General features: G+C 34.3%; 3 protein-coding genes across 4 annotated transcripts; 2 read left to right on the top strand and 1 right to left on the bottom strand.

Moving 5' to 3' along the window:
• The first annotated feature begins 14,009 nt into the window (after window positions 1-14,009).
• On the top strand, window positions 14,010-17,422 carry LOC127117458 (ninja-family protein mc410). Of its 2 annotated transcripts, XM_051047483.1 has the most exons (4): window positions 14,010-14,178; window positions 14,360-14,531; window positions 15,483-16,482; window positions 16,689-17,422. In XM_051047483.1, the coding sequence occupies exons 3-4, from the start codon at window positions 15,501-15,503 to the stop codon at window positions 17,171-17,173; spliced, it is 1,467 nt and encodes a 488-aa protein (XP_050903440.1). In that variant the 5' UTR covers window positions 14,010-14,178; window positions 14,360-14,531; window positions 15,483-15,500; the 3' UTR covers window positions 17,174-17,422. The 2 variants fall into 2 exon arrangements, with proteins under 2 accessions (XP_050903440.1, XP_050903448.1); XM_051047491.1 differs by lacking the exon at window positions 14,360-14,531 and having other exon boundaries at window positions 14,026-14,178.
• A 9,342-nt stretch (window positions 17,423-26,764) lies between these two features.
• On the top strand, window positions 26,765-28,168 carry LOC127117473 (E3 ubiquitin-protein ligase ATL42). The gene has a single exon (XM_051047503.1). The coding sequence runs from the start codon at window positions 26,848-26,850 to the stop codon at window positions 28,006-28,008; it is 1,161 nt and encodes a 386-aa protein (XP_050903460.1). The 5' UTR covers window positions 26,765-26,847; the 3' UTR covers window positions 28,009-28,168.
• A 30,297-nt stretch (window positions 28,169-58,465) lies between these two features.
• On the bottom strand, window positions 58,466-65,105 carry LOC127117483 (protein phosphatase 2C and cyclic nucleotide-binding/kinase domain-containing protein). The gene is made up of 15 exons (XM_051047512.1): window positions 63,836-65,105; window positions 62,935-63,066; window positions 62,531-62,761; window positions 62,247-62,372; window positions 62,055-62,117; window positions 61,872-61,954; window positions 61,347-61,578; window positions 60,946-61,265; window positions 60,663-60,738; window positions 60,513-60,579; window positions 60,123-60,400; window positions 59,961-60,026; window positions 59,687-59,808; window positions 59,410-59,566; window positions 58,466-59,128 (listed from the first exon to the last, which is right to left on the bottom strand). The coding sequence occupies exons 1-15, from the start codon at window positions 64,886-64,888 to the stop codon at window positions 58,883-58,885; spliced, it is 3,252 nt and encodes a 1,083-aa protein (XP_050903469.1). The 5' UTR covers window positions 64,889-65,105; the 3' UTR covers window positions 58,466-58,882.
• Between the last annotated feature and the right edge of the window lie 6,984 nt (window positions 65,106-72,089).

A 72,089-nucleotide genomic window follows, 5' to 3' on the forward strand; every position in this document is an offset into this window, starting at 1 on the left:
AGAAATTAAGAGCACACCAAACAAAGGTCATGGGATGGATCATGTTATCCTTAATATCAACCACCCATTTTGGTGGATTATGGTTTACATATTATCAACACCCGAGTTCCATTGATATTAAGGATACCTGATCGGATTAACCATGAATCAAGGGTTTGTTGCAAGTCACGAGCATGGAGTTTAGGTTAAGAACCACCCAAAAGGAGTGTACTAAGGTTTAAACCTGCCAAACATGTTCTACAAAAGGTTCCCATAGTCATAATCCCATCTTTCGGATATTATCAGAGGAACGACTACTCGTATTCCAACAATATTCTCAAGAGAGACTCTTATGAGTGTAGTATCGCGTAACAATCGTATCAAATCTTACACTTGAACGACTTTCGCACTACGTCCTACGAATAGGCCAAGATGGGTTTGGTAAACTAAGGTCCTTGGCTTCTTAGGTCTATATTGGAACAAGTAATGTCTAACCACAACTTACTTATGTGACATTATTGATCTCAACATGACCTCCACCAAGTGAATGGGCTTGCAAGTCAACTCGCTAAGGAATACTCCACACAAGTTGACAGCACTATGCCATTCTCCTATGCTAAGTGCACTCGAGCTCGGGTATAGAACTCATCTCACAAAGATCACCGAGCAGCCAGCCAACAGAAACAGCAATGATATGTACACAATGCAATAAGGTAAAGCAGGTAAATAAATAACTGTACAAAAGCATGAACACCCAATAAACAAACAAACTACAAAAGCTAGGAGGGACTCGCTTAGGGAAACCGATTCCCCAGCAGAGTCGCCAACTGTCGCAACCTGAAAAATACAGTGCGAAAAAAAACAACCGGCGAAAGAAAAAGACAGAAGAGTCGCCACCGTGCGTTATTCATCCCAAAGGAGGGAAAGGAAACGCTCGAAGTAAACCTGAAAAAGGAAAGGACAGGACGGGGTCTCGCAACCAAATCTTGGGTTCGGGAGTCGGTTATGCGAAGGGAAGTTATTAGCACCCCTACGCATCCGTAGTACTCTACGGGATCCACTTTTGTAGTTCTTGTCTAAAGGGTGTGGGTTTATCTTGTGCAGTTTGCCAAAAAAAAAAGGGTTAAATGAAAATGACTCGCGCGGATGTCGCTTCCATTGCATACGTATCTCATCTGAATATGAGAATCAGAGTCTTCGTAGCTCGGCTGACCTATGGGTTGGGGGATGTGTGCTCGCTAAGACATCGCGTCTTATGCCTACGTATCTCATCTGGCCTGAGAATCAGAGCAAAACGTAGTTCGGCTAACTACGGGGTTATGGATTGGGTTTTGGGCGAACGACGTCACTACGCAATCTACCGGATGCTCGACCTTTGGAGACTTACTCGCCTGTAGTAGAAGGAGTTAACGTGTTGCTTTGGGTTTTAGGGTTTGGGATTCTCGAGGGCAAAAAGGCAGTCCTTGACGAAGGAACCGCGCTACCTGCAGGGATATGAATACAAAACACAAAACATGTATCTCAAAGTAAAATGCCACCAAGGGGCTCAAACGTTGCCTCCTATCGAGGTCTTCCAGCTAGGAAAGCAGTAAAATGCGGGAAAAATATAAAAGTACCACGCGGATAAGGATCCGAAGTAACAGCAATTAGAGGAATGGGAAACCCTGAGATCCTTCCAAGTTAATGCCATCAAAGAAAAGTGAGTCAGTACAGGTAATCGAAATGAACCTCCAGGGGTTATCCCACAAATAAAGTGGGAAACCACGCAAGTTATCCCTGCAAAAGTCATGTGCCTTCACAAAAACTCAACAAAAGGGTTAGTGAAACAAGATAGGGTAACCAAGAGTTGCCCCCAAATCAAAATGTAACCACATGAATCATGCCCTTTCAATTCACAAAAAAAAAATCAAGGGTAGGAGGCCTAAACCTCTTGTTAAACATATGCATCAAAAGGGTATCAAATTCACCCATAATACCTCATACATTCAGAAAATTCAAATTGAAAGCATAGAGATGATGGATATAGGGCAAACCTGATTGGAGAGCTTGATTGAAATTGGATTGCACCGGGGTTTGCAGAACAATCTCAGGGTTTATATGAGGTAGAACTGGTTCTTTGCCAATGAGTTCCCTTCAGTGTCCGGAGGTTGCTCTGAACTCTGTTGACTCTTCTCTCACTATCTTTTTCCTCAGGGTTTTGTTCCAAGGAAACCTCAGAGTATTTTGCTTCTCTTCTTTCCACTCCTCTTCTGATTGACATGATGAATTGCAATATGAAATGCTAAATGAATGCATGAATGAGGAGGGCAAATTTTGGGGTGTTACAATATGGAAATGATTCCAATAGCAGATTTACTCAAAAATGACATTCCAAACAACTTTCATGTTTAAGTCAAGAACTATTTTTTCTTGGAAAGTCATTTTTATGGTGAAAGATTATAGGTCATTTTGTCTGAACCCTAGTTAGGAGGTCAACTTCCCAAGACCATAACTTGCTCAATTTTTATGAGACAAAAGCCATTCAAATTACACGATCAAATTCAAGGTGTCTACTTAAACTTTTATGTTTGGATGAAGTTCAAGTTCAACTTGCAAATGCATGTGCCAAGAGGAAACATTATTGGTCATTTTTGGCCATTACCATTGAACAAGTGATTTTCCTCAACTTCTGAAATGCATAACTCCTTCATGCCAAATCCAAATGAGGTCAAATTTGTGACCAAATTGAAGAGATTTGAAATATCTACAACTTTTATGAAGGAACGTTTTTTATTTGAAGTCCATAGAAAAAGTTTTTCAAGGTGGAAGAAGTGAACATTTGACTCGGGACTTAGAAAATTTCCAAATATGTTTGATTTCCCAAACTTCCACCTCAAAATTCATCATGATCCAAGCTTCAAATGAAAAAGTGTTCAACATGAAAGTTGTTCCCCTTGATCTCACCTTTCCAAATAGTCTATAATCACCTCATTTGGCCAAATAATGAAGGACTTGTGCATGGGTGCAATGTGAGGTGCCATTTGGATGATTTTCACTTCCACATTTCATACACAAATGCATGGCTACATGACATGATTTCCGAATGATTCTCACTCATTTTTGGACCTGAATACAACACTTTATAGGCCTATCACACGCCCATGCAAGCATGCAAAGAAAATTACTAAAATTGGCAACTTTTGGAAGTGTGTGGAAATGAATCTCTTTGGCTATAAATACAACCCTCATTGCTCATAATTGAGGACCTCATGCCCAAGCTTTGAACCTGCAATCCAAACCCTCACCATTAAAGGATAACCTTGAAGCTTTTCATTTGAAAATCGAGCTTCAAATATCCTTCTGTTTTGAGATTGAAACTCCAAGAGTCCAGGTCATTTCTTTATCCTAATCACTTCCTACAAGCTTCTGAAATAAAGCCAAGCACAATTGGAATCAAGATCAAGCAAGGTTGAAGCTCCTTCGAAGGTAATTTTTTAGAATTTCCATCTCTTCAATTCTCCCTCAATTCTTCACTATTATTTATGATTTTTGGTTGTCTAAAGTTCTACCAATGTAGGCAAGAAGATTGAGTTGCTTTGAGGTCAAATCAAAGCAACTCAGTTCATGATCCTCAAAATTCAAATCCCTGTATCTTTTTATATACTTGGAATTGGAGAAAATTGAGGCTAGATTCGTGCTCCTGAGTATTTTTCATTCAAATAAATGTATTCACTTTTAGTTTTTAATGAAGTTGAGCTTGAACCAGACCGGTGGTGATCACTAGAGTTGGGGCTCTGGTGTTGCGCTAGTTCAATCCAGGCCATCTGATCTGATTCAAATGTTTTAATCTCAAGTGTTCATTGTGATTACCACACGTACAACGCATTGACCAAGGCGTAAAGTGGAACGCGTGCGCTTGGCCATCAGATTTTCCACCTCAATTAATGAGGGAGATTTGATGGCCCCTGATTTTCCATATTTTTTTATTTTTCATTTAATTCATTTAATTTGATTAATTCATATTAATTTCATTTTTAATCTAAAAAATATGGGACTTTCACCAAAAGTTTTCCTCTTTCATTTTCTGAATTAAAATTATTTTTTGGATTAATTTTGATATTTTTCATGAATTAATTGTTTTTGTGCATGTTTTAAATTGTTTAAAAATACTTCTGATTTTCAAAAATTATGAATTTTTTTGTCTAAGTTCCTTTGACCTTGTTTGACCTAGGATAAATCTCTTGGCCATTTATTTGGTGTTTTGAAGAGGTTTTAGGTTTTGACCAAACTAAATTTAATTTAAATGCATTTTTTAATTTGATTTTTAATTGATTAATTGTATAGAAATTATGGTGAGCCATTTTTATTGACTTGTGATGTTTGACTATGTGTTTGGGCCTTGGTCAATGTTAATTTGACTTTTGTTAAGTTAAAATCGTTGGATTTAGGAGATTGATGAAATGTACATTTCATCTCCCAAAATGAATGAATGATTTTAATTTGATAAAATTCCTCCCATGACCAATTTGTGTTTCTCTCATCTTCCCTCCCTCTTCATCTTCAATCCTATTCTCTCTCATCCTTTCCATTAACCAATGAAATCTCAATATCCTAAGGCTAATTGTTTCATTAAAAACCTTGTGTTAGATGAACCAATACAGGTATGGATGAGATAGGTTCATCCTTTCATCTTTTTTCTTTTTGTGTGCGGTATGTTTTAGGAGTTTGGTTCATTATACCATATCTCTAATATGCATTAACACCAAAATTTCTATTGCCCGATCTCAGATAGTTGTGATTTCTACATAAGTCCAAGTACGATTGCTTAACATAGAACTAAATTTTGACCCTAACGGTATAACATTCTAGTAAGTGAGATTGTAAGTCTTCCCCATTTCATGGTATTGTATGGAAACTTGGCCCTTTTTCCTTCCTATGGAAGATGTCTTGGTTCAAGGATCCATGCTTATGAATAGAGGGTTGAGTGTTCTCCAAAGAATGACTTAATCAATTCAAAAGCAAAACTCCACTAACACCTAATCAACTAACATTTGACTAACTTGTATTAATATTTCCTTTACTTTCAAATTATTTACTTTTATGCAATTTAATTTCAAGTCATTTACCACTCATTTGTCATTTACATATCATTTAACTTGTTTATGTTTATGTCATTTTCACTTTGCCCATTTGAGCCATATATTGTGATTGTATATATTTGTTTGTGTATTTTATTTTATGTTTATGGTCTTAGGACCTTAAAATACTTAATAAACAATAAAAAACCCTAAAAAATGTTTGTGTGGACTGTTGGATTTGATCTGAGCTTCTGGACTTAGAGTTAGGCAACATTTCATATGAAAAAAGGACTTGGCCAATGCCAACATTTCTAAGACCAAGTTGTTGTGGTTTAAGCTTTCATTAGATGCAAGTATTGAGATCCACTCGAATTCATATGCTACATGGTCTTAATGCAACTGTTACTTTGATCCTATGTCTAATGCCTTATTTTGAGTTAAATCAATGAGTATTTCATCTTGTGCATAAGAAGGCAAAGAAGACTACTAGCTATGGGATTTGATTGCTTGGATGTGACCATCTTTATTTGATGCCTTGCTTGATATTGCTAATTGCTTGCTGATTATTGCTTGATTCAAAGTCCAAAGGGAAAATGGGTTTTCTATATGACATTCTTGTCTGTTGGATTCCATCCCATTGGTCAGATCTTTTCAACTCTTAACTTTTAATTTTATGCTTAGGATTAGTCTCTTCATCTCCCCCCACTTCTTAAATTTCAAAATCTCTCTCCCTTTTCAAAAACTTTCTTTGCTTGTGATTTCAAACTTAGACTTTATTGCAAATTAGAAACTTTGGCCTTATGCCATTGCATTTTTAAACTCTTTTCTTAAATCAAACTTGTAAATAAATCTAATCATATTGACTTAAAATTTCAAAAGACAAAAAGAACTAACACCCATTCAAACTTTTAGGCCCTTTGTGCCTCTTTTAAACGTAAATTTTGATAAAAAGAAATCCACTCATTTTGAAATTGATACCACGAACTACAAGGTTTTGATCCCTCATTTTTATGTTGTTACGTAGGCACAAGTCTGAAGGTCTTGTCAAACACAAAAATATAATCAATGAATTCTTTTCTCATCCCCACACTCTATTTTTCTCAAACATCTTTTATACCAAAACACATACACAAATAAAAAAGGGCTCCATAGGAGTACCTAGGACACTTTGGGTGCTAACACCTTCCCTCTGTGTAACCAACCCCCTTACCTGTAATCTCTGCTATTTTATTAGTTTTGATTTGAAAACTTCTTATCTTTGGGTTTTGTTCGTACTTTTCCCCTTTCCTTTGGAAACAATAAAAGTGCGGCGGTGACTCTGGTTTTATTGATGTTAAGTTTATCCATAGCTTAATGGTCATGAATTTACCGTTACACTCTCCTTGCCAAGAAATTGTGGAGACTTATTATAAATAAGGATACTTTAACCCACAAATGCCTCAAAGACAAATAGTTCCATAATACTTATATATTTTAAGTAAACGATAAGCAAAAAGACATTTACATATGGAAAAGTATCATTCAAACTAAAGACATCCTTATCAAAGGTTGTTGTTGGAGAATTGATAATAGAGGTCTACTAAAGTGTTGGAGAATCCATGACTACCTTATCAAGCCTGGTTTAAAGTCCTAACTTCAAAGTCATTGAATACTAATGTGTTTTGGGTTAGAAATCTATTGACTTAGGTAGCCAAAAAGGGAACATCCCACTAATTGAGAAGACTTTCAATTCTTATGATAGAGGTGAAATTCTCTAAATTCCTTTAGGAGACCAGGAGGATGATTATATTATCATGTGGATGGATGATAATAAAGGGAAATATTTTGTCAAGACTGGTTATCATTGGTTTCTAAACCAATAGAACATAAATGAACCTGCAAATTCTAACTATATTGAGAAAAAGAAAATGTGGAAATTTTTTGGGAGCATTAAGTGCCAATCTAGAATACAGGTCCTGGTTTAGAGAATCATGAATAAGACTATTCCATTAAGAACTTAGTTGATTAAAAGATGTATCAATTGCCCAATCTTCCGCCCTATATGACTTAAGCATGAGGAGACTTTATATCCTATTATCATGAATTGCCATTGAACCAAAAGAGTATGGTTTAGGTTTATTCTCAACATCAATTTTGAGAAAGAGCACCAAGAGGGGATTATAGATTGGATATGAGACACTATAAGTATAAAAGATAAGGACACTACTAAGAATGTGATTAACATTCTTTATAGCATATGGTGGACTATAAACAATATTGTTTTTAAAGATAAAAAGATAACCATAAAGGAGGAAATTAAATATGAATATTATATCAACATAAATGATGATAACAATCAGAGGATTAAGAAACCAAAAGGAACCAAGACAGAATCCAGAATAACAATAACCAAAACCATTAGGGTCATAATAAGATTGAAGCCGACATTAATCATAATTCTTAAAATCAAGAGGAAAAAGAGAGAATGACTAACCTCAAGAAGTATAATGATTCTAACACAGAAAAAAGCCACAAAGAAGAAAATGATACATATAAAGTTAGGAAAACTAATCAGGATAAAATTCAAGTCAAGAATGATGACATTAAGTAGAGGATTATTAGATGGTACAATATGAATCACAAAGCTATGGGCAAGAAGCAAGACATTAAAGCCAACATATGTAGTAAAAAGGAAGGGAGAATAACACCAAAGAGACAAAAAAAGAGAAAACACAAGGTCAAAGATGCTAACAGAACTAACCGTAATATCATAGACATGGATACCGACCAGCTGAAGAATAAACACATCAAAGATGTGAAGATAGATAATAATAAGAAAGATACTTACAAAGAGATCTATATAAGAAGTAAGGATACCTGGGATAATAGAGAAAACTATAATAAAGTTAACAATCAGAATATGAAGAACAAAAGGAAGAACGCGTGGCTCAAGAAAAATGATATCAAATCCTTGAAACACAAAAACAATACCAGGAAAAGAAAAACAACAAGAAAAGGGAAGGTAGAAAATACTAACAACTTCCATAATAAAAAAAGAGAAGTGAACAAAAATACTAACCTCCATAAGAACATTATGAAGATGGAAGATTCAAACCATCATATGAACATGCATAATCTAAAAGGGAAAGACAATAGTAACAACATTCATTATCAGAATATAAGAAATATGGAAGCAGGGAAAACAAGACTAAGATAGAAACTACCTAGAACGTAGTAAAAAAAACGCCACCAACAAAAACCCTAGCATGGATAAGCATGGAAATAACAGGAAACATAATATGAATGATCACCTTAAAGAAAAAAGAAACGACATTAGAGAAGATAATTTCCAATAACACAAGAAAATTTTAATAAGAACAAGGATAAGATGAACATGCAAAGCAGAAAAAAAATTGGATAAAGATCTTACTTGGGAAAACAAGATAATCTTAATTAACATCGATGCAAACATGAAAATCATATGTGATTGGAACATGGGTGCACGAATCTGGAATGCAATTGCTGAAACCCTAACTTCTGCAACTTGGAACCAAAGAGGGCGTAATAACCCAATCGCTGCCAAATGTCAAGCCATTTTGAAAATTGTTAAGCTAGCGAAGGAGATAAAAGTCAAGGATAATGATATTATGACGAATTGCAAAGCTCTGGTGAACATGGTTGGACATAAAAAAGAAGAACACGTATATGGTTTGAAATAAAAATGACAACAAGGGTCAGAAGAATCGTATATGGTATATGGATGTTGAGAAAAAAAAGCTTTAAAATAGACAAAATATGAGAGATAGAAGTTACAACGAAAAATTGAGCTATGCACAAAGGGGGAGATTAGTGGAAAGACAAGAGATGTGAAACGATGCAAAATGATAGAAACATAACTCGTTTAAGGTATCTGGTGGAAAGAACTCACGGAACTTTAAAGGATTTTAGCTTATGGGTCATAAGATACATTAATAGGGAGAATAATAGGATTAGGGATGGCAAAATGGGCTGACCCATCAGGCATGTCTGTTTGCCCGCACTTTTTCGCAGAACGTACCAAGATTTTATGCTCACGCCCTTTAATATGTCCGCCCATCCTACCCTTTTTTTTGAAAACTTTTGTGGGGGCATACATTAACATAAAGTTTTGTAATTTTTAGGCCAAAAAAATGCAGTGTTCGCAACCCCGCCCCATTCCACCTTTATTTTTTTGCGAGACTAGTCAAGATTTTAGGCACACACCTTTAACAATGTCCACTCTGCTTCACTCCTCATTTTTTAGAACTTTTGCGTAACATATCTAAATCGAGCGGACATTGCTAGTTTGCCTAAGATAACTTATTATCTAGTAAAAAACGATAATAAACAAAATCCTTATTTATATAGACTTTGGACTAAGACCCTCTCATACCCCAATTTTATCCCTCATTCAATAAACGGATACATGCATCATGGCATTTGCATCATATGCATAGCATAACATACATTTCATCATGCATAATGCTTACAATATCAACCAGGATAAACTTTCTGATCTATAGACAGACATGTCAAACTGATTCTCAAATGTACGTGAAATTAACGGGCAAAAAATTTCAAAATTGAGCTTGCAGACGTCAATTTTATTATTCTATGATTCACATAGTTTAACCTGGCATGCTCGTTTTATTTTTTTGACAAATTTTTCGGTCGCATTTTGATCAGCTTGAGCCTTCTTAACCGATCATTCTTCATTTCAAAATTTGATCAAAACTTGTATGTTTTCTAGAAGTTTATTTTACACTGGTCATTTTGGTGCATTCAGTTTAATTTTCCAAGCACTTTTACGCTCGACTTTTTATTCATTTTTAACCCTTTTATTTTTTTCATTTTGTCAATATGTTCTACCTGTATGTCACTTTTGTTTTGTTTTATTTGATTAATTCATTTTAACTTATTTTTGAACTCTTAAAGGGCATCATTGGTATTCTAAAAAATAAAAGAAGCCCTAGAGAATCACTATATATACATGTCAATGCATCATACTCATGGATCCATCGTTTGTCATTGCTCACTCTCAGTAAAATGAAAAAAAATGAAAAAAAACAATAGAAAAAAAGCCAAAATGAGAGGAATTCGCGGCCAGTTTTGGCTTTTAGTGAGGTTTCTTTTATCATTTTTAATCTGAAAGAGACTAATCAAAAAAGCAAGAATGGTGCACCAATAGATATGAGACTTTGGAAATAAAAATAAATAAATAAGTTTGTTTACGTATGAACATGCATTCCTTTTGAATCACTTTTTCTCCATGCTTCATACACATTTCTCCTCTTCTTCTTTCTACCCTCGTCTCAATAAACAAAAACTCACACCATTGTTCTACCTCAAACCACCTACATACAACTCACAAAATACAAACCTTCTTCTTGTGTTTTCCAACGTATAACCTGTTCATGAAAAACTGTCATCCTTTCATGAACCGTATGTTAATAATTCACGTACTCCTTTTCATCAACACTGTAACGCACTACGCACCATAAACCAACCCCCATTTTCACCTTCCAAATTTGCAACTCCTTGACTCCATCATTGTTTCTTCCATTTCCAACAACCAACCTTCTTCCCTTTAACTGCAACAACTTTCTTCTCACAGTAGCTCTCTCACCTTAACTTCAACATACTTCTCCTCACAAAACCTCCAAAATATACCATCCACATAAAAGCCTTATTTCATTCTTTTACCATATACACTTCTTCACAACCACAAACAACCTCATAAATCTTCCTTCTTCAAATAACAAACTCAAAATATCCATCTTCCAAATCTCTTTACTGTAACACAACAACATCACTTTATACTACATTTCTCTCGACATTTCAAAATCCAAAGGTAACTAACAGAAAAAGAAAAGAAAAAACACACACATAAGGAGGAGTTTCAGTGGCTTCTTGGAGAGAAATGTAAACTCTCCTTGGATCCATACTCCCTCCTACATCATTTCATTATCATATTTTTTATCAATCATACAAACTTCGTATAACCAAACTACCACCACCACAATATTTTCTTCATTGAAAAACCAACATCACTTTGTCACCTTGAACATCAGCTTCATTAACACCTTCTTCCAGCCACCGCGCCGCCATAAAAAAAGCATTCCACCACCGCACCTCTCCAAGCTCAACAATGATAAGCTTCATCATAACCGTACTAACACTTGCCGAGAAACTGCATCGTCTTCCTCAAACGAATATCCCTCCGCTGCCGTTCACCTCCACCGTGTCACTTCCATCACAACAACCACTGCTCACAAGTCCAACCACCATTCGAACACACAAACACGAACTGAAACCTCTGCCATTTGGTTTGGTAATGACTCTCTTCCTTTTCATTGTTTTGGTTTCATAAATTTTTGTTTTTGCTTTTCTATATGATAGTTTGTTGTCTGGAATCTTTTAAGGTCATGTTGTTTTCATAAGAAAGGGATTGAAATCGAGATCGAGAAATGAGAGAATTAAGAGCTCGAACATTTTTTTTGCTGAAGATAGAAACATACGAGAGAAAGAGTATTATGTATGTTTTGTTTTTGTTCTCTCTCTTAAAACCATGGCCATGTGTCAACATATCACTGGTCATTTTTAAAATTTGAAAAAAGTACTCTCTCAGTTTCAAATGGCCTGCTCTTCCCCAATTCAACTGTTTTTTATTATTTCATTTTTTTTCTTCTTATTTTCTCTTTTTATTATTAAATTAAGTTTGTTTATCTTGTTGGGATCAAGGCCATTAGTTATTCTTTTTACACCTGTACATTGATCCATACCCCTCTTTTATAATTTATGTTTTGTTGATGTTTTTTATTGTTATTTTTATTTATTATTATTTATTTTTTTGATTAATTTAAATTAGTGATTGATTAATTGACTAGTTTTTTAATTGATTAGTTGATTATAGTTTTGATTAATTATTTGCTTTTTCTAAAATGAATAATTTGATTATTTATTTAGTCGATTAATATCTATCTATGTTCATTTCATACATGTAAATAATCATACTCAACATCTCACTAACTTTTCATTTGATTTCAAAACGTCAAAAATCAAATTCCAATTTTCCACATTTCACCATTTTTCATTTCAACTTCTAAACGATCTCTTAAATCATTCTTACACGAACCAAATCTCGATCAAACATCGAGTAACTTTTCCTAAATCAAATGTATTATTAAAACTTTTTTTCTAAATAAACACGAAAGAAGAAGACTGTTGGAATCTAGCATTCTGGTAGAACCCTCGAATGATTGACCATGAATCACGTGTTTTGGGTTAACCGTTCGTTCTTTTTTTAGTTCTTAAAACACTTAATGAACTTGGACAAAAAAGAGTCGTTGAGATCTATCATTCATACATAACCCTTTGAACAATTGATTCTGATACACATGTCTTGTTCTTATCAAGCGTTCATTGTCCATTAAACCATTTTCTTAAATAATCTTGAATGAAAAGGACCATTGGAATCTAGCATTTCGGTGGAACCTCAAATGTTTGATCCCGAGGCTTATGTCTCGTTCTCATTGAACGTTCATCATTCACCTAAAACACTAAACCAATAAAACTCTTTTTCTCGCCACCGTGCGATCATCAACAACCCTTTTTTTCAGAAAAACGAAAGATATTTCGTCTCGAGATGATGCAAAGCAATGCTTCATCCATAACTGTTGAGTTGTGATAAATGACGTTTTCCCGTGAATCTTGAATGTAGAAATCCATTCAATATAATGCAAATGCAAAACAATATTTTCTATCGATTGCGACAAAATAACTTTCGTTAAAATCGATCAACGAACAAACATTTTTCTACCCAGAACTACGTATGCCTTGAGTTCTCCATCGCACTCGGAGATACGTAGGAGCAAGACCTAAAATCTTGTCAGACACATTAATAAAAAAAAAAATTGCGACCCTTTTCTTTTTCTCTTTTCCTTTGTGATAACTCGAAGAAAATAATTAACATAAGCTAACATCCAATCGCAAGTCAAACTAAGAGGTTCTCATTGAGTACAACAAACATGAGGGATGATAATACCTTTCCCTTGCGTAATCGACTCTCGAACCTAAATATGGTTGCGACGACCATGTTTTGTTCAAATGTTCTATCAACATTTTTCTTTCTCTTTTTGGGAATAAATAAAGTTCAGTGGCGACTATGTTCGAACACATTTTTTCGCGAGCGTGCGATGCACCTCATTAAGGGTCGTATTTTTCGAGGTACGACAAATGATCCAATATATTCTTTTTAACTGATTAATGATATTTGAGTTGTTTTTTTCTTAAAAAAAGAATAGTATTTATATATAAATAATGAATAAAATATTAAATGAAGAGAGTTAGAGTTATTAGAATATTTATTTATTTTTTCATGGATTACTTTACATCTAAGAATGAGATTTTTTTCTTCAAAATAACCACAATTTTTAACTCCAAAATAACCATTTTTTCATTTCCCCCCAAAATAATCACATTTTAAAACAGATGCGCTAGATGAACTGACACATTCATTTTCATCATGAGGAGGCGTCAAAGTCTATGGCACCTGCAATGGAAGTCTCATGAGGAGGCGCCAATGTCTATGCCACTAAAGGTGGCGCCTCGTCATGATGAAAAATGGATGTGTTAGTTCATCTGACGTATCTGTTTTAAAAAGTGGTTATTTTGGAAATGTTTTTGAAAAAATAATTATTTTAAAATTTATTTTGAAAATTATGGTTATTTTAAAAAAAAAATCTAAGAATGACATGTTTTTTTTTTTATATTTGTTGAAAGTTATTTTCAATAAATAAGATAATGAATGCAAAATCCATTTTAGTTGTATAAAAAAAAAAAAACTTTTGTTAAAATTTTTGTCCTTCTTTCCTATATAAAATATTAAATGTAAAATAAAAAATAATTGTTTTTTTTACAGTTACATTAATATCACATTCATAGCAACTTCACCATGAGAATCACATTGGCAAATGACAAAATTGATAATTTTATTTTTAATTTCAAATTTTTATTAAAAAAATATATTATCCTTTTCATCATTTTTCTCTATATTTTTGCCCCACTCTCAATCTTCCACTGATCTCTGCAAAATGGAAACCTAACTTAGGGTTTGATTGATCATCACTCTTCTTCCAAAATTCAGGTTTTTTTCATTTCTTCCTTTTATGTTATTGCTCTTCACTCTTCAATCATTTGCATCTGAACCCTAATTTCAATTTTTTTACAATTTTTTATTTGTTAAGATTCTCCCCCAATTTTGTATCTCATAAACTAAGCTCTTAAACTTCGATCGGATCCTGACCCATTTTTTTTTCACGTTAAAGCAACGAATTGGGACAAGAAAGCTTCAAAATTGAAGATTGAAAAGAGGTTGATCCTATAGCTATAGATTTGGCATAATCTATTGGCTTGAGCTACTTTAGATTAGGGTGGAAGCAACGAATTGTTCACATCAGTTGAGAGAGTGAGAAGGGAACGATTTAGATCAGGACTTAGGTGAGGTTTTAACCTGATTTACTTCCTTAATTTTGATGCTTCTGAATTTGGATGAATATCTTTTAGGTCTATTTTGTTACTTGTTTATTAAATTTTTTGTGAAAAGGAAATAATCTTGTGTTTCGATTTTTGTGAATTCTTAATGGAATCTGATCTGTTCTTGAGTATATATATACAAGATAGCAATGATTTGTTTGGTTTAAATTTTTTGTGTCTGATACCTTATATGAAAACCATGATTGTGTTGATAGCTTAATGTTTTGGTTATTTGAGAGTGCATGAAGCAGGAACACGGACACTGAACACGGACACTGAACACGGACACTGAACACGGACACTGAACACGGACACTGACACTAACACCGGACATGACACCGGCACTGACATGCCGACACTTGGTAATAATTTGAAAAAAAATGAATAACTTGAACATAATCACAAGTGTTGGTGTCGGTATCCGACACGGACATGGGCATGTCTTTTTTCAGAGGTGTCGGTGCTACAGTGTGCATGAAGGCAACCTCTGAAGCATGGGTACTTCTAAAATGGTGAAGTACCGGCACTGGGTACTCGTACCGTACTCGTGGTACTTCATTTTTTCTCATTATTCCATTTTGAATAAAATTTGTGGTTTTCTCAAATATTATTTTTGGTTTTTTCAATTTTTTATAGTGGTATTTTGTTAAGAACCTAACAATTTAGTTCTCTACTCGTACACTTTATAGAAAATTCTTATTTTTTACTAACGTACCTGTACCGTGATTTTTTTTAAATGCCTTATTCCGTACCGGTACCGGTACTCGTACCTATGTATCATAGAAGGCAACTGATATGGTTTCCTTGTTTAAAATCAAACCGAATGTAGATATTTGAGGATGGTTAAAAGTTGATGTGAGTTTAGTATGGAAGATATGGTGATTTTGCTAATTTATCTGTTTTGAATTTTGATAGGTTTGGAGATATAGCAATATGGAGGATGATAGCGGGCTTGAGCTCAGTTTGGGTTTATCTTATGGCGGTTCATCATCCAAACCCAAGAGCAAGAATGGAAGCTCTTCGGATACTAGGTCAGAAGAAGTTGGTAGAGGTGGCAAGATGGTTGATGATTTTAAGAGCATGTTTAATACTGATCCTCAGAAGCCGGAATCAATCACTAGTACCCGAAGGACTGATTCCTCGAAGCATGAGGAGAATTTCTTTAGTGACCTTTCAAAGGTCAAAGAAGACAATGCTTCTTTGAATTTAAACGGGAGAGGGTTTCTTGTTGGGAACAGCCACAATAAACCTATTGAAATTGATGAAAATAAACGGTTAGAGGTAGTAAATAAGCGAAGAATGTCTTTTGATGACATTCGTAATCAAAAGAGGCATGACAGCGACATTCATCATGGTGATTTACATGACAGGGCTAGAGCTTCTCATATTTCTTTAACAGAAGATGGCTCGACTGCAGAAAATGAAGACGTGGCTGATTCGGAAGCTGAGAACTCTACCTCCAGGCCTCTCTCACACCATAGTGATGGTTCCAAAGGATTTGTTAGAGTTGGCGGTGCTTCTTCCGATGCTCCAAAAGAGATTCGTGGAGTCGCTGACTCAAGTGCCAACGGGCAGAAGAGGTTTACCGCATCCACAGAAAAAGATTTTAAACATGCAAACATGACTTATGGTGCTTCCTTCTCTGCTCAACCAATGAATATGATGAATGTACCTTACACTTCGGTAAAAGATTCAAACACTGTTGGAGCACCAAGTTCTCAAATACCTGGAGTGATGCATATGATGCCGGCTGCAACCGGTGAACGTGCGGGAGGTCAATCTGTCAGTAATGGAAACCTGCCAATGATGTTTGGACATCCGTATGTTCAGCTTCCTATGTTGGATAAAGATAGCTCATGGGGACGTCCCCAACAATTTCACCCATCCTTTGCTGGGAGAGGTCCAACTAACTCAGGTAACTGATAAATTGTTAAAATGGTTTAGATTGTGCATATATATTCCCAAGTGCATTTTGGCCGCAAAACCAAACCAAGTATTCTAAATGGTTGGAAGACTTGTATATTAAATTGAGTTGGAGCCAATTTATATAAGGAAAGCTAATTATAGTTATAGACATTTCTTTTCTTGGAAATTACATAATGCATTATTGTGTCGACACAGCTGCATTACACCTAAACAATATATCTGAGGCCATGCCATACGAAGGAAGGCCACTAGAACGAGCCAAAAGTGATGGAAAACAGCGTGTCACCGAAGAAGGCTCGTTTTCTCAACCTGAAGATGTGAAAGGAAGCAGCACAAACCTCAGGGGAAAAGATGCATCAGAACAGTCGAAAGTTGAAGCTTCAACCATTGATTTTTCTAATATCAAACCAGGGCTCGCTGCAGATGTGAAATTCGGAGGATGTGGTGCGTACCCAAATCTGCCTTGGGTATCGACCACAAACTCAAACGGGAGAACAATATCAGGTGTTACTTACAGGTACAACACTAACCAAATCAGAATCGTCTGTGCATGTCATGGCTCGCATATGACTCCTGAGGATTTCGTTCGCCATGCAAATGACGACCAAGCAAACCCAGACGGCAATGCGGTTTCGGGAACTGTACCAAATGGTAATCTTGGTTCCTCTTCTCACAGTTAGATTACTACCATCTACCATCCAGGTTGTACTCTACTATATTATTATTATAGTTCCCAACAACAGAATCTGGAATTTCCATAATTTTTCTGTAGATGAATGAGCTTTCTACAATTTTTTTTCCTTTTTGCCTGTTTCACTTAAATTACTTGTAGCAGCTGCAATTAAGATTGTAGTTGTATTTAATAATGGTTGAGCTTTGTAGCATCATCTATTCTATTAAATAGTAATCAAGCAAGTGATTTTGTCTTAGGTTTTGCATTACATCGTTAGAAGTGTTGTTTTGGGAAAATTTGAAGAGTAATATATTAATATATATAGAATAATTATCTTTGAGACTTGATATTGTAAAATCAAATTTTTAAAAGAGGACCTTCCTTATTTAGAAGGAAATAGAGGATTTAAAGCTGATTTATTTTTATTCTTTATAATATGTCATTATATTTTATAGGTACAGCTGGTAAGGTTCTTATAAGTTATAACCAGTGCATTTCAAATAATTTAAATTCATTTTCTTCCTCTTTTCTAAGTCCTCAAAATATGGTGGAAAAGTCAAATTTAAAATTGAGAAGGAATGATATTTATTGATTTTTTTTTTCTCTTAAAATAAAATAAAATAAAATAAATAAATAAATATATTTGAAACGGGTCGTGGTCCGTCGTGGCGGGTTGGGTTGGGATTATGGATCCGTCTATCTATTGGCCGAAAAAATTAATGGGCTAAAGTTTTAAGCCCAATTTTATTTGGTGGGTTTGTCCTCCCGTCTCTTTTTTGATGGACTTAAGATAGGGCAGGACGAAAGATCCATTTTGCCACCTCTAGTTTTTGCACCTCGGTCGTCTCCGATGGAGGCTAATTTTTCACTCCTTGCAATCTCTAATGTATTTAAATAATAAAATGAAACTACAATGTTCATGTAGTGGTGTTGAATACACACACTTGTTTAAATAATAAAATGAAACTACAATGTTCATGTAGTGGTGTTGAATACACACACTTGGGCGAATTGAGAATTGAGTAAATAAATATCATCTTCATTGTTAGTAATTTGCGTTAGTTATTGTTTTAAAAATTGGTAGATGAAATTCGATGTGACAATGCCGATAAAATGAGCAATTTAAGATAATGTCAAAAGAAACTTGAAGATTTGTTGTCTCAACTAGGTTTACAAAAGACATTATGTTAAGCAAAATCGATAGACATGTCAACCAAACACAAATTGGTCAAAGTTATATGAGAATGTTGCGGGATTGATACATCTATGTGTATCAGACGAGATGATGTATTATATCCCGAACCTAACATTTTTGAATGCGATTTGATTTGAAAGTCAGTAAATGTATAAGGTGTTGATGAAAAAAGTATTTGTGAAACATCAACTTTATTGTTTGAAGATGTCAATAAATGTCTAAGGTGTTGATGAAAAAAGTATTTGCGAAACATCGACTTTATTGTTTGAAGATGTGTGAAGGACTTGATTTGCAACATGTATATACTTTTAGCATTATAATTATTAATCTGGCTAGACTTGTGGTTAAGGTCAATGAAGAAGACATGACAATTATACTGTAATGCCCTTTACTTGTTCTTATGACCATTTAGTGGCCACTAATTTCTATCGAAAAGACATTATCAGTTTCGATGTAATTGTTCTTACATATATATAAGAAAGAACTCAAGGTGAAGATTTATATGTGGAGGGAGGCTAAGATTATGGGCAAAACAAAGGTAAGAAGGTTTTTGAAAGAAGACTTCTAAATTTAAGAACATAAAAATAACAGTGTTTTGTTACAAACTAATCGAACATTGAAATAGAGTGTCCAAACTAAAAGAAAGCATGACTCATTAAATTTTACGAATGTGATACAAATTAATGACTCATGTAGTGAAGGATTTATACTTTATGCACAAAGTGTCTTTTGTAAACCTTGTTTAGTTGACAAATTCGTAACTCTTATTTGACATAATCTAAAATTGCTTGTTATATCGAATCTTCTCACATCAAATTTCACATCAGAGTTAACCATCATTTGATACTAATCGTTAGAGGTGTAACAAAAGAGAAAATAAAAATGCAAATTGTAAACAATGGAGACAATAATTATTTAGCAGATCAACAAGTGTGTCTACTCTATGAAATACTTAGGGGTGTGCCCCACACCTCTTGAAACTCGAAAATATCATTCATGCGTCCGAAGATGCATCTACGAACGCACCTAAAATCACACAAACTTGTGTCTTTCTGATATTCGCTCCATTTTGAACAAAATATGATCTGGAGAGGCATCTACGAATATTATTTTGGTATTTTCAGAGATGCATCTCCGAAATATCTCCTGAAGTCATTTAAAGGCATATGACAGGGGGATATTTCAGAGATGCATCTTTGAAAATCCTCTGGATGCTTTCAAGGCAACAACACTGTCCCGACATTGACTTTTTTTAGACAACCATATTGTAGGTGATTTTAGGCTATAAATTAAAAAATGGATACACTAATTGATTCAAACATGCATTAAAAAAGTCAGACATTAATTAAAGTAAAATCGAAATGTGCAATATATGCATAACTTGTTCCAAAAAAATAAAAAAATACAATCAAATATAAACTATTTGGTCTGTCCAACCCCTTAGTTTCTCCTTCATCTGTACTGCAAAGCATTTCGTGCCTTGACAATCATGCCTTCTACGATGGCCAACTAGGGATTGTCTTCCTCAAAGAGTCATGCCTCTATGCGTGATCTCCCCATCTCCATAATACACCGACAGACCGCTGACACATCCTCGATGTGATCATCCCTAGCCTCAAGTACCTCCTGGTTAGCTGGCCTAGGTGATCTTCTAGTAGCATCTGGTGTCATGATAAGGTGTGACACCCTATAAAACCATGTCATGTAGCTGTTTGCATAAGTTTAATGTACAGGAGCCGACATCCTGTGATACTCCTATGGTACCAAATGACTCTCAAAATTCCCAAAGTATCGCATTAAGATCTCTGCGGCGGATGGTGGGAGGATCATACTCAAATAGGGGGTCTCAGAATAATATGCAAATAGCTAAACTATCACATCACTCGTTCGAGAAAATAAGGATACATTAGAACAAACCCACATGTCATCCATCTGAAGTATAAGAAGATGATGTCCAGCTAACGCGTCTCACGGTGATCGTCGTATAGGTAAAAGACAATGTCATATGGTACGTAACGACCAAGATACACTATGAATGACTCAATCACATTATTTACCATGTACGAGCTAAAGGTGGCAGCACGTGGCAAATCCTTAGTGTAGGTGGGCACAACTTCCCACCTGGTGATGCGAGGGAAGTGGGAGACAATCCATCCCTAAAAATGGTTCAGATAGAATATTAATAACAAGTGTGTAAAAAATGAATTCTGAAAATATTAGTAACATTAAATTACCATAAGCAACATACAACTTCATGTCATCTACTTTATTTTCCAAAGACATTCCTCGCCCAACTCCGAGTACTGGTAGACCAACCAGGAAACCCCATCAATTATACTCGTAAATCACCGTCAAGTCGATGAAGTACTTAAGGTAGACCACATCAATGTAGGTTGCACTTTTGTCCTAAAAAATGGACGTGGCAACCAGGAAACAGAGGTAACACCTAAATGCACAAGTCTGATGGTACTCAACCTGCATACCATCACCATCAGCCTCCACAACACACCGCAAGTGGTCCTTATAAAGATCTTCCAAAATTTTAAATCTAGCATGAACACCTATGGTGTCAGCTACCTCATTTGTCGCCTTAGTTGGGTCAACCCTCAAATATATAACCAACATGTCATTGGCTTCCTCTCGACTGAGCCTTCAGTGGCCTAGTAGTTTTCTCCTGATGAGAAGATCCGGGAGGCACGAGATGTCATCCATGGTGATGGTCATCTGTACAATAGGAATGTGAAAATATGACGTCTCTGAATGCCATCTCTCAGTAAATTTCGTCTGCATGCCATGGTTTATGGTCATGTACGCAACATCACATAAATCGGCAAGACCATAATAACATATAACATCCCTAAACTAATCAACATCGGGATGTACTGACTCCAATATCTTCCTACTGCAGTTTACCGATTTTAAAAACGGATGCTCCTGTAAAAAATATATCACCATCGCTATTGATTTAATTAGTTTAAACATATGTATTGAAAAAGTAAATAAACATACCTCTCCTTCTCAAACATGACTAGCATCAGGGTCTGCATAGAGATGAAGTAAGGAGGTGTCATATGGGCTTCCTAGATAACTCTGTAAAGGGGCATCAGCAGTGGGTTCCTCATGGACTTCAGGGGGCTTCAAGTGCTGCTTTATCATTTGGGGACTCGTGGTCCCGTGAAGTAGAGGCCAGATATAGGCGACTACGAGAAGTAGAACTAGATGGTTGGGAACCAGCGTTCTGAACCATCAAACAAGGTTTCATCAACTTGTAGCCTCGTGGTCTTGTTAGCGGCACTTTCATGTCGTACAAACGCAGTTTACGACACATGGTCGAGCCTAATTCTACTAAGGTTGTTTTCAGCCATTGCACCTGAGTTAAAACTAGATAGTCAAATAAAGAATGCAACCAAAATCCAGCAAGGTTTAAATTCGGAGATACATCTTCGAAAATAGTTCAAAAAGAATGCGAAGATGCATCTTCAGACAAAGCTGCAATTTTGCAGAAATTACAGAAACGTCATGGCTGCCATAAACTCCAAAAAAATCTTTCCAAGCATGTTCATTTTGGCTACCTGTTTCAATTGCACACTACTTAATGTAGCTTAAACATCTTATGTTTTCTAAAACATAATTCAAAACACAAAAAATGAATGATTTTTTTTTTGAAAAACTTATCAAATCTAAGTTGTAGATGAGAAGTTTGAATGAAGTAGAATGCAGTGAGAGGCTTCATTGGATCATAAGCTTGAATGGCTGAGGAAGAACACCAGTTGAGTTTTTTTTTAGGTTTAGTGAGTTTTCAGAAAATGAAGGAGGTAGAGGGAATGTTCTGGTGCTGGTTAATGTATTAAACGCGTCCGGAGATGTATCTCCGTACCACTAATTGAATTTTGAATTAATGGTGTTTACGAAGATGCATCTCCGGACTCATCTGTTATGCATACGAAGATGTATCTCCGAATTAAATTTTGATAAAATAAAGACTTCTCAACAATTTATACTGAAGAGTGTGTGGAAAAAGTGTGTTGAATATACATCTCTGGAGGCTAAAGACAATTGTGACTTTTTTAGAAGAAATAACCCAATTATTTAAATGAGTTAGAGTTTCTCTCAAACTTTAACTTATTAAAACTACGTATTTTTTATTTATATTTTTTTTATTTTATTTTAAAATATCACTATATATTTTTTTTAATTTAAAATATTACTTTAATTATTTTAAATCTAAACATGTTGGGTTGACCCCATTTTTGCCAACTTTTATTCTTGTTATCTTTTTGCCAACTTTTATTCCTTTGTTGTGTGCGTGTGTAATGATATAATATTGCATTTTTTATATACTCCAAATCTTAGCTATTACCAAACATGTTAGATAACCCTTCTACCTTTCTTTGTTATGAAGTCTTGAAACATTACAGCTTTAATTAGGTAACAGCAAGACAACCATGTCCTTTATTGTTAAGTGTATAATTGCCAAGGCAACTTTTTAATTGACATTTTTTCTTTTAACATTTTTTTTTTAAGTTTCTTAGGTTTGGTCAACAAAACTAATACAGTTAACTTGGCTAATGGCCACAATTGTTAATTTTCATAATTGGACAAAAATATACTAATAACAAGTTGTAAATGAAACAGAGTGAAGGATTCATGATAATAATAGAGTATTGATAGTACGTTAATTCCATGTAAACTTATTTGTCATTTTCTTCTTCTTTTTAAATATTCTAAGTTTTATCGGATAGAATTATTTTAGTTGATAATATTAAGTGATAGTAAGTGCGAACATTTGAACTTGGAACATTCTATTTTGATGAATATCAAATCAATATAATTTTTTTTTTTGCATAACATTTAAATCGTGAAATGCGGAGGTACAACACCTTTTAAATAATATTGAAAAAGTTTTAACAAGTTCAAGTAGTGCTTGAACTTATCATTAATGGTTGATTTGGTCAATATATCAGTTGCAATCTCTGGAATATGGATATTTTCAAGTAATATCTGTCTAAATGCAAATAATTCTATGATTTTGTAAAATCTCATATCAACATGTTTGATTTTGACGTAATATGGATATTTTCAAGTAATATCTGTCTAAATGCAAATAATTCTATGATTTTGTAAAATCTCATATCAACATGTTTGATTTTGACGTGATACACTTGATTATTCGTTAAATAAATGGTAGATTTCTTTGACAACCTCAACTACTTCCATGTACTTTGCTTTTCAACCGTAGACATATCCATTATGAATTGAATTGATAATTTCCAACAAATAAGTCAATCCACAAGAATAAAGATAGATTTCTTTATATACTTCATATCATCCATATCTAATATGTAGTCTGAGTCAACATATCATACAATTGAAGCATCATCGTGTTTAGTATTAAACATGATACAATGGCATGTATCTTTCAAGTACCTGAAACTTTATTTGATTGTTTTCCAATAGCGTTTTCCTAATTTAGACACAACTTGAAAACTTGACTTACAACTTGTGTCAAATCTAGTCTAGTGAAAATCATAACATACATTAAACAACAAACATTAAAAGATGGACAAAACATTGAGATGACCTAGACGCATGATCCGAAGTTCGGTTGCATGACTATAAGACTCAACAAACACAACACCACCTACAACTTACTCCTTAACATTTTGTAGATGTTACTTGCATTTATATGTGCTTTCATCACTGCTTGGTGACCTTTATAATATCCATATCTCCATAAAATTTATAGGATAAATCATTTGCATGTAGAGTTAAAAAAAATCCATATTCTTTCTCAATTATTGACATAGGCCCTCAATAATAACATAGGCCCTGTCATCACTAAAAAACAAATAAAAAATTACTTAATCGTGGTGAACCACTCCAAATGCAATGTCATATGGTAAAAACATCCATAGTAAAAATCTATACTATATGAAACACAAAGTATATATCCTTCTTTGTTGGAGTCATCAAATTGGATGATGTTCATATAAATTAATGAGTTTCTGCTTTCTATTTGGACAATCCCTATTTCGATGCCTGATCTATTTATAACTAAAACTCTCCATTATTTTTCTATTCTTAGATTTAGAACTATACTTTCAAAAATATTCTTTACTTTTGTTCTGCCCATTATCCTGGTCTCCCTTAACGTACATACCTTCACCTTTGAAAATGAGACAAGAATGTAGTTGTAATTACATAGAGACTGACATATCTTTTTTAGGTAAAAGTGGCCACCAAATAGTTATAAGAATTTGTAATGAACATAACAATGTAATTACATTATCTTCGGCGTCGAACTTAACCTCAAGTTTCACCAGATTAGTTATTATGATACTAAAGGTATAAACATGTTGTTACAAATCGAATCCTTCACGCATCTTCACACAATATAGTCATTGCTTCGCGATCAATTTATTCATCCACATCTTGAACATATATTGACTCTCTAATTTATCTCTAACCACATTCGAAGATGTTAGGTCCAAGATATAAGATGCATCACCTTATTTAACACACATATGCATATCAATCCTTCACCCCTCTCTTACAACTTTGACCGATTCGCATCCATCATGTCTGTCAATTTCACTTAATGTAGTGTCTTTTAAACCTAATTGAACTAACAAATCCTTAACCTTTATTTGACATAAACTAAAATTACTTGTTCGACAAAACCTTGCCACGTTAAATTTTGTATTAGAGTTAATTGTCATCAAATGTTAGAGTAGCAACTAGTAATAAAAGAGAAAATTAAAATTAAAATGAAAAACAATGAAGATAAATTATGCAATTCGATCAAGTGTCTCACTCTAAAAATACAGAAAAAATTTAATTCATTTGAATGAATACAATTTTTAATATTACAAATCATATATTTAATAGTACTTTTCTTATTACAAGAATGTGACTTTCCCATGCTCTCTCTTATGTGACTTTTCTTAATTTTCCATGGATTATTTTAGTTGATTAATATATCATAATATATTTTGAATGGATGTAGCATTTATGGTGAGTTAGAATCCATGTTTTCATGTGCCTAAGCTTCAAAGGAAGTTGCCAAGGTAGACTTTGTTGAATGTGATGTGGTAACAACTTTTGTCATTTTCATAAGTTTTCAAATATATGGCGTTTGAATTCTTTCCATTCATTGCTAAGACAAATTAAAAATTACGTTAATACTTAAAGGAACAAATATGTCAAAACTCTTATACTTAACTAAAAATCATGAATTCAAAACGACTTTAAACAGTGTTAAACTTTTTAAACCAAAAATCATGAATTAGAATTCAGCATTAAATAATGTTAAATTTTGCAGTTTAATATATTAAATTAAAAAACATGAATCATTCAATTTCATGAATATCACATCATCAAAACATATTAAGTGTAATTTAGTTACACTCTTCTTTTTGTGACTTTACTACCTTTGACATTTTGATTTATATATACTATCTTGTAATGAAAATATATGAAAAATTTTAAATTTTATCTCAAGCTATATATAAATAAAAAGATGGCGTGTGGATTTGGCAATATCATGTATTATGCATGACATGATATAGACATCTACTAAAGTCAAAACTCAGAGTTAAATGCAACCATGGATCACTCTACCTTTCCATCACTACTCAAATTTTCAATATTATTTTAAAGGAAGAATCAAATTAAGACACTAAACCTAGTCCAACAAGAAACCAAGAAAACCGACACAAGGGAGGGTTGCCATTTGGGGTAGAATCATATAATAATGTTCATGGACACCAAGCAGCCCTACATCAAAAATTATTGGAGTAATACTAAGGAGGGTTCAACATTTTTCTTGGCATACAATTATTTAAAATATTATTTAGAAATATTTTTTTGTTAAAATAAAATTGATAATCATAGAAATATTTAATTGCAGACGTAGATTACACTATATTAATTTATTTTTAAAAAAATATTAGTAAATACTTTTGTCAATAGATGATTAGATAAAAAATATAATTATATATATATATATATATATATATATATATATATATATATATATATATATATATATATATATATATATTAAATATTTTTATGTGCAACTGAAAAGATTATAATTCTAAAGTGAAAATAATCACACAATAAATATAGTAAAATAATTATTTTTTATTAGACACCCGACTTAAAATATATTACACCAACAATTTATAAATAAACCCATAAATATACACACAAAAACCATCGATTATAATTATAAAAAAAATTATATATATATATATATATATATATATATATATATATATATATATATATATAATATAATATAATAGTATAGTATCAACGATAATTGACACGTGTCAAACACCTTATACCTCTTCAAATAAGTATTTTAAAATTAAAAATTAAAAATCAACTCTAAAAATTATTAAGCTTTAAAGCTTCCACTCACCCATTAGAATTTATTGATTTTTCCTAGAGAGTAGAATGCTTAGGGAGAATTAGAAACCATGAATCATCTTGGTATTACCCTATTGACCCTCTCAATCTTATTCATCAATCATGTTAGAGCGCAAATATCAAGTTCATCTTCACAAGATGCTGTTTCAAATTTCCAACCAAGTCTTGTTGTTGTCATATCAATCCTAGGTCTTATGTTTGCATTAACATTCATTCTTCTCATTTTTGCCAAAGTATGTCATCGTAGACAATTACTTCCTCTTGGTGATGATCCAAATAATCAATTATCAACATTCATGAGATCAAGGTCAAGATTTTCAGGTATTGACAAAACAGCTATAGAGTCACTTCCTTTTTTTAGATTCTCTTCTCTCAAAGGCTCAAAACAAGGGTTAGAATGTTCAATATGTTTGTCAAAATTTGAAGATATAGAGATTTTAAGATTATTACCAAAATGTAAACATGCTTTTCATATTGATTGTATTGATCATTGGCTTGAAAAACATTCAAGTTGTCCTATTTGTAGACATAAAGTCAACATTGAAGATGAAACAACCTTTGCATATTCAAATAGTTTAAGGATGTTGGTAAGTGATGAATCAAACATAGAGATCTTTGTCCAAAGAGAAGAAGAAAAAGAAAGTCAACATGGTTCATCATCAAGATTTAGTATTGGAAGTAGCTTTAGAAAAATTGGGAAAAGTAGTATTAAGGATGAAGAATCGCTCATACAAAAAGAATGTGATCACACGTATCAGCATCGTGTTGATGACTCCGGTAACACTTTCAATCAGAAGTGTCGGTGTTACAGAGATTTTCACAAACACAATCATCAGATTACTATATCTGATGTTGTGTTTAAGCATAGATGGAGTAATGTTAGTTCTTCGGATCTTATGTTTTTGAATTCGGAGATGATTAATGCTACATCAAGTAATAGATTCAACAACATGGAATCGGATTTTCATGATGGAGAAAAATATGTGAAACATGATGATGGTGAGAAAAGATCAGTTTCAGAAATCGCTAGTGTTTCTAGATTTAGAGAATTTGATATGAAGAAAAGGGTGTTTGGAGATTCTTCATTGGTTGAAAGTGATGTTAAAGAGGAGAGAATGAGAAAGCTTTGGTTTCCAATTGCAAGAAGAACAGCTGAATGGTTTGTGAATAGAGAAAAAAGGTCTCAACAAAAGTCATTTGTAGATGTATAGTCCAATTTTCACCTTCCTAAGGTACATAACATATGTTAGTTCCAATAGATTTTATGTTGTTATGTTGGATAGTATATAATTAGTATCATGGTTATAAACTGCGGTCAATAACGTGATAGATTTAGATGTTTATGCACATTTATTATTATTATTATTATTATTTCTTTGTTTCATTTATTCTTATTATTTGCATAAAACTTTGTTAGTGTTTTTCCATACTATAAAAAAACAGAAACACTGGTAGAAATAAAATTGAGTTATATATATATATTTTTTTTTCAATTTATTTAAATGATATTGGATTAAATTACAACATGATAGCTTAATAATGTTGCTGTGAGGAATAATCTAAGACATACTTTATATGCCTTCCATTATGTTTTGCTTAAGATATTAAATTGTGTATAATTAACAACTGAACTTAAGCAGCAAGTAGATGAAATTCAACCCTGGTTTCATAAATAATTATGTTGTCTAGTATAAAATAACAAAATACTTGTAAATAAGATAAAATTGAAGTGTCTAAAATATCTGTGTCTTTTCTAATAGGTATCAAACGTTGACATTTGAATAAAGTATAATCGATAGAGATTGATTTTAATTTTTGTTTTCGAACACAATCTTTAAACTGTCTAATTGGATCATTCGTTATAAGACGAATGGAGTATTCATGAAATATTTTTGAAACCAAGAAAGAGGGCAGTCAATTACTTGTGTCCGAATTATGCATGAATTCATGGAGAAAACAAGCAAGGTATGCAATTCAAATACGCAACAGGTTTAATAAGCTCAATGTCATTGTCTTGACGGCAGAATAAATTATTCTATTTATATGGAAAAAGATATATATGGAGCTCAGCGTTAAAAAAAATTGAAATTTATTTTGAGCTACAACCGTGACATTAATTTAATAAATCATAAAATATTATTAAGACAAATTCTTATAGTTTAAAGATATTGATATTTGGAGTATTATGAGTTTTTCAAATAGTTTACACAAAAGTCATCTAAAACGCGTATTTTATGATAGAAACGTAATTATTTCTATTTAGAATATAAAATTGATAGGAGGTTGTTGAAATTAAAGGTAGAAGAAAGTCTCTTATATAGTGGTGGAGGTCTCTAATAGACGGAGAAGTAGTGTATGGTGTATATGTAAGATTATCATTTCAACTTTTAAGTAAGTGAAGTCCGTGAGAAAAAACTTACAAGGATGTAGTGAATTGTACCTTGGTGTGACGCGGAATCAACGACAATTAGAATCGCTTTCGGTGAGCATGACGCCCTATGCAGGGGACTGTTGGATGGATTCCAATGGTTTAGATGAGCATTGTGCCCGACTTCAGTGCATGGTTCCTTAACGTGAGTATGCATGTTTGTCAACTTCAGTGGCCAGAGATTTGAATTTGGATCTTCATATTGGGCATTTTGGCTAGTCTGAAATAGTTGTCTCCAAAGTCCTTGTTATTGGACACAAAGTTAGCATTGTTGTTGTGAGATTGTTGAGTTTGACCTCAGGAAAGATCAATTCATAAGAGCCATAACCACTAGAAGAGTTCTCTGAGTTTTTTTTTTGTGTGTGTGTGTGTGTGTGTGTGTGTGTGTGTGTGTGTGTGTGTGTGTGTGTGTGTGCTTGTGTGTGTGTGCGTGTGTGTGCATGTGTGTGCGTGTGTGTGTGTGTGTGCGTACATGTGTGTGTGTGTGTGTGTGTGTGAGAGAGAGAGAGAGAGAGAGAGAGAGAGAGAGAGAGAGAGAGAGAAATGATAAGCTGAGTGAGAGTTGTCATCTCTGGGAACACACTCATTAAAACGTCACTTTGGAGAGTGCTTCCACATGGACCTATGCATCCAGGGTATGAAGGCGAGGTTTTTGGACGAGTGTCATTATGGAACTGAGGCCAAGTATGCATCCTTGATCGTACCTATTGATATTCCCTTAATTCCTGACCGTAGGTCTCGACATTTTTGATTGCCTATAAATTAAAGTAATGTAGTAAATTTCTCATTTCATTTAATTTGCTTTAAAGTGCCATATGTTCCTTAGTCTTCCCAAAGATTTTCATACTCTAGTGATTTCTCTGTGTGGATGGTACTAATTCAAAAGAACCCATGGAAACGAGAAATCCCAATATGGATGTGGTTGTTGAGGTAGTAACTACTCCCTTTAGGATTGACATTAGAGAGTTCACTCGTTGTTTTTCCTTTCCTTAACTCCCAACACCAAACTCGAAAACTTTAGATATTTATAAAGATGAACTAGGGATTTGTTTGGATGCGAAGAGAAAGAAGAAGGAAAGAAAGTAAGGGAAAAGAATGTTGAAGGGGTGAAATGTGTAGAAAGTGAATGGAAAGTAATATGGTTTTTAAGTTGTTTAGTATGAGTGAAAGTGAATAAAAAGTGATAGGAAAGAAAAGTATTTATTTCAAAATTACATAAATACTCATGCTTGAACCATGAGATATTAGAGTTCTTTTTGTCCTTTTACATTTTATCACTCTTTCATTCAATTTTCTCTCTATTTTTTAGTGGAAACATTTTTAAGGTGGACTCCAATGAAAATATTATTTCCTTCCTCTATTTTGTGTAAACCAAACAATGAAAAGATTTTGAAACTTGAGTTTTTTTTTCCTTAAACTTTCTTTCCACCCTCTTTCATTCGAACCAAACATACCGTAAAGGCCCAAGTCTTCATTAAAGCCTTCACGCATCTTAACAACTATGAACCTAGGGACAAAGAGGTTAGATGGTGGATAAAGTCCCAAACACATTTTTATACTCATGGTCATTTTTTTCTATTGATAGTGAGGCTGAGATGGTATGACGTGCCTTAACTGGGATGTAAGTTCATCCTCCAACTATGTGTATCTACGTGTTGATCCTAGCAAGATACTATATGTAGTCATTTTGATGGGTGCAAGCTATCCCTTAATGAATGTATGTTTTCCAAAATGGGATTCGAGCTTCTTTTTAATGATTTTGAAGTTGGGGTCATGAATCACGTAGGAATAACTCCCTCACAGTTGCACCTAGTGATTTAGGACTACATTAAGTTCTTTTAGTATTCGTGTGAGTATAAGAACAATGTTCCTACTCTCATGCTCTTCTTCCATATTTTACCATACAACGAACCACAACTAAGTCGGATCGAGATCAAAGATTAATTTCATTTAGGCAGGTGAAAAAGATGTTCGAAGTTTATATGAACAATTTCAAGAACATTAAGGTTGGATATTATCAAGTTACCTCTCACCCCTTCCTTAGTCATGAAGCTCATGAAAGTTTGTCCGTTATACCAAATGATCATGTGGATCATAGACACCTCTCTCCGAGGTTCACCCTTTCTTCTCCAAATGACTATACTATGGTCCTGAAGTGCACAAACAATTTCTTAAAGTATTGGAGGGATAATCACGTTTTGGAGGGTATAGACACTTACATTTATAAGTCTTGTAATGTGTCTGTCATACCCTAAATTTATCCTGAGTTTTTTCACCTGCATCAGCATAGCGTACTCGTTTCATTTTATCATGCACTCTTTTAGTTAAAAGCATTCATCAGGGTTTAGATGAAAAAAGTCATGAGTTTGGCATTTTATCTGGTCTTGATGACATTCATTCAGTCATATGTTTAATGAGAAGTCAAAAGACTTGATTTCTCAATCTTAATGCGTCACCATTTCCATTTCATCATGTTTCAAAGGCCGTGAGGGTGACAATAAAAAGCATTGTTGTCATCTTAATCTTTGTAGTTTTAATTCTAATTGAGAATCAGAAGTGAGTGGTCCAAGAGTGATTCATTTGCATCTAATTGTTTATTCATAATAATCCGATCAGCAATTCAATGCATTCACAAGATATTTGCATCATCTACTCATCATATCATGCATTATGTTCTACATAATGCTTAAAATATCAACCAAAATAAGTTTTCCGATCTACAGACAAACCGGTTTAGTCATTTTTCGAATATACGTGAAATTAGCGGGTGAAAAATGTAACACCCTTCTAAATACCCCAAATATTTAATTAAAAATATTAACATATAACAATCAGAGTAATTATGCCCCGAAGGGTGTCACACAATCATTTCACAACAATCATCCAATATCCTGTCATGCTCATTTATTTGATCAAAATAAGACTCTTTTGCATAATTCGCAGCGGACACAAAATATCGACATTCAAATCATGTACTACATTACATGTAAGGTTGATCAACGACTAAATTAAAACATAGTCAAACATCCCCTCCCGATGTTACATCTACCAGAGCATGACCCACTAAGGACGACACTAGACTCCATAGCACTAGCGTCTACACAACTCACTGCTCGTTACCTGAAAAATAGTTGTAAGGGTGAGTTCCTCAATCAATATAATAAGCATTATACAACATCATGTAATGTTAAGTAAATAACGCATCAATTCACCCTAACCAGACTACACGCTCAGCAACGGCAGTACCCGTTCAAACATCATATTCAACAATAACATATAGCATATGTATAATCTCAACCATACTCAACATCAACAACACAACACACAACACACATATAATACTGGAATACATCCATTCATATTATATGCCATACATTCATTATGCAATGAGACTCCACACATGCGGTACCGACTATTCTTGAACATATAGTTCAAGCTCACCGATCAACTCCAGATACGGCTACTAAGCTCACTAGTCCCACTCATTTGAGATCTAATGACTCACTCACTAATTCCTCACCATGGGAATTAGCTACAGCCCCAAAGGCTAGACTATGCACACTAATCATCTAGTATGCAAACATCAACAACAAATCCACAATGATTCACTCACTAATTCCTCACTATGGGAATTAGCTACAGCCCCAAAGGCTATGCTATGCACGCTAATCATCTAGCAATGCAGCACCAACAACAATTCACAACGGACATAAGCTCACACTCTAAGCCATACAACAGTCCATTCACAACACAGGCATAATATATACATTCACATCATTATGCATGCCATCATACATCATCAACACATCATTATTATGTAAATCAATTAAACACAGTATTAGCACTCTCTACTAATACTTATACTGCTCACAACAGCGGGTATAATCCCTATCACATCATGTGCCAACATAGGCCAGCTCTCAATTATGTACACAATATTAGAATATCCCCTTTTTCCACTCTACAACATACGATATCAATTTTTGATGATGACAAAAAAACCATCATGCACGTCTACGAACAAAGATTTGAAGGCTTTGAGTCGACCATAGGGGTCAGCTCAAAGCTCGCAGGTCGGCGCAAGGGCTCTGCTCAACTGGAGGGAGTCAGCGCAAAAACCCCTTGCGTCGACGCATACAGTCGACGCTTAACTCACGGGTCGGCGCAAAATGCCTTGCGTCGACGCATGCAGTCGGCGCGTGCCCCACGGGTCAGCGCACGCCGACTCTATGGTCGACCGTTCGCGCGCAGACTCAGATTTCTGAGTTATTCCAAAGTTCCGTTAGCTTAACGCATATCCGGTTTTCCGGCCGCTTCCTCATCTGAAACCATCTCTAAACAAAAAAAACAATTTGTCTTGTAAATTGGTAGCGCCGATTCAAGTTTTTAATTGGGATTCGTGCCATAGTCTAACATTTACGACTCACACAACTATCGATTCAATTTACAGATTTTAACACAGTTTATCCAACATCAATTTCAGCATATACAGTCCCAATTAGGGTTAAATCAACGGCTTATCACTACCCATTACATATTATCCCATAATACCCATTAATCGACGATAAACCCCCCTTACCTGAGTTAATCGACGAATCTCAAGCTCCAAGCTTTTTCTCTCTTCAACCTTCAGCCCGTGCTCTGCCTCTTTGCCCTTTTCCTCTTTCACGATCGCTTCTTCTGTTTCACGTGAAAAGTTTCTTTTCCAAATGAGACTCTTTTCCTTATTCCAACTTATATATTTTCCAAATTATATTATTCCAATAATAATGATAATCCAAAAATAATAATAATAAAATTCCCAATTATTTAATTAAATTAATAAATAACTTATTAACTCAATTTTAAATAATTATTTTATTATTATCGGGGTGTTACAACTCTCCCCCACTAAAAGAGTTTTCGTCCTCGAAAACATACCTCAAGCGAACAACTCTGGATAAGACTCCTTCATCTTACTCTCCAGTTCCCAAGTCACGTTGCCACCTGCTGGTCCTCCCCAAGCTACCTTCACCAAGGCAATCTCTTTACCCCGCAACTGCTTCAACTCTCGATCCTCGATCCTCATAGGTGATGTTTCAACAGTCAGGTTATCTCTCACCTGTACATCATCTACTTGGACTACATGCGACGGATCATGAATGTACCTCCTCAACTGAGACACATGAAAAACATCATGCAAATTCGCAAGCGACGGCGGTAAAGCGACACGATAGGCTACTTCTCCTATCCTCTCTAAAATCTGATAAGGACCAATAAATCGAGGTGTCAACTTCTTCGACTTCAAAGCTCGACCAACACCAGTTATCGGAGTGACGCGAAGAAACACATGCTCTCCCTCTTGGAACTCAAGTGACTTCCTCCTCTTGTCGTGATAACTCTTCTGACGACTCTGAGCAATTCTCGTCTTCTCCTGAATCATCTTAATCTTTTCCGTAGTTTGTTGAACAATCTCCGGTCCAACTACAGCACTCTCACCGGGCTCATACCAACATAAAGGTGTCCGACATCTCCTACCATACAAAGCTTCAAACGGTGCCATACCAATGCTCGAATGAAAACTATTGTTGTAGGTAAACTCAATCAAAGGTAAATAACAATCCCAAGCACCTCCCTTTTCCAAAACACAAGCCCTCAAAAGATCCTCTAGTGACTGAATCGTCCTCTCAGTCTGACCATCAGTCTGCGGATGATATGCAGAACTCAATCTCAGCTTAGTTCCCAACGCCCTCTGCAAACTTTCCCAAAACTTCGATGTAAATCTAGGATCTCTGTCCGAAACAATACTCGACGGAATACCATGCAAACTTACAATCTTCTCAATATATAACTCAGCTAATCTCTCTAACGGATAATCCATTCTGATCGGAATGAAATGAGCCGACTTTGTCAACCTGTCCACGATCACCCAAATAGCTTCAAAATTCTTACTTGTCCTCGGTAAACCAGAAACAAAATCCATACTGATACTATCCCACTTCCACTCTGGAATAGCCAACGGTTGCATTAGCCCAGACGGCTTCTGATGCTCAATCTTTGACTTCTGACAAGTCAAACAGGAATAAACAAAACTCGCAATTTCTCTTTTCATTCCCGGCCACCAAAATAACTTTTTCAAATCATGATACATCTTCGTAGCTCCAGGATGAATACTCAAGCCACTACGATGTCCTTCCTCAAGAATACTCTTCTTAAGCTCAGTAATATCCGGAATACACACCCGACTACCAAATTTCAAAACACCATTCTCATCAACTCTGAATTCACCACCTTGACTTTGATTCACTAAAGTCAACTTATCAACCAAAAGCATATCGGATTTCTGACTCTCTCTGATCTCATCCAGAATACCACTCGTTAACTTCAACATCGTTAACGGTAACGCCAACTTAGAAAATCCCTCAATGAACTTCCTATAATAACCAGCCAATCCAAGAAAACTTCGAATCTCAGCCACAGACTTCGGAGCTTCCCACTTAGATACCGCTTCTATCTTAGAAAGATCCACAGCAACACCACCTCTTGAAATCACATGACCAAGAAAACTAACCTCTTCTAACCAAAATTCACACTTAGACAGTTTAGCAAATAACTTCTTTTCTCGCAGAACTCCTAGAACCACTCTCAAATGCTCAGCATGCTCTTCTTCAGATTTCGAATACACCAAAATGTCATCAATAAACACCACAACAAACTTGTCCAGGTACGGATGGAAAATCCTATTCATATACTCCATAAATACTCCAGGCGCATTAGTCACACCAAAAGGCATTACAGAATACTCATAATGTCCATATCTTGTTCTGAAAGCAGTCTTCTGAATATCCTCAGTTTTCACACGTATCTGATGATATCCCGATCTCAAATCTATCTTGCTGAACACACTCGCACCAACCAACTGATCCATCAAATCATCAATCCTCGGCAAAGGATACCGATTCTTGATCGTCACTTTATTCAGTTGCCTGTAATCTACACACAACCTCATAGTACCTTCTTTCTTCTTAACCAATAACACTGGTGCACCCCACGGTGACACACTCGGACGAATAAATTTCTTATCCAACAGATCTTCCAGCTGACTCTTCAATTCAGTTAACTCAACAGCAGACATACGGTACGGAGCCATCGATATCGGTCTAGTACCAGGTACTAAATCAATCGAGAACTCAACTTCACGCTCTGGCGGTAATTCATTCACTTCTTCCGGAAACACATCAGGAAAATCACACACCACAGCTAGATCACGAATCACCAGTTTATCTTTAGCCTCCAAAGTCGCTAACAGCATAAACAACTCCGCCCCATCTGCTACTTCCTCATTCACCTGCCTGGCTGATAGAAATAAACTCTTTCCTTCTTCAATCTCAGGAAATATCACAGTCTTATCAAAACAGTTGATAGAAACTCGGTTAAACACCAACCAGTTCATACCCAAGATAACATCGATCTGCACTAATGGAAGACACACAAGGTCTATCCCAAAATCTCTACCAAAAATACTCAAAGGACAACTCAAGCAAACTGAAGTAGTGGTCACTGAACCCTTTGCAGGAGTATCAATCACCATACTACCATACATCCCAGATATCTCTAACTTAAGTTTCACAGCACAATCCAAAGATATAAAGGAATGAGTAGCACCGGTGTCAATAATAGCTACAAGAGGAAAGCCATTAATATAACACGTACCTCGGATCAACCGATCATCTGCAGAAGTCTCAGAACCCGATAAAGCAAAGACTTTGCCTCCTGACTGATTCTCTTTCTTCGGCTTAGGACACTGTGGACTAATATGACCCAACTCTCCACAGTTGAAACAAGTTACAGTCTTCAACCGACACTCTGCAGCCAAATGACCACCCTTGCCACACTTGAAACACTTCATCTCAGCACTGGTACACTCATGAACACGATGTCCAGCCCGACCACATCTATAACACTTAACAGGAGCACTAGAGTCTCCCCCACTAGGCCTCTTCATCCCACTCTGTCTCTGAAAACCCTTGCCAGCTGCATACGGTTTTCCACGATCATTCTGATTCTTGCCTCTCCTATCAACCCTCTGCTGATAGCTCTCTGCTCTGGCTTTGGAATCCTGTTCAAAAATCCTGCAACAGTCAACCAAGTCAGAAAACACTCTGATCCGCTGATATCCAATAGCCTGTTTGATCTCGGGACGCAACCCATTCTCAAACTTCACACATTTTGAAAATTCTCCAGCAGCCTCATTATAGGGAGTGTAATACTTCGACAGCTCGGTGAACTTAGCAGCATACTCAGTAACAGACCTGTTACCCTGCTTCAATTCCAAGAATTCTATCTCTTTCTTTCCTCTGACATCCTCTGGAAAGTACTTCCTCAGGAATCTCTCTCTGAACACAACCCAAGTAATCTCAGCACTCCCAGCAGCTTCCAACTCAGTGCGGGTAGCAACCCACCAATCATCTGCCTCTTCTGACAGCATATGCGTACCGAACCTGACTTTCTGGTTATCGGCACACTCAGTCACTCTGAAGATTCTCTCGATCTCCTTCAACCACTTCTGAGCACCATCTGGATCGTATGCTCCCTTGAACATTGGAGGATTGTTCTTCTGGAACTCACTCAGTTGACGAGCAGCTCCCATTCCCGCAACATTCGGATTTCCTCCAAGTACTCCAGCTAGCATACCCAGAGCCTCAGCAATCGCAGCATCATCTCTACCTCTTCCAGCCATCTCTATTCTGAAAACCCAAACAAGCTAAACAATAAGTACTGATAGGGTTACACAACGCCTATCCCGTACAGGGGAATTAGAATAATTACGACTCGACTCGACCGACTATGCTCTGATACCACTAATGTAACACCCTTCTAAATACCCCAAATATTTAATTAAAAATATTAACATATAACAATCAGAGTAATTATGCCCCGAAGGGTGTCACACAATCATTTCACAACAATCATCCAATATCCTGTCATGCTCATTTATTTGATCAAAATAAGACTCTTTTGCATAATTCGCAGCGGACACAAAATATCGACATTCAAATCATGTACTACATTACATGTAAGGTTGATCAACGACTAAATTAAAACATAGTCAAACATCCCCTCCCGATGTTACATCTACCAGAGCATGACCCACTAAGGACGACACTAGACTCCATAGCACTAGCGTCTACACAACTCACTGCTCGTTACCTGAAAAATAGTTGTAAGGGTGAGTTCCTCAATCAATATAATAAGCATTATACAACATCATGTAATGTTAAGTAAATAACGCATCAATTCACCCTAACCAGACTACACGCTCAGCAACGGCAGTACCCGTTCAAACATCATATTCAACAATAACATATAGCATATGTATAATCTCAACCATACTCAACATCAACAACACAACACACAACACACATATAATACTGGAATACATCCATTCATATTATATGCCATACATTCATTATGCAATGAGACTCCACACATGCGGTACCGACTATTCTTGAACATATAGTTCAAGCTCACCGATCAACTCCAGATACGGCTACTAAGCTCACTAGTCCCACTCATTTGAGATCTAATGACTCACTCACTAATTCCTCACCATGGGAATTAGCTACAGCCCCAAAGGCTAGACTATGCACACTAATCATCTAGTATGCAAACATCAACAACAAATCCACAATGATTCACTCACTAATTCCTCACTATGGGAATTAGCTACAGCCCCAAAGGCTATGCTATGCACGCCAATCATCTAGCAATGCAGCACCAACAACAATTCACAACGGACATAAGCTCACACTCTAAGCCATACAACAGTCCATTCACAACACAGGCATAATATATACATTCACATCATTATGCATGCCATCATACATCATCAACACATCATTATTATGTAAATCAATTAAACACAGTATTAGCACTCTCTACTAATACTTATACTGCTCACAACAGCGGGTATAATCCCTATCACATCATGTGCCAACATAGGCCAGCTCTCAATTATGTACACAATATTAGAATATCCCCTTTTTCCACTCTACAACATACGATATCAATTTTTGATGATGACAAAAAAACCATCATGCACGTCTACGAACAAAGATTTGAAGGCTTTGAGTCGACCATAGGGGTCAGCTCAAAGCTCGCAGGTCGGCGCAAGGGCTCTGCTCAACTGGAGGGAGTCAGCGCAAAAACCCCTTGCGTCGACGCATACAGTCGACGCTTAACTCACGGGTCGGCGCAAAATGCCTTGCGTCGACGCATGCAGTCGGCGCGTGCCCCACGGGTCAGCGCACGCCGACTCTATGGTCGACCGTTCGCGCGCAGACTCAGATTTCTGAGTTATTCCAAAGTTCCGTTAGCTTAACGCATATCCGGTTTTCCGGCCGCTTCCTCATCTGAAACCATCTCTAAACAAAAAAAACAATTTGTCTTGTAAATTGGTAGCGCCGATTCAAGTTTTTAATTGGGATTCGTGCCATAGTCTAACATTTACGACTCACACAACTATCGATTCAATTTACAGATTTTAACACAGTTTATCCAACATCAATTTCAGCATATACAGTCCCAATTAGGGTTAAATCAACGGCTTATCACTACCCATTACATATTATCCCATAATACCCATTAATCGACGATAAACCCCCCTTACCTGAGTTAATCGACGAATCTCAAGCTCCAAGCTTTTTCTCTCTTCAACCTTCAGCCCGTGCTCTGCCTCTTTGCCCTTTTCCTCTTTCACGATCGCTTCTTCTGTTTCACGTGAAAAGTTTCTTTTCCAAATGAGACTCTTTTCCTTATTCCAACTTATATATTTTCCAAATTATATTATTCCAATAATAATGATAATCCAAAAATAATAATAATAAAATTCCCAATTATTTAATTAAATTAATAAATAACTTATTAACTCAATTTTAAATAATTATTTTATTATTATCGGGGTGTTACAAAAAATTTTAAAATCAAACTTGCAGACGCCAATATTATTAATTTATGGTTCATGTACTTTAACCTTGCGTGTTTGTTTAAATTTTTTACTACTTTTTCGATCGCGCTCTGATCAGCCTGAGCCTTTCAACCGATCATTTTTTACTCCAAAATTTGATCAAAACTTGAATGTTTTCTAGAGGTTTATTTTGTTTTGATCATTTTAATGCATTCAGTTTAATTTTTCGTACATTTTTTGTGCCCGATTTTTTTCATTTTTAATCAATTTATTTTTGTTTTTTAGCCAAAATAATCATTTTATTAATTAGAGTTATCTATGTTTTCCTTTCGATTTTATTTTGATTATATAAGATTGTATGAATTTCTTTTGTTTCAATTATTTTTAAATTATTTTTATTCTTAAAATCATTTAACCCTAGTATGTATGTTAAGTGTGTAGCATGGAAAGAAAGAAAAAGCACTCTCCAATCTGAACACAAGGGGAGTCCTTCACCAATTACAAAGCCTCTCTCAATTTTTGTGTGAATTTTTTAAAAAAAGATCCCTTTCTCGCTCGTTGCCAGCAAAAAAAAAAAGGAAAGTGAGAAACTTAGAAAAAACTTTCCTATTCTCCATCTCTGCATAATTGTTAAACCCTCCCCATATAACAACAACATAACTTTTCCCTCTACAAAAAACTCATATATTCATCTTCATCGTCACTTATTCTTCCATTACAAACATCACAACACAAGCTTCCATCTCTGTATTCTAACAACCTTCCATGAAATAACCACAAACATCATCTTCAACGCCAAGCAACAACAACACAACTTCAACAAAATCATTCAACATCAACATAACTAACTCATAAAACCAAACCTCTAAAACGCAACTTTGATCCTCAAACCACAAACAACACCATCATCAACTTCACAACAACCACCAATAAGCAACAAATGTCATACTCTTTGCAAACTATTATCACACTTATAAACCTTCTACACCCATAATATTCTTCTTCACTCAAACTCTTGTACACCACACAAAAACAAAAGAGAGACAAAAATCGACTCACCACCATGTTGCTACGATGAAAACCGCGTGACTTCCACCAAGTCATCATCAAACATGAAATAAAACCAAAAGCATCAACTCTGGTTAGCATTCACTATGTCGTCATTTTCGACGCCTCCACCTTCGTTTCTTCAATAAACCACCATTATTCACCGTGTTTAACCTCACTATGGCGCAAACCAACCATCCATGTCTTCCACCATCTCAACTGAAACACCACACCACCACTTTCCACCATCTAAACCGTTCACAAACACCATAACCCGTTAGTGTTCAAACCGAAGCCCACAACCACAAAACCAACATCAGCCTTAATAGTCTCGCCACCACCTCTTTCTCATTGTCACTTTGTCAGGAATCCGCCGCCATAGGTAGTTGTCTCATCTTTGTTTTTCTTTATTATGTTTTTGTTGAGATCTTGAGATGTGATTTATGTGTCTTTCACTGTGATTTCTGTCTATCTACCATTAAATAAAAATGAGTTATTTTGTTGTGTTTATGAGAGTGTAAAAAAGGTACATGAAGAAGAAGAGAAAGAGAAAGAGTTTGCGTTCTGATTGATTCACGAGGGAGTTGAGAAGAGGAGAAATTTTGTATTTTTGTTTGTTTTGTTTTGTTTTTATCTTGCACGTGTCACCACAAGAGTGATGGTTGTTTATTTTTGAAAAATTCATCTTCCTCTCCTCCCAACCAGCGCATTCCCTCTCTCTTTCTCTCTTTTTCATTTCTCCTTTTTTCTTTTGTCTTTTTTTTGTCTTTTTTCTTTTTTTTTTAATTTTTTTATTCTTATATTTCTTCTTCTTATTATTATTATTATTATTATTATTATTATTATTATTATTATTATTAGTGTTAATATATATTGTTAAAATTGAATTTAAATTAGTATTGGACTTGGTTATGTTTTGGCCCACTTATTTATTTTCCCATGTTTCATTATTTACAATCCACTTTTTTTTTCATTTTTAATTATTTCGTTTCTTTTAAATTAGTATTTATAATTATTGATTTAATTGATTCATTGATTAGTTTAATTGATTAATTATTTTAATGGATAAATAGAAAATTTGATTTATTTGTCTCATCGGTTTTTCAGAGATGCATTGCAATTTCGGAGTTAAAAATTCATTTTGACTTCAGAAATTGCTTAAACGCATAAAGTTTTGTTGACTGGCCTCAGATAAAGTGATTTCTACATGAATCGCTTTACGATTACTTAACATAGCGTTAAATTTAATAGTTTCTGAGTGATTTCTTTTTATCTTTCAAAATGTCACTTAAATAATCAATTTTTCATAGACGCGTTACAATTTCAGAGTTAAAAATTCAATTTAACTTCAGAAATTATTTTAACGCATAAGTCTTATTGACCGGTCTCAAATAGGGTGATTCCTTCATGAATCGCTTTACGATTGTTTAACATAGCGTTACATTCTTTTTTTTTCTTTTTTTTTACCTTTAAAAATGTCATATAAATCATCAAGTTGTTGGATTTTCACAAATGTGTTGTAACTTCGGAGTTAAAAATTCAATCTAACTTCAGAAAGTGCTTAAACGTATAGAGTTTTGTTGGCCGATATCGGGTAGGGTGATTCCTACATGAATCACTTTATGATTGCTTAACATAGCGCTAAATTTAGTAGTTCAAAATTCCAATTTATTTCTGGTCCATTGGCTTTCTCTTGCGCCTTCTTACAATGAATTTTTTGTTATTTACAATTGCCTATTACACTTGTATTCTTGATTTTTATATTGTATCCCCATTCGATAGATTGTATCCCCATTCGTGTAATGTGTAATAAGTTTACCGCTTTCCTTTATTACTATTGTATTAGTTAATTGTTAACTCAAGGTTAAAACCAACACTTTCAAAAAGAACAAAAAACAAATACTCGATCCAACGTCGAGCCATTTTCTCAAATCAGAACCATTTCTACTATCCACTTCTCCATCATTTTCAAACCTTCAAATCATTCCATCCCATTTCAGTTCAAACACAAATAATAAAAACCTCGATCAAACATTGAGTGTCTTTTCCCTAATCAAATTCAAATGACTTAATCATACTTAAACACCGTTTCAAAAGGGTTAAAAGGGAGATGGAATAGAGTCTTCCATTCCTCTCCTCGATTATTTGGATACGAGTTGTCTTACTCGACCATTCGAGCAATTGTTATATATTAAAAAACTTCTAATTTGATTCACCTCAAATCGCTTTCCTAATCAAACTTAAGTCAAACTCATTTTTGTAATAAACTTGGATGGAAAAGGAAGTGGTCTAGAGTCTTCTATTTCCTTCCTAGAGTACTTGAATACGAGTAGCCTTACTCGGTCATTCGAGTATTTGTCGTCTGTCCAAAATACGTTAAGCTTATCTAAATCCTTTTGCAATTAAGGGTGAAAAGATAGATGGTTTGGAGCTTTCTATTCTTTTTCTCGATTACTTGGATATGAGTAGCCTTACTTGGACATTAGAGTAATCGTCATCCAATAAAACACTCAACAAATCAAACTTACTTTTCGCCCTTGCACAACTTCGAAAACATTTTTAGAAAAGATTATACTTTATCCATATCGACATGAAACTAACAAAGACTTCCGCCTCCAAGAGCGGACAACAAGTAAAGGTTTAATCACTCGATATGTATAAAGAATCACTCTTTAAAAACAATCAACCCAGTAGTTATTTCTAAGTAGAACTACATAGCCTTGAGTTCTCCATAGCACCTGGAGATACGTTGGAGCAGGATTAAGAAATCTTGTCAGACACCCCTTTAATAAAAAAATATCTTATTTTATTTATTTTTCTTGCTCAATAAGTAGAAGATAACAATTAGCTAACTTTTCTATCGCAAATCTAACTAAGAGGTTCCCGTTGAGTACAACGGATGTAAGAGGTGTTAATACCTTCCCCTTGCGTAACCGACTCTCGTACCCGAATTTGATTGCGACGACCATTTTCTTTTTAGAATAAGTAAAGTTCGGTGATGACTATGTTTGAAATATTTTTCGTGAGCGTGTGAACGCTTCATGAAGGATCGCATTTTTCAAGATGCGACAGTATCACAGGAAGAAAGGAACTTAAAGGCGAGTCTCACCATGTTTTGGGAGGATCTTAGATTTGTGGATGAATTTGGACCTTCTAAAAACCTAGTCCTTAAAAGGAAAAAGTGTCACCTCAAAACCTGGTTGTTGGTAGAGGTAACCACCAAGGAAGAAACCTTAGTAAATTTTTCAGTATTTAATATTTTCTTCCTTTCTTTATGTACTTACCATAGTTCTTTTTGTCCTCCAGATAGCATGAGTATTCTCAACGCAGTGTTGGCAATGAGTAAGAGGGTTAAAATTCATGCTTCCATTTCCATTGTTCCTCTAGTGCAGACCGTGGAGATGATAGTGGAAACTCATTTAAGTATTAAGAAGAGAGGTGTATAAGAGGTACTAGATCTGACAAAGATGGCGTCACAGGGGAGACCATAGGGAGGTAGACTAGAAGATATATAGAATCAAGGTTATCCCCTTCCTGGATATGGCTAGTGAATATTCTTATAAGTGACCCAAGTTGGAGACAAAAGGCCTATTTCTAACTAAACGAGTCTGCAAAGAAATTCCAGCCTTTGCTTTGTCAACATGTCGCTCCTCCATTCTTTGCTCACGAGCCTTAAGAGCTTTACAACTCTTCTTTGCTCATGGTTGAAATATCCCTGAACTCTTCAATTGTAACCACTACGTTATCGAATCTTGATGTTAAAGATCTAAAGATTTTACCAACCACAAACTGCTCAGTGATTGTCTCTCCAAGTGCTTTCACTTTATTCATCAATATTGTGATTCTTGTAGTAAATTCACTAATGATTTCCTTCTTTTCCTATTGAATTAATTCCAGCTTTCTTTTGTGAGTTTGTAATTTCACCACTTTTGCCTTATCAGTTCCTGCATAACTGTTTTTCAAGATTTCTCAAGCTTCCTTTGAGGATGTGCAATCATCAACCTTCTCAAAATTATCGGCATCAGCAGATTGATGAATGAGATACAAAGTTTTGAATCTCTCGTCTTCTTTTCCTTGTGTGTAGTTCTTTGTGCAACCATTGCACCTTCTACAAGAAAATTAACAACATTCCTTATCACTTAAAGAACATCTTGATAATTAAACAACACATTCATCTATTTTCACAACTTATCATAATTCTTCACATAGATAATTGTGAGATTTGCAGGAATACATTAATTAGAAATTGAAGGCTTTTTTGCATCCTAAGTGTTTGATCAAATAAACAGACTCTTGAGGTCAAATGTTGGGTCAAAATATCAATCACAAGGTAACAAAATATGAACAAGAGAATAATGGAAAGAGTGAGAGAATTATGGTGAAAATGAGGGTTATCTCGTTAACAATACAACATGAGACATTTATACAACTATTTACAAGTACAACTAACCAATTAAAAGAAAAACAAAGTTTTCTACCTTGTAATCGATTATATCAAACCTGTAACTGGATATAGGATGCTACTGCCTTCAAAATACAAAAAATGCATGATGGTGACCGATTACATAAAATCTATAATATTATCCAGGTTACTTCTTTTTGATATTTTTACGATTGAAAAAGATGGAAACTAGTTATACCATGTTATCATCGATTACACCAATTTGAATTAAATTTTTTTCACTACAAATAGAAAATGAGAAGTTACTCTTGTTAGAAGAAAAAAATTAGACCTTAGCTTCAAATTTTATTCATAGTATCAATTTAATTTTTCATGGATTTTTTGGTTGAATATTAGATGATAATATATTTTGCAAGGATGTAGCATTTATGGTGAGTTAAAATCCATGTCTTCATGTGCCTAAGCCAAGAGAAGTTGCCAAGGTAGACTCTGTGGATTTAAAAGTGAACTAATTTTTTTTTAATTTTCAATTTATTTAATTGACATTGGATTAAATTACAACATGACAGCTTAATGTTGCTGTGAAGAATAATCTAAGTCGTATTTTATATGCCTTCCATTATCTTTTGCTTAAGATATTAAATTGTGTGTTATTAACAAAAGATCATAAATAATTATGTACTTATGTACATCTTTACAATTAACAACATTGCATATGATAAAATTGAAGTGTTTAAATATCCACTTGAGTCGGTAATTAAAAATACAATCCATCGAAATTGATAAAAAACTAAAGATTTTTTTTTATAAAATCAAACAAAAACAAGTCACACTTAGATAATTAAATTACATTAAAAAAATTAATAAATGTTGGAAGTCAAGATAAATTCTAACATTTTTATGACACGGTTGAATAAAGTTTAACTATTTTAAGAATCGTGTTTCATATAAAACACACAAATTAGTCAAGAAATTTGCATAATTTTGACTTAGTAATTGATTAATTGTGATAAATATGAGTGAAGATCCTTTTAACCACAGTTTAGATGAAGTACAAAAATACAAAGTCTTACGCTATAGGTTTGCTATGCATACTCTCTTGTAGGGTCGTGCTAAACAGCTTGAAAGATAAAGTTCAAATAAAATTAACAAAACTCAATTCATTATTTTATAAACTAGTAAATAATTTTATACCCGATTTAAGGTCGATTTTTATTCAGAATCACCCCACTAAAAAAAATTCTTTTTATTTATTTATTTAAATTAGTGATTTTAAATATATTATTATTATTTTTTTGATTTCAACGTCTTAGTGTGACGTTATGTTAGTCATTGTCCTATTGTGAATTACTTTATTTTCTCATCTTGATGTGGTGTTTGTTCAGTTTAGATTGATAGATTTGTTTCGATTATTCAATCAATGATGTTGACGTCATCAACACTGTAAAATTTGATTATTGGTATTTCGAACAATTCAATTTTATCATATTTGTAGGTTTTGTCACATTTGCAGACATTTTACCGTTATATACTATTAACGTGAGTGATGCGAGTTTGTTCACATATTTATCCTTTTTAATTTATATCGATTTTAAATTTGTATTATTCATTATATTCTATTGATTCGAATGAATCTCATTTTTAATAATTAAAAAAAACATATTTCTTCTTGTGGAATAAAAGAAGAGATTAATTGAAATACACTGTCAGTGTAAAAGGGTTTTACACCATCACTTAATTATAGACGTTGGATATTAAAAGAAGTTTAACTTTTATTTTAAAAATCTATAAAATAATACAAACGGGTGATGGTGATGAACCGACGGTGTAAAACTTTTTACACTGACAGTGTATAGTAATTAATCTCATAAAAGAATCTCTTTTTATTAATTTCAAATAAAAAAATAGAGAAGTGCTCACAATTTCTCAAGTGTTTAGTAAATTAACAACTTTCTAAATCATTTTAAAAAATGAACCAAACAAAATTAGTGCATTTAGTGTGTCCTGTCCAAAACATTGTCTGCATATCTCCTGAAAATTAGAATAAATTCCATATTTTAAGTGATTAGGTGGAATTAATGTAATTACTGTCTTAAAAATTGGATTGAATTGATCGGTCAAATTGATTGTATAAGTTGAATCAAAAATAAAAAAATTTACGGTGAAGTGTATTTTGGTATAAGAATAGCTTGTCTAAAGATTGATAGATGACGTCTTCTAAAGCAATAGGCGCCGTCAATTACTTGTGTCCGAATTATGCATGAATTGATGGAGTAAGCAAGTTATGCAATTCAAATACGCAACAAATTTAATAACCTCAATGTCATTATTGTCTTGACGGTACAATAAATTATTCCATCTTATATCAAAAAAAGAATGGAGACAACTGTCACATTAATTTAATAGATTTAAACTTTTTTTAATTTAACTAAATGTTTTTGTTTCGAATTCAGCCTAGGCAGATACTAGTAGTTTATATTTTTTCAAGGAGAATTTTGTCGTCTATTATAATATATTATAAAGACATTTTTAATATATTATAAAGACATTTCAAGTATCTGAGAACAACATTCGATAATTTGGATGTATGAAGACTTTATGTCTGTTAAATCCATAATCTGACAACAACATCTAATAAATAGGATAAAGCATATATGAGGAGTTTCTGTCTATTAAAGTATGTAGGTCGAGTCTAACTCAAACTTATAAAAATAATTTGTAAAAGTTGTTGAGAAAAAATAAACTAAGCGATGTAGGACTTCTTCGACATGTATATTTTCAATCAACCCCAACAATCTTCACTTTGATTGAAAATAATACATAGACTTTTATTGTCTTCACTAACAATCATACTCCACCATAAAGAGTATCAACATGTATTATTTTCAATCAAGTTGAAGATTGTTAGAGTTGGTTGAAAATATACATGTTGATTCTCTTTATGGTAGAGTATGATTGTCAGTGAAGACAATGAAAACTTATGTATTATTCTCAATCAAGGTGAAGATTGTTGGGGTTGGTAGAAAATATACATGTTGAAGAAGTCTCACATCGCTTAGTTTAGACAGTGAAAAAAGAGTCCAAGGTTATATATGAGATACAAGTTCTTTGAAGTTCCATATCGCTTAATTTTGTATTAGAGTGTTGTGAGATGTAGTTAAATATTTGTTTTGGAGAGAGTGGGTGTACTGGGGTTCGTTGAGGGTATATTATGTCTATTGACAACGATCATGGTTTTTTCTCCGGTTTTGGAGTTTCCACGTTATGTTCTTGTATTGTGAGTTTGTTCCTCTGTTATCTCTATTCTCTATGCTTTGTTTGTTTTTCTTCCCAACAACTTATTGGCATGAAGCTCTTCAACCACTGACATAATCTTACACCTTTAATAATCTTGATTGAATTAACACATCTTTGACTTGAATTTTTCACAAGTAAAAAAAATTCTTCCATCAATTTTCGCTAACCCAGACTGCACAAAATAATTTGGGATTGCAGCTCAACAACTCTTTCACAACATTACCCTTCTTTTCTGATGTGGAAGATCAGACAAAACTGCAACCACAGAGCATACTAAGAACATTTATCCCCAGATCGAACCAAAGACTCTGATACCAATTGTTGGGGAGAAAAGCAAATAAAGCATGGAGAAAAAAGAGGAACACAATCACAATACAAGAATATAACATGGAAACTCTAAAACCGGAGAAAAACCATGACCGTTTTCAATAGATAATTAGAGAATAACAATATGTGAAAATTCTTACAACATATAATATACCCTCAACTAACTCATGCCCCTCCAAAACAAATATTTAACTATATCTGACAACACTCTAATACAAAAGTATAAGAGAAGAAAGAAAGTCAAATACAAGCTTAAAGTGATTTTGACTGATGCATCTTGGAATGAAGAACTTGAATCCTATATATAACATTGGATTTCCCTTTCCTTCACAAAATTAAGCGATCTGAGACAAATAACTTGTATCCTATATATAACATTGAACTCTCGCTTCATTCACAAAATTAAGCGATGCATGACTTCTTCAACATGTATATTTTCAACCAACCCCAAAAATTATATCTCTCACCAATGTGAGACTTTAAGATTTTCTCAATAGTGTCTATTGTGAATCAGTTGACGAATTGCATACATAATATAAAAGGTAGGAAGATATATGCTTTTCTCTAGTTGACCTATTTTGAATTTGTGATGGTACAATTGGATCAACTTGACTGGTGTAATTAATACTGATTAGTGTGACTTAGAAATATGGTTAGGTAATTATGGTTGTTTATGTGTGTCTAGTTAGGTACTTGATGTATCTGCCTTATGATCAATTGTGAATAGTGGATGATATTGTCAATTAGGTGCGTGTGAAATAGGTTAATAAAGTGGTATATGCTCATCGTTAGTCACTTTTCTAGAAAGGGAGATTTATTTTGTGTTGAGATATTGTTCCTTTGAAACCAATAAAATTCATTTTCTACTCATATGTGATAATTTTATTCTATTTGTTTGTAAGTTTGAAGCATAAGCAAGTGAATCGAACACTTTTAATGCATGTAAATCAGGTAATTCATTATGAAAAATATCATATGGTGAATGGTTATGTAAGATGGGAGTTGGATCTCTATTGATAATGAATGTGGCATACAACGCTGGATAAGACTAAAATATTCTCGGTAGGAATGATTAGGTAAGAAGAGCCCTATCAACATTTAAGATATGTTGATGCTTCCTTTCCAATCTACCATTTTGTTGTGGAGATTCTAAACAACTTGTTTGATGCACAATACCATTAGAGTTGTAAAATTTTATGCATAACGAATGATGGTCCATTGTCTAATCTAACAATCCTTATTTTACAATTGTGTTGTGTTTCAATTAAATTAATAAAATTGATAACGTTTTTTCTATAATCAACCTTAGATTTCATAAATATGACTCAAGTATATCTACTATAGTCATCAAAAGTAGTAAAAAAATATGAATGACCATGTACAAATTTAATTGCAATGAGACTTTATATATCTAAATGAATAAGATCACAAGGTTTGGAAGCTTTATTAAAACTAGTTGCATAAGGAAATTTCTTATGTCTAGCAAGGTGACATATATCATAGACAACCTTTTGATCTATAACAATAAAAGGAGACTTATAATTTAAGAGATGCCTCTTAGTGTGTGATAAATGACCTAGTCTAAAATACCATAAGGCAGTATCTAGAAGAGTGAAAGATTTTGAGGCATAAATGATAGAATCGTACATGTTGTTATACCTTATATTAAGATAGTAAAATTCTTCAAATGCTTATACATAACCGATCATCCTTATAGTATTATGCTTCTGGATGCATAAATGCATACTATTGAAAATAATAAAGTAGTTAAATGACTCACGACAATTAGAAGTTTAAAGTAAATTTAAGGAAAGTTTTTGTATGCAACAAACATCATGTATTAAGAAATGAGGTGAAAATTTCATAATACCACTATGTTTAGCATATGAATTTTTTTCATTAGGCAACCTAACAGTAATAAGGTTGATTTCTTTATATGAAAGAAAACAATTAAGTAATGTGTGTGTATGATGATTGACACCTGAATCAATGATCCACAGTCCAAGAGCACTTTTATGAAGGAAAGAATGAGTAATACCTTGTAGGTTCACTGTTGGATCATCAATGATCTTGGAAGAACCAACCTGGTTTGAAGTAGAAGTTATTGAACATTGGTTAAGAGAATAATTATGTAGTAGAGGTACAAGCTTCTAATACTAATCTTGAATAATGGATGCAGATCCAACTTTGGCGTCAAAAACCATAATTGTAGTATTAACATAATCACTACTCTTAATTCAGACATTACTTACCATGGAATTGTACTTATTAGGTAGATGTAGAGGTAGACCATGATTAATATAGAAATTATCTACAATGTGATTCTACTTGCTTCAAAAAGTACACACGAGGCTTGGAAACATACATGTGAGAGCTAGATTTTCCAAATCTTGTGTCAGTTTTCTTGAAATCAACATCATTGACCAAAACTTTGTTCTCATCAGAAAGTGAAAAGTAAACTTGACGTTCATGTTGAATGACCAAATAGATGATTTTGTTTAATGGATGTAGGGGATCCATGAGAAACTCTTAAAATTAGACCATTGCAAAGTTATTATTATGACTAGTGAGATATCTGATGGTGTGGAGACTGATGTGATTCTTATGAGCACTTTATGGGTGTAAGCCCTATAGGACAATAACTTTATTAAAACTTGATACTTGTATCGAATAATTTATTAATGATTAAAATGCATTTCTTTATTATGTTTGTTTTTCTAAAATAATAAAGTTTCTAGAATATCTAGTCTGTTTAATGAAATGTTAAGTGTGACTTAATCATGAGATCCCATTAAACATAAGGACAATATTCTTAAAGTATGCGTTGTCAAGATTTATTGTGAAGTGGGATAAAATTAAAGCATCGAGACTATTATATGGATAGACTGGTGATCACATATCATGGATCTTGGATAAAGAATTATCGAGTCTTAACATAAGTATGAATATTAGGAGTACTATTTATACCAGAGTGACTCGCTATGAGAATGCTACATAGAATGTTATGCAAAGTGTCATAAGTTGTTTTAAGTGTCATTGGTGAGAATGATGTATATCACCCTTAGACCTAAAACCACTATGGACCTTAGATATGAAGTTGGGTACTTTATTGTTGATCAAACGTTATCCGTAACTGGATGACCATAAAGACAACTGATGGATACTCCATAAACTCTGTTGAGTGGCATAAGTGACCTTGTTGGAATTTGCACATCCTACATAATATGATAAATGTCTAAGGGCCCAATATTGAATTGGACCAAAGTGGCACAATCTATGCCTTTTGTTCAATATAGACATAAGGAAAAATGGTAATTGTACACACAAGCATTATCATATAACGATTTTGTCAGATCACATGACATTGTTGTGACTTGGGTAGCACTAATGTATCGATAGATACCGCTCATTATTTATTATATTAAATGTGTTATTTAATATAATTGGCAACGTCACGAGAACCTACATGATCACACTTAAGGACAAATGATGAAAGATAGAATAATTAAGTGAAATATGATACATAGTAAGGTACGATGTATTTGAGAGAATTATGGAACACCATAAGATACGATGTACTTAAGTGAAATATAGAACACTATATAATATAATAATAATAGTTATTATTATTATTATTAAAATATTTATTAAATATAACACTAGCAAAAGTGTGTTTATTATAATAATATTAGTATTATTATACATATGGTGCATTTAAGTTGGGTTTTTTCAGCTTATTGCCCACACAAGTGATTATATAAATAGAACCTTTATGTAGAAGTTCTTACAGTTGATGAAATCAGTTTGTGAAACCCTAGCCGTAATCTCTCTCTCTAACTCACGCTCACACACACACACAATCTCTCTCTCTCATCTCTCTCTCTCTCTCTCTATCTCTATCTCTCTCTCTCTCTCTCTCTCTCTCTCTCACACACACACACACACACACACAATCTCTCTCTCTCATCTCTCTCTCTCTCTCTCTCTCTCTCTCTCTCTCTCTCTCTCTCTCTCTCACACACACACACACACACACACACACACACTCAAAGTCTTCATTCATAGAAGCTAACACTATTATTGAAGGCATTCTATTTGTGAGGACTCATTAGAGGCGTTGTTCTTCATTCAATGCTCGTGATCATTCCTCCTATTATGAGGGCAAAATGTTTGTCACTCAGACTAGAGTATTCATTGAAAAGGATTTTGTTTCCAAAGGAATAAGTGTGAGGAAAGTATAGCTTGAATAAATTCAAGAATCACAAAGCATTGATACACATATGGAGGAACTAGAGCAGGAAACACAAGCAGTTGTTGAAAAGCAACTTGCTCAAGTAGAACAAGACCAACATATGTCATACATGATATGTCACCAACCTGAGAGATATGGTTATCTTGTAACTGATCAAGGTGATGTATTACTCATGGATCAAGATGATCATGTGACCTACTAAGAGACCATTATTGGTCCCGGCTCTGAGAATTGGCTAGAAGTCATGAAATCTGAAATGGATTCCATGTACATAAACCAGGTTTGAACCTTGGTAGAGCCTCTTGTAGGAGTTAATACTAAAGGATGTAAGTGAGTCTTAAAAAGGAAGTTTGGCATGGATGGTAAGGTACATACCTATAAGTCAATACTGGTTGCTAAGGGCTATAAGCAAATTCATAGTGTAGACTATGATGAAACTTTTTCACCAGTTGTAATGCTAAAATCTGTTCGGATTTTACTTATTATCGCTACATACCATAATTATGAAATATGGAAGATGGATGTTAAGAATTCTTTCCTTAATGGTAATCTTCTTGAGGATTTTACATGACACAACCTGAAGGATTTGACATACCAGAAGAAGCCCAAAAGATATGCAAGTTACAACGATCAATCTATGAATTAAAGTAAGATTTTAGAAGTTGGAATCTTCATTTTGATAAAATATTAAAACAATATGGATTCATTATAAAAAATATAAGCCTTGTGTTTAGAAGAAAGCCAGTGGGAGCATGATCGTCTTCCTGATATTATATGCATATGACATATTACTCATTGGAAACGATGTCCATACCTTGCAGCAAGTGAAAATTTGGCTAGGGAAATACTTTTCTATGAAGGACCTGGGTGAAGCAGCATATATATTAGGAATCATAATCTATAGATATAGATCACAAAGACTTCTTGGCCTAAGTCACATACATAGACAAAGTGTAGAAACACTTTAATATGCATGATTCCAATAAAGGATTCATACATGTGCAACATGGCTTGTGTCTAAAAAAATACAATCCTATTCAAGTAAGGAATAAAGGGATCACATGAATAAGATTTTGTATGCATCTGCAATAGAATTGATCATGTATTCTTTGTTATGTACTCAATCAAATGTCTCGTATGATTTAAGTGCAACAAGTAGGTACCAATCTGATGTCGGTGATGCTTATTGGGTTGTTGTCAAGGATATTCTTAACTACTTGAGAAGGACTAAGGGCTCATTTTTTATATAGATATCAGTATAATTAGATACACTGATGCTAGCTTATAGACATATAAGGATGACTTTATATCACAATCTAATTATGTGTTCTGATTAAATGGTGGCGTTGTGGGCTGGAAAAGTTCAAAGCAAGATACATTTATTGATTCTACCTCAAATGCAACAAAGGAGGTTGTTTGGATCAAGAAGTTCATTAGTGAACTTAGTATAGTCCATAGCATTGTGGATCCAATTGATCTCTATTGTGACAACAATGGTGCTATCGCACAAGGTGATGAACCTAGATCTCACCAACGATCCAAACATATAGTTAGGTGATATCACCTTATTCGAGAGATAATACATAGAGGGGATGTGAAGATATGCAGAGTATCAACACCTGACAATATTGTTGACCTACTAACCAAGCCTCTTGCACATTAGAATCATGATGGTCATACTAGTCCCATGAGTATTAGGGGTATGCCAGATTAGCTCTAGTGCTAGTGGAAGATTCTTTGTGTAAGCCTAGAGGCCAATAGTTTTATTAGAACTTGGTACTTGTATTAAATTATTTATTAATAATTAAAAGACATTTATTTATTATGTTTGTTTTTCCAAAATAATAAAGTCCCTAGAATATCTAGTCCTTTAATAAAATGTTAAGTCGGAATTAATCGTGAGATCCCATTAAACATAAGGATAATATTCTTAAAGTATATTTAGTAGAGCTTTATTATGAAGTGAGATAACATTAAAACACTCAGACTATTATGTGGATAAACTGATGATCATATCTCATGGATCATGGATAAAGAGTTATCGAGTCTTAACATAGGTATGAATATTATGAATAATATTTATACAAGATTAATCTGTTATGAGAATACTACATATGATATTATGTAAAGTATCATAAGTTATTTTCATAGTGATATTTGTGTATACCACCCTTCAACCTGAAACCACTATGGATCTTAGATGTGGATTCAGGTGCTTTATTGATGATCCAACTTTATCAATAACTGGATGACCATAAAGACAGTTGATGGGTACTCCACAAAGCATGTTAAGGAAAATGAGTGGCCTATATGGAATTTTCTCATCATGCATAACATGATAAATGTCTAAGGGCCCAATATTAAACTGGACAAGGATGACACGGTATATGCATTGTGTTCAATATATACATAAGGGCAAAAGGGTAATTATATAAACAAGCATTATCACATAAAGGTTTTGTCAGATCACATGACATTTTCGTGACTTGGGTAGCAGTGATGTGTTGCTAGATTTTGCTCACTGTTTATTATATTAAATGTGTGCTTTAATAGAATTATCAAAGTCACGAGAACCTACCTGGCCACACTCATAAAAACAGATGATGAGATATATAATGAATGAGTGAAATATGGTACACCGTAAGGTATGGTGTACTTGAGAGAACTATGGAACACTGTAAGGTACGATGTACTTAAGTGGAATATGAAACACCGTATAATATAATAATAATAGTTATTAAATATAAAAATTATAATAATAATAATAATAATAATAATAATAATAATAATAAAAGTGTATTTATTATATAGTATTATTATTATACATATGGTGTACTTAAGTTGGGCTTTTTCAGCATATTGCATATACAAGTGATTTTATAAATATAACTCTTGTATAGAAGCTTTTATAATTGATGAAATTCAGTTTGTGAAACCCTTACCATAATTTCTCTCTCTCTCTCTCTCTCTCTCTCTCTCCCTCCCTCCCTCCCTCCCTCTCTCTCTCTCTCTCTCTCTCATACACACACACATACATACACACACACACAAAGTCTTCATTCGTAACAACTAGCAATGAGATTGAAGAGACTTTGTTCGTGTGGACTGAGTAGAGGTATTGTTCTTCATTCAACATTCGTGATCATTCCTCTGATTATGCAGTACATGTGTTAATCACCACATGAGGTAATCATTATATCACTGGTCATGCATGATTCATAAGGATCAACTAAAGAGATAATTTGTATTTTCCGTTGCATTTTGAATCGCTATTTCCCTTCACACTTATCATGGCTTTACAAAAGCATTTTATTTGACATGTGCAAGTTGGAACACAGAGGTAAAGTTTTATTTCCTCTCATAGAACATTCAAATTTAAAAATAAAAATTTGTAACAGATCTTGAATCATGTTTGAGAGAATAAGTTTCTTTTCGTAGTTCTGAAATCAAAATGAAACCACCTTCTAAATAAGGTTATTTCAAGTCATTTCATACATATACAACATTCTTCGTGAATACTATTGATTGAGCAATGGATTCCAAAACCAAATTCATAATCAATGATTGAACAAGCATATTACATCTATTCCATGTACACAAGCTGAGATCAAATGATTCAGTAGGGAAAATAATAGTTCCATCAATAAAATCGAGTTTCATCTTCAAGAACACGGTGCATAGAATGCACCCAAGAATGATAATTAAACTAGTGAGAATTGAATTGACAACGACACATGAAGGGCCGTCATTTGGGTTAACATATAAAGGATTTGTTTGATCGATAGTTGGATCAAGAGTAGTCAAGCGAGAAGACGCGATTAAGAAAATAGGTTAGAACGAATTAGAGAAAAATTGAAAAGCAAATGATATCATGTTAAAAATAGAGAAGGATTGAAAAGCAAATGATATCATGTTAAAAATAGAGAAGGATTGAAAAGCAAATGATATCATGTTAAGATTGATGAAATCTCACGTATTCTATATAACTTAGAAAATTGGTCTAGAATTAAGAATGAAGTGTATAAATGCTCGCTTGAGTTGATTAATCATAACTAACATGAATGTATACACAAAAATAGGACTCTATTCAAGGTGTCGAGTGACTCAAGTAGAGGAGCATAACTTTAACATTTTAACTAGGGATAGGGATGTTAATGGGCAAGGTACTATTGTACTAATTCCTATACCTACGATTTGAAAAAGTCCCCATACCCGAACCGTACTCCACTTGAGCGCCAAAGTTTGCACTCGCACCCCTACCTTATAGATATGTAAGTACCAATACCTACCTGTATTCGTTATTCACATTCCTATTAAAAATAAATTGATCAATTATAAAATATCATATATTTTAAATTTTTTAAAACATTAAAAAAATTTCAAAAAAACTTATGGTTGAAATAAACAAACATTTATATTAGATACATAATGATTTAACATTGATATATTTTTTAAAATTGATACACATACGTTCTTATATAATAATATAAATTAAAATATATAAATCTAAATTTAATTACATAAATATATATTGTGCGGATATGAGACGGTTTAAGTACCAACATAAAATACGCCTACACCCGTTTATTTTTGTAGGTAATTATCCGAGTCCGTGTCCATAGCTATTTCTGCAGATTTTTATTTGATCGATTATGAGTAATTTTGCGAGTGCCCAATAAGGATGGATCAAATTATTATCCTGATTCTAACAAACTATTTGTCATTCCAATCTATCTGACTGTCATAATAGAAATTGACTGTTATAACAAAAAATGGAAAATAATAAAGTCAAGTTGATGGCATTCTTCAATTGGCTTTTTTATCATCTTTTGAATTCTTTAACACTAGTAGTATCTAGACAACAACCTCTGATAAATTGTTTTGGCATGATTCTTTGATGGGGGGAGGGTCTTAAGGAATCAACAAGTTACAGAAGAACAAAAACAATATTACATTATGAGTGCATGAGATAAAAAAATTCATAAATTCTTAACATTAAACTGAACACAAACAAATTCAATCATGAACATATATATTATTTACAGCATAAAATAGAGCAACTATCAAAAAATAGTAGAAAGTGAAAGAGATAAATAACATACTATAAACCTATCCTACCCATTCAGCAACTAAAAGATTGAACTTGGGAGGATATTATGGTCAATTGCATTCTTGGATTGCAATTTATCCAAACAAGGGAGCTTCTTTTTCCATCAGCACAGACTGCTTCAAAAGTATACTTCCAAAAATAATAATTTTCTTTTGCCCTATGGAAGTATACTTTCGGACAAAAACACAGCCGTTTTTCGTCCGGAAGTATACTTCTGTACATACGGAAAAAGAAGCTCGCAACTTCGAAATGTAGATAAAGCCTACTTCTCATTTTTCTACCAATCTTCAAGCCATTCTGGCTCATTGAGTTCTTCTACTTCCTGTGATGGGGACCCCATAGAAGCACTACAATCCTCCGAACGAGCTTCCAAATATTGCGTTACACGAGAAGTAATTTCCGGAGGAACTGGAAAAGTGTGGTTTCGAATCCTTTCCCAGTCGATATCATTAAACCAAGAGTGACTCTTAACAGAATCAGAACCTTGGCTACCAAGTCTTGTACTTTCTTCCACCTCAAGTAACTGAACAAATCAAATAAAATGAGTTAAGTATACATAGGTATTCTCATCTCAAGCATATGCCGCATATATTTTATGACAACAAATTCGACAACAATTTTGATGGTTAATGCAATTCAATTACATGGTTAATGAATATAACTGAGGCAACTCATTAACCATCCACAAAACACAATTAACTACAGTTTTGAATGTCATCAACTGCGGTTTTCATATGTATATCTATGTGAACACAATTTGTGGCGAATAGAAATCATATTTATTTTATTTCTTGGTATATATACCTTGGAGATGAGATCAGCAGCTTCAGGGCTAAAAGTGTCTGGAAGATTTAGTTTCCTTTTTGCAATTTTGGCAACTGTATCAAGTTCGTTTTCTCTCCATGATCCAAACGGCATTTCGCCCCGTAACATAAAATACACTAAAACTCCCAACGCCCACCTACATTATCATCAATAAATTTGTCAGCTCTGTAGCACCGACACCTCTAAAAAAGGTGTCTGTGTCAAACAGCGACATCGACACTTTGCAATGGTTGTTTTATACAAGTTTTAGTTATACCAGTCAGCGGGGAAACTGTGGCCTTTTCCCAAAACAATCTCTGGAGCTAGCGAATCTGCCATCCCACAAATTGTGAATGTTCTCTCATCAGATAGCTTCTTTCCAAATCTGAAGTCTACCAGCTACAAACAGCAACATGCATTTACAAATAATTAATAACATGATAACATATGAATCATTATATATAGATCTATATACACCATTTGTCATAATTTCACGGCACGGTTGCCATTAACGATAAACATGAATATGATGAGTAAATAAAATTCCAAACCTGTATCTGTCCTGTTTGATCCAACATCAAAACATCAGATGAAACACCTCTATAGAGAACACCATTCTGCAATTCAAATATGAAATGCGCCGAGGATGAAAAGTTAGATAATCTTAGCCACAAGCCGGAAAAGCAAGGTAAAAGAAAAAACAGATACAAGACCTTGTGCAAGTCTTCTAAGGCAGTAACAACAGAAGCCGCGCAAAATTGGGCTGCTGATTCGCTAAAAGGACTTGAAAGTATGGAAGACAAAGGGCAGGCAAGACGAGTATTTAGCAGTATTCCAGCACATGTGCGATCAGCAAAGGTGCATAAAACTTGTGGTACACAAGCTGAAGAGCTCATACCCTTAATCAAATCTCTCTCTTTCAAGACTTGTGATTCCTTTCCTAGCCTTTTCACTTTTGACTTGGAAAACTTCTTCAAAGTAAGTACATTTTCTACAAGAAAAATGATTACACATCCACTGTCAAATTTGTTTAAATCCGTTATTTTGGATTAAGCATTCATTAGTCAAATTCTAAGCGAGAAACTGGTAAAATATTTATCTACCTGAGTCTCTTAAGTTTGCGAGTCCAATCTCAGAACAATCAGTAGAATATAAGGTTTTTCTCCACTCCTACAAAAGAAAAAAGTCCATAAGCTAATTTTCCGATTGCAAGCCCAATTTATCAGAATTCAGAAAGCAACAAATACTCTTACCAAATCTGTGAGCTGGACTTTATCGAGGGATGAGAATTCAAAGCTTTTAGTCAATTCCTTGGAATTGTTCCTCGACCTATTGTCAAATTAACTGTGTCAACGATATAAAGCTTGATTTTAAATGCAACATATAAGACACTGACCCATTACATTCAATCATTCCATTTTTTTAAAAATTATTATTGGTGTCGATGTATTAGTGACAATGTCATGTCCAGTGTCTGTGTTTCCTAGGAAGAAACCACCAAGCTATTGTTTGATACATGCACATATGAAGACATACTTGTGATCCTCCTGAGAAATCTTTTGTAAGGATCCAATAACTGATTCAAATTTCTCCTTTGTTAGTAAAGCACATACAACATCATCCACAGCAACAGCAGTTAAGGAACCAATGTGTTCATCCAGAAGGGACCATTCACCGAAATAGCTTCCCTCGGGCTTCTCTATTGACAATTCTGTTCCGCTCTGTTTATCATCATCCTCCTCCTCATTTTGGATGTCATTATTGAGACTATTAGTATTTGGACTCGTCAAGAAGGCGGCATCGAAAGTTATTTTTACTCGTCCCTTTTGGATGATGTACAATGCAAGGACTTCATTCTGCAAAAACATACCGAAGAAGTTAAAGAAAAGATAAAAGCAAAATGCACAAAAGTTTCTAAGCAAAAAAAAAAAACTTACTTTATCGATTATTGTCTGTCCACTTGAGAAGGAAACTTCCGTAAGGGAGTCGGAAATCTGACTAAGTTGTAAAATTGATAATCTTGAGAGGAGATCTACAGACCGAAGTAACTTCAACGATGATAAGTTAGAGAATTCCGACACTAAAATCCCTCGAAAGTCTTCTCGCTTTAAAGCCCAAAGAGTTCCCTTTGTTACGGCACGCACAGAAGCCTGGAGCGGTTTGTTGTACCTGTAATGCCATATTTCAGGCAGAGATAAGTTACAAAATTTGGTTAAAAAAATATTATAGCACCTACATATGGAAAAATAAGAAAAACCATAAAACTACTTTTGAAATTAAAAGGAAGTGCAAAAGCAACACAATCAGTGCTTTAATTTTTTTCTGGAATATTGCAATTATAGTTGAACTTTATATACCTAAACAGAGGTAACGTGAGTGGCCTCAAGCAGATATTTTTCACGTCGAAAAGAACTACAACAATTTAGTAGAAAGTCCACAAATTAGGTGGTAGAGTGACTCACATAAGAGCAAGTTCCCCGAAGCACGATAGTTTTTCGGCTGTGTAGCTCTGCAAAACCCTAGGTACCTCCCCATCTTTTTCTTCCTGTCATTGTGATAAATGTGGAACTACAATTGTAACTCATCGCAAAGAAACAAACAGAATTCTAGACAGGACTTAGGTACAAATAGCGTTCTTTATAAACCTGAGTCGCCAAGACCTCAAATTCTCCGCTTCCAACAACATAAAAACAGTCACTTTCACCACCCTGTAAAGTATTACTTTTATCACACTTCTACGCTTATAAATACCAAGTAAGCCAAAATAAAGAGAAACTTTAATAAGATCTAGTGCAAGTTCAATTCAATAGTAGTAAAATTCATTTTAGGAAACTGGCCTGTTTGACTATAATATCCTTAGGTTCGACTTCGACTCTTTGCATGCAATCCAATAAAACATGACACTGAGAATCGGTAAGTTTTCTGAAGAGAAAATGATCGTGCAATGCCTGCTCTATGTGTGCCTGTTTCATACAAAGATGAGAAGAAGCACCAAGTTTTCAGTTAATGAACATGTAAACAAGAGAAAATGAATCTACACATTTATACCAACATGGCGTCAATGCTCGTTATCGATATTGATAAACAAAAATGAAAAGCGAAAAAAAGAATTGGGATTTACTTCTTCCTCCCATGTCTTTCTGTGCGCTGAAGATGGAGGAACCCAACCTTGTCCATTCTCAAGGGAATTTTCGATTGCTCGAAGGCGTGCCCTTGACAATTCTTGCCTTACGCGATGGTTCCTGGCATTCCAGCCAAAGGTGGAAGGAGATTCTGAACCTGTCACCTCTACAACCTGAGGGACAGGAGTTCGTAAAACATCGCGAGAACTTGCCGAGTGAGCAACAGCAGGCTGATTCAAAAAACTAGATTAGTTACCCATAAATAATAAAAAAAACAAGCAATGTTGTCAATTGCACATCGCAAAAAATAGTGATTTGTTTACAATACGTAGTAATGAATACTGAAACATTTCTAGCAAACATTAAGTGTGAATAGAAGCAGGAGAAAAGAAAAACATCATACTTCATTTAGGCCATTTATATGCACAATGATTACTGTAATATCATCTGTACGCGTCTCGTACTGTAGCCAAAGTCGATAAGATTCTGCCACTATTGCAGCACAAGCATCACGTGGATCTTTGAATTTTGCAACCTGAAAGCAGGATAGGAAATTAAGAGACAAAACATTCAACTTAATTGAATGATAAACCAAATCTAGATTTACACATGCTTTTAATCAAATTCACAGAAATTAGTTCTATGAAGGAGAAAGATTTACAAGATAAATATATCCTCATTCAACACTAAATTACCAAAACCATCACACGATTTAATAATGTGGATCTCAGCATTGAGTTTTTAACCTTTCTTGTTACACTTCTCAATTATTAATCACACTAAATTTCTTTCTCCGCACCTTCTATGAGACAAACTTACCAAAATGTCGCATGTTGCATACGTGCTTCTCCTATCGGTAAGAGAAAACTCGTCACTCCCAATTCCAAATAGGAGAGGCACAGTACCTAACTAATCTCGATGATGGTAGATCCTGATTACTACCGAAATACAATAATTTCGTAAGTGTTATCAATCCTAGATTGCAGAAAATAGCAGTTTGTTCAAATTCCTCTACGCAACAGTGTTATAGTGTGTGCCGCTATAGTTGCTATTTGACAACATTTAGTGCTAAATGTCGCTTCGCAGAACAATACCGGTTTGTAATTTGTATAAGTTCTGCTATGTTATAGGCACTAATTAACAAACACTGAATAACTATTTCAACAACTTGCTTTTTTAGCAAACTGAAAAGCAAATTGTAATCATATAAAGAGTAAAAAGCAAGACATGTTTTCCTCATGCATCAAAAACTTAAAGCAAGAGAGAGAGAAAGAAAGGTGAAAGAGAATAAAAGTTGTGCCTACCATATCAACCACAGTCTGGCTAGAAAGAAACTCAAAAACTCCATCACTAGCAATAACAAAAAATGGATGATTAGGTGTGAGTTCAAAAGTAACAATCTCAGGAACCGCAACAACACCAATACTCTCCGCAATAGAATCACCAATACTCCTTGTAAAAGCAGTACCAGGGTACATCCCATTCGGAACCCACAACCTAGGAGGATCACCATCATCGCCTTCTTCATCACTACCCCAACATTGAACGTCAGGATTCTTTAACCCTTCAATTTGATCCAAAGTAAGAACCCTAGCACCACAAAGTTTCACTCTTTCTAATTCATCAACCCTAAAAGGTGTCTGATCAATCGACAAATCAACCGCCACAACACTACCATCCCCACCACCATCTTTCCCTCTCTTCTCAGCTATAACCGCCCTCGAATCTCCGCAATTCGCTACATAAACCGTTTTCCCTCTAACCAAAACTGTTATCGCCGTTGTTCCACTCATATTATCATCTAAAATATCACTATGCAACTGCGAATTCGTTGCTAAAAAAGCCGAATGACAAGCCTCAATGGCATCAACACTAAACTTAGAATTCCTCAATAAATTCTCACAAAGCTTACGCTTGACAAACTGCGAACACTCTGCTCCAAACTCACCATGACCGTCAAAAACACCGAAAAAATGATCATTAACATCATTTCCAAAAGGTGTATGAATACAAAAACTATCTTGATTCGCTTTATCAAGAGCATCAGGATAATAACCACGTTGAGAAAGATAAGAATACCGTAACTCATAGTCATAAGAACCAATTCTCACTGTTCTTGACCCATCAGCAGGTAAAAACTGTGATGAAACCCTAGATAATCTTCTAATTCCAGCTTCTGAATCTCTAGTTAAGCTTAATTGATTCAATTGATCTCTAACTTCACCTTCAACCGAAAAAGATGGTGAAAAGGTATTAACTTCACGAAACTCATGTCTTGAAGTTGAAATAGCGTCGCCGTTTATGCTAGAACCCTTGCAATTGTCACCTATACAAACTCTTGAGTAAATGCAACCCATGAATCAAAATCTGAACTTGAAGAAAACCCAGATTTTAGAATTTGCATTAACCTTGTTGAAGAAATTGATCAAGTTTGATTGAGTTATAAGATAAGAGAAGTGTCTGTTTGAAAGTTTGAGTTTGGAGTTGCAATTTGGTAATGAGTGTGGATGGAATGGAACTCAATTATTTAAGAGAAAAGGAAAATTTGGATGATGATGAGCCACAAAATTGTTTGAAATAAATGAGGAAGTTTCACTTTGGAAATAATGGTGAAATAAATGAAAATAATATTGCAATAGTAAAATACTAATTATACTAATAATAATAATAATTTGATGAGGTTGAATTGGAAAAAATATTTAGAAATTTAAGACCTTTGTTATTAATTTAATACTTAAAATTGTGAATAAATGAAATTATTAACTTAATAGTACTTCATTAATTTGAGTTCAACTAAAAAAAGTTATATTAAATTTGAATTTAGCTTTTATATTTATGATTATTTATGTAAATTTTTATTAGTTATTTTTATTTAAGATAAAAAAATAAAATTGAATGAATAAATGGTAATGTAATAAAATTAAATTTAAAGTTTCAAATATGTTTACTAACAAAAAATTGAAAATTTTAATTGAGAGTATAACTGAAAAAGTTATTCTAAATTAGTAATATATAGTATATTATATTAGTCAAGAAATATTTTTAATAGGGTGTAACTGAATAAATTATACATAGTATATTAAATTAGTCAAGAAACTTTTTATTGTTAATATTGTTTTCAATTAGTCAAAAAGTAAATTAAGTGTTTATGGTAAGAAAATTATTAAGTTAAATATATTATTAAAAAATATAGAAATTATTTTATTGTAAATTGTTTTAACGGTTAAAAAAAACAAATAGCCAAACTAACTGTATAAGTTACTATTTTGAAGAGTTTATTGAAAGCAACTGAAAGTGATTTATGAGTACATCAAAAAATTCTTTTTTTATGGCAAACACAAAATTATTTCTAAAATTCATTTTAAATACTTTAATAAGTAATTTTATTGGCTTCCCATGTAAAAACAAATTATCCAATTGTTGAAAAACTCGTACAAGTTTTTTACACTGCAATTTAAAGAGAATCTTATTTAAAATTATTTTTACTATAAATATGAGATTTTGTTGGCTAAATTATAAATTTATAATAATTATATTGAGTTAGGTTAAATTTGTGATGTTAAGGTAAATATTAGGATTTTATAAATATTTAAAAAACAATTTAAATTTAAATTTCTCTGAATGTACAACTTCACGTACAAAATTTAATTGTTAGTACACTAACAAATGTACATGTATTAATATGTCTTTTATCTTATTAAGAATTAACAACATTTTGTTCTTGGTCATACGCACAAATTATGTTTTAACTATAATAATATTGGAAAATTTTGTTCTTAATATAGTTTATTTTTCTATCAATTTTACTTTTAAATAATTTATTAGTTATTTTAAATAATTTTTATTAAAATAATTACTATTTTTTTTATAATTTTTTATTATTAATTTCCTATATATAATTTTTTATCCAAATACTCTTGATTTTTAAAAAAAAATCCAAAATAATCCTGATTTCAAAAAAAATCTTAATCTACCCCACTTTTTAGAGAAGACGCCAAACCAATTGGCACCTGCTCTTAAACTTAGAGAGGAGGCGCCAATTGGATTGACTAGTGCTTCTTGTGTTGTCAATCTAATTGGTGTCTATGTGTTAAGTTTTAAGGGAGGCGTCAATTGGATTGACATCTGTGTGTGTTTTGTAACTTTTTTTGAAAAACATTCTACATGATAGACAAAGTCGAAATCGAACCAATTCATATTAATATTAATATTAATACACGTTTACACAAAAAAGACTAATGTTGATGACCGAGATCACCTAACCGACCTCCGGTCCCACATCCCCTAGCTACCCGAACTTGTGGCCTTAACCCACGTTGATGATTCACCCCAAGTGTTTGAGTATCTGAGGGGCCAGGAACATCACCACCAACTGCAGGAGATTGCCTCAGATGGTCAGACAAATCAGTGTAGTCTTGTGTATGCATCGAAGGGGTACCGCCATAGCTGAGTTCATGACCCATGCCAGAGTAGTTGGGTTGTGTTTGAGTTGTTGGAGGGCGACCGGGACGATTGAAGGGAGACATTGGTGTGAATGATGCGTCGAGGAAATGTTGAAATGATTGTTGTGATGTTTGGTAGACATATGATTGTTGAAGGTTTTAGTTTTGAGATGTTTGGGCTTCTTGGCTATGGTAGGAGGATGGACGGTTGGTGTTAAAGGATCGTTGAGTGTTTTGGCTAAGGCGGTTATGCTAGGATGATGTGTTGGGTGCATAGCTATGTTGGGTCTCTTGATGATGATGATCTAGTTGTTGGTGGTTGTACGGGGTATGCTCTTGGTATTGTGGTTGGGTGTATGACATGTTAGGGTTGTATGTTTGTGTGTTTGTAGATCGGAAAGTTTGATGGATAAGGGGTTGTGAGTAGTCGGTCTGACAATGTTGTTGGGGGTTAGATGTGAGCTTTCTGGTGTGTAAGTTTCCTGACGTTGGTCATATAGGTACATATCACCGGCGATGAACTCAAATTCAACCGATATGTACCAAGCCATATAATTACGATTTGGTTTTTCTTCAGTTGGCATCACAACGTCAGTTAAGACATGGTCATGGCAGTGCTTCCATTTGCGACACTCAGATCTAGCGAAGCTTTGCCATGGGTTAAAGTTCCATTGATCGTTAACTTTGCGTAAATGTCATTCTCCTAGGTTTGATGGGGAATATGGGATGTGTTGAAGCATACCGAACTGCAATTTAACACGATCATTATTGTGCATCTCCACAGTGGTGAATCTTATGATCGATATGCATGCAGTCCAAACGGCTGCGTCTTGTTCGTTGATTTCATGGTCATGATCCAAATTTAGATATGGACGTCAAATGAACTGAAATGTGAACATATGTTAAATTATAAATTTGGTAGAAGAAATTAACAAATTATTATGAAATAATTAGGTTAATGGCCATACATTTGTCGGTTAAAGGTGACCCAAGAGATTGCGATACTAGGTAATACAGTGTCTAGGACATTTGTTATAACTCATACCACGTGCCGACCATCTGCACCATAAAGGTAAAAATATTATTTAGAGATAATAATCGGTAAAGTAAGTAAATATAGTCAATTTTTAAGAACTTACTTTTGTGCATACGGGAATGTGAAAGGGTTGTTGTTGACGGGCGCTAGGGACGGTAGTCTGGACCAACCTCATGCTTGGAGCAAAACAGCGCATCTAAAAAAGGTAGATGTGTCTTTGTGTGAATTTTTACACAAAGAGATATAAAGATAAGTCAGACAAGCGGATCCCTAACTGTAACTTCATATTCTATCTACATGTCTTAGTAAAGGTAAATACATAACATTCATACTAGAACCACTACATTCGGGAAATAAAAATGAACCAATTAAAAGCATAATGTAACACCTAGTTTTTATTATTCAAGCATCTTCGATAGAATTCTCATCTAACTGTAAGTTGTTATAATATGCCTTAAGGCGTGAAAGGAGTATACCTTGACTTCTCGAGTTATCATCTAACAAATCAGCGTCCAAGAGGCCCATGCAAATTGAATTCACATAGTTGGTTTTACCATTACCATCTTACCTTCGATAGGCAGTCCCAATAGCATGTAGACGTCTTCTAACGTCACGGTACATTCACCGGTTGGAAATCAGAATGTGTGTGTCTCGGGACGCCATCTTTCACATAACGCAAGAATGAATTTATTATCCACCGACCAAGACATTATTTTGCTTATATGTCCAAAACCGACGAGTTTGACATACGATTGAATCATCGGGTCCATGTGTACATATTCGTGGACCCGAGTTCAAAACCTTGAAACAACCTATAAAAGAAACAGCAAAATATGGTACTTTATAAAAGATAAACAACAAATTAAGTATCATTATTAAAAGATATTCTAGACAAATAATAGAAGAATTAAACGCTTACATAAGTTTCTATGTTTGCAATTGTGCCTCTGTGCGATTCACCCATTGTGAGGAGAGACATCTTGTCAGAGTAAATGTTCAAAAAGTGTTTGTTGCAGATGAAAGAGGTTGTTGTTGAGGAAGAAGTGAGTGTTGCTGTGAAAAAAAATGTGAGAGTTTCTTGGCTATTTATAAGGTGTGACATGCAAAAGTATGAATGCATGGATAATGGTGATTTCATGTGCATGCCAAATGGTTTGGTGCCCATGTGCAATTGTCACATGCTAGCATCAATCAAAGTGGCGCCTCCCCTAGGCTTGCATGCATGCTACATCTTTACTTAGCCCGACGCATGCATGGCTCTTCTGCATGCTTGGTTACAAGGTCTGCATGAAAGACAAGGTGGTGCAAATTGGACTGGCGCTCATGTACAAGCATTACAAGCTAGCGCCAATTGGACTGGCGTTAGGGCTTGCATGATTGACACATGGCTTCCCTCTAGCTTGCATGTTTGACACATCACTTCCGTCTTACTTGCATATTTGACACATCATTTTCGTCTTGCTTGCATGTTTGACACATCACTTCTGACTTGCTTGCATGTTTGACACATCACTTCCGCCTAGCTTTGCATGTTTGACATATCACTTACCTATTTAAGTATCTTACTATCTACATCCAACAATCAACACAATTCATCTGCACCAAAAAATTAATTTTCGTCCGCACAAGAAATATTACAATGTCATCTTCACCAAAATATACTATCAATGCTCACTGCAATGGTGAGACATATGAGTCTGAGTTATACGGGTTTTGTCTTCGAAACACCGATACTATCCGACTTACGATCAAGAGAAATTCAAATTTCTTGCATTTGAAAAAACGAATAGAATCCTGCATAGGATCTGGTCTTGTGTCACATATCACTTATCAAAATCCAATTTTTTTTTAAATAGTCAATGCAAATTTTTCCCGCTGAAGGTATGGGATGATGAAGATGTTGAATATATGTTTGTTAGTCACGAATGTAACACCCTTCTAAAATACCCCAAATTATTATAATTAAAATAACAATATATTCATCAGAGTAATTATGTCCCGAAGGGTGTCACACAATCATTTAACAAAATTATCAAGCATCCTGTCATGCTCATTTATTTAAATCAAAATAAGGTTCTTTTGCATAATCCGCAGCGGAATAATTCAACATCAATGTAAAACATGTAACACAATACATGTAAATCATTCAACAACCAATATCAATTTAATTAAAACATCCCCTCCCGATGTTACATCTATCAGAGCATGACCCATAAGAACTACTCTAGACTCCAAACATTAGCTTCTACTCAACTCATTTCTCGTTACCTGAAAAATAGGCGTAAGGGTGAGTTCCTCAATCAATATAACAAGCATTATAGAACAACATGTAATGCCAAGTAATTAACACATTAATTCACCCTAATCAGACTACGCATTCAGCAACAGCAATATCCATTCAAGCATCATATTCAACGGTAAAATCTCAATCACATTCAACATTAACAGCACAACATACAACACACATATAATACTGGAATACATCCATTCATATTATATGCCATACATTCATTATGCAATGAGACTCTATGCATGCGGTACCGACTATTTGTGAACATATAGTTCAACCTCACCGTCCAAATCCAGGCACGGCTACCAAGCTCACTAGTCCCACTCATTTGAGACATAGTGACTCACTCACTAATTCCTCACCATGGGAATTAGCTACCACCCCAAATGGGCCATGAAATGCACGCTAATCACCTAGCATGCAAACATCAACAACAACAATCAAATGATATACTCACTAATTCCTCACCATGGGAATTAGCTACCACCCCAAATGGGCCACAACATGCATGCTAATCACCTAGCAATGCAACATCAACAATAATCAAGAATAGACACATGCTCACACTCTAAGCCATAATACAGTCTATTCACAAACGTATACATTCACATCATCATGTATACCATCACACATCATCAACATAATTAATCACAAAAGCACATCATATCATGCCACATAATCAACCACAGTATTAGCCCGCTCTACTAATACCTATACCACTCAAAACAACGGGAAATGATCCCTACAACATCATATCTCAGCTAAGTACATCACTCAGCCTAAACAACCAAAAACTGCACAACAACAGTTCAGGAAAATCCCAACTCTGCCCATACGCGTACTGTCCATGCCATACGCGTATTGCCCAAACCTGGCCAACTCCATACGCGTAATGCCTACTCTCTTACGCGTATTGCGCATTTCCTCGCCCAACTCATACGCGTACCACCTATCCCATACGCGTACGCTACGCGTATCAATCTCCTATTACGCGTACCAACAGAGACCAATTTACGTTCAAATTATCATCTTCTTCTCCCATACGCGTAAGGTTTCCCCCCATACGCGTACCAACAGCTCATACGCGTATTGCCTAGTGCCATACGCGTATGACCAGAAACCAGAGCACACAGATCTGCAATGGCTTTCTCTGCTACGAGATCTACCCAATTCAACCTTCTACAGTCCAAATTTTACACACAATTCATTCCTATCATCTATCACTAATCATACACTTTCGATTTTCACAATTTGCTAACCTTTCCATCTCAAATTCCTACGAATTTCGTCAATTATAATCAAATTTTCGTTCATCTCAAAAGTTTCACAATTCAGCATATATCATCCACTCAGAGGTAAAACAAATGGTCTATTACTACCCAGTACATATCATCCCATAATACCCGTTAATTGATGATAAACCCCCCTCACCTGAGTTAATCCGGCAGCCTCTGAGCTCCAAGCTTCTCCTTCCTCCAACCTTCGTTCTCTGGTTCTCTTTTTGCCCTTTCTGCCTCTTTTCCCCTTTCACGTGAAAACCTTTTTCCAAAAATTGGGACTTTTTATCATTCCAACTTATATACTCCAATAATATTATTCCACTAAATAATTATCCCAATAATTATTATTCCAAAATACTAATAATAATAATAATAATTCAAGTATTTAATTAAATCAATAAATATATTATTAACTTAATTTAAATAATTATTATATTATTATCGGGGTGTTACAACTCTCCCCCACTAAAAGAGTTTTCGTCCTCGAAAACATACCTCAATCGAACAATT

The sequence above is a fragment of the Lathyrus oleraceus genome, chromosome 1, assembly GCF_024323335.1.
Source record: "Lathyrus oleraceus cultivar Zhongwan6 chromosome 1, CAAS_Psat_ZW6_1.0, whole genome shotgun sequence".
Lineage (NCBI taxonomy): Eukaryota > Viridiplantae > Streptophyta > Magnoliopsida > Fabales > Fabaceae > Lathyrus > Lathyrus oleraceus.

Bases quoted from the DNA above. Each gene is read 5' to 3' on its own strand.
- LOC127117458 (XM_051047483.1), top strand. From the start codon at position 15,501: ATGGAGGATGATAGCGGGCTTGAGCTCAGTTTGGGTTTATCTTATGGC. The intron at 16,483-16,688 runs GTAACTGATAAA...GTGTCGACACAG, and splicing joins GAGAGGTCCAACTAACTCAG to CTGCATTACACCTAAACAAT.
- LOC127117473 (XM_051047503.1), top strand. From the start codon at position 26,848: ATGAATCATCTTGGTATTACCCTATTGACCCTCTCAATCTTATTCATC.
- LOC127117483 (XM_051047512.1), bottom strand. From the start codon at position 64,888: ATGGGTTGCATTTACTCAAGAGTTTGTATAGGTGACAATTGCAAGGGT. The intron at 62,762-62,934 runs GTATGATGTTTT...TTTTTGAATCAG, and splicing joins ATATAAATGGCCTAAATGAA to CCTGCTGTTGCTCACTCGGC. The intron at 60,739-60,945 runs GTATGTCTTCAT...ATTTGACAATAG, and splicing joins ATTTCTCAGGAGGATCACAA to GTCGAGGAACAATTCCAAGG.